This window comes from Zingiber officinale, chromosome 9B, assembly GCF_018446385.1.
Source record: "Zingiber officinale cultivar Zhangliang chromosome 9B, Zo_v1.1, whole genome shotgun sequence".
Taxonomy (NCBI): Eukaryota; Viridiplantae; Streptophyta; class Magnoliopsida; order Zingiberales; family Zingiberaceae; genus Zingiber; species Zingiber officinale.
The window spans coordinates 109,736,353-109,808,441 of NC_056003.1; the positions used below are offsets into that span (position 1 = coordinate 109,736,353).

Consider the following 72,089-nt stretch of genomic DNA (forward strand, 5'->3'; position numbering starts at 1 on the left):
AGTCAGGTAAGCGAACAACGAAGAAGTGGCTCCAAGTATCAGAGATTGCGTACCTCCGGTGAAGTACGAGGCTCCTTATATAGAGCTGGGAAGGAGTCCATGCACACATACCGAGGCGAATACGTGTCCCCAGCCCATACCTCAGTAAGGGCTTGTCAGCAAGCTTGCCTGACACCATACTGCTACAGTTCAAGCACGTCTTCGATGGGACAGCGGCACCCCTTTTCATAAGATTTGGAGTATGGCCGGATTATAGAGCATGCCCGCTGTCAGAAGATGTCCCTTGTCCTTTTCTCCTTATTCCCTGCCGAGAGTCCGGTCGGCCAGCATGCGCCTTACGTCCGGCCGGTCATATATAGTGGTCTACTTGGGAGATTCTCGGTAACGTGCTGTATGGAGATTGTCCGCAGTATGCCACCTTATGTCTTCGGCCGAGCGTTCCATCCACTCGGCCCTTCAATCCTGTTCAACGAGCGCCGGAACCCCGACTCCTGCCGGGGCGCCTTTTGCCATCAGTTAGACCCTGGTCGGCCGGTCGGCCCATCGATCCAACTTGTTCTCGGGCGTCCGGTCGGTCCATCCTTCTCCGATCGGACACCGGGCCCTTTGACTTCCACGTGACGTTGACTTCCCAGAACGGGAGTCCCCTGTTCTTACCGCCGGATCAATATACATGTAACAGAACATTTCTCGAAGGATGACTATACATCTGTCAGATTATACACTTTCCATTACTCGACATCTTCTAACAACCAATATTTCTTGTCACCTCATTATTGCGGAGGTTATGAGAGGTGATATAAGAAATGAATTATCTTCGTTGGCTATGTACTCAAAAAAAAATATCCTCACGCTTTACATTGTGTACATGCTTTTACTGTTCATTCTCTACCCCACTTGTCGCTCGGCCGCCGTACTGACTTGAGTGTCAGAATGACTCCCCTAATTCTTGCTCTAACGTTCCCTTTGCCCTCTCTTTGGTGTGTAGAGAAGACAAAGGAGCCCCTTTTTTCCTAGTTCGAGGTCTTCTCCCAATCAACAGTAGAGTCACTTGCCCAGTAGGTCATCTCCACCGCTTTTTGGGGCAAACATTACTTATAAACTTTGGATCGTATATGTTTAATCACTAAGAATTATAAAGATAAAAGTGGGAAAGTATATTTGAATTCATAATGTCTTTTACCTTCTAGAGTCATATGATTTGGTTTTCTGAATCAATATGATTATTTTGAGATACGAATGAAAATCGGTGATAGTTCAAAATCGACTAGTCCAAAAAAAATCTTGTGATCCGGGGACTATTACCACTTAAAAAAAAAAGTAGTCTGGTGCACAAAGCTTTCGTCATGCAGGATCCTAGGGAAGGATCAGTCTTATCCTGCTTTTTGTAAGAAGCTATTTTCAGGATTCGAACCCATGATCTTTTGGTCACATAACAATAATTTTACCGTTGCACTCATGACCATTACCACTTATTTATAGAAAACCTATTATGGTTATCATTTTAGTATTTTTTCTATTTTAACCCATCTTTAAAATAGAAATTATCCATTAGATTTCGATACATGAAGTTATTCTATTAGATACATTAAAATCTAAATATCTAACATTTTATATAATTACCACCATATTTTTTACTTTAATAAATTTGTTATTTTACATAATTACCACCACACATCTATGGTATTTATTTTTTAAATAATATTTTATATTTTTATATAATTTATATTTCTACAATTTTATACATATTTTTTTTATTTATATAAATTGTCATTATTTTTATTTTTATTTTTATTTTTATTAATTTTATATAACTTTTCATTATAAAAAAATAATTTTGATACCATACTCAAAATATAATAATAATTATATAAACAAATCATCTATCAAAATTATATTTAGATAATTAAAAAAATTAATATATATAATTTAAAGATATTGTTATCATTTAATTAAAAATTAAGTATGAAAGTAATTATTTATCAAACACTCTAACTTTATTTTGTAATAATTTTTGACTTAACTTCAAAATAATTTCTATAAGAATCACTTTAAATAAGTAAAAACTCTCCCAAACACTCTCTTAACTGAATATGATAATTCATAGTACATAATTATTTAACATATAAATCCGATGTTAGATTAATAATCTCACAACTTGTTACATTTATAATAGTTTTATTCAGAGAGAAAGAGTAGTTCTGAAACTTATTTTTTTAAAAAAATGATTCTATTCGAATTTTTTTTTATACTTGTCCTGAAATCCTGCAATTTTTGGGACTTCCCCCTGTTTTTATTGTCCCTGCTCGTCAAATGTGCAGGTGGGGAATGGAATCCTCTAACCTCTTCTTCTTTGTAGCTTAGTGAATAAAGAAAAGAACTGAAGAACTTATTGTTTATTTATTTTTTCTTTCAGCAGCTTCAGCTTTATGCAATTTCATACTCTGTGTTAAATTGTTGACAAGCAAAAGCCCTGCAGCTTTTGAATATGTTTTCAGAAAAAGCTTTGCCTCTGACTCCATCGAGCTTACTAAATCCAAAAGCATGTGGCTAGATGGATACTGTGAAAAGGATATATATATAACCCTTATAATTAGTCCGGTCCTATTAAATTTTTTCATCGGCCACTAGGGACAATTGAAAAACGCACGATGGACAGTTTAAAAATCCAATATCTTTTGATTACACATCTCATTTGGAAAAATAAATTTCTACAAATATATTACAACTGAAGATCGAGCCGTAGATATTTAGATGACAATCTAAATATTCTATGTGATATTATAGCTCCGGGGATAAAATATGACCCCTTTAGATGGTTAAATAAGATGTTTGTTTCTTAATTTATTTAAAATAAAGAAGGATATTTTGCTTTTAGTTTGTTCATGTGTGTTTTTTTATTTAGATTAATTTATACTCGCGTAAGAATTTGGACTAAACTGACTAAATAAATATAAAACTAATATAAAATTGAAAAAGTAAACGTCAAATTTAATAAATTCAAATTAATCTACGTTTTAATTAAAATTATTATATAAATTCAAATTGCTCAAATTCTGAATGTTAATTTTTTTTATTGTTGTTCCTAAACCCTATTTAACTGGTACAATGTCTTCTTATGTTTTCCTATTTAGACTAATTTAGATTTGTATAGCAATTTTGCTCAACATTTTGGAATTTGAGTGTTTTGACCAAAGTTGTTAGATAGACTAAATTTTTCTTATAGCACACCTCATTTTGAGATTTTTCAAAGTGCATATTTGTTTCCATTTTGCCTATTCAATCAACTATCGTAATACTATATTCAAAGAACATCACGTAGTATTTAATTTCAAGTAAACACTATTGTGGTTCTGAATTTTAAAGAACTACGGTGCTAATTTTTAAATATCACTACGGTGTGGCATGTCAAAAAATCAGCTACTTAGGCATTGTATAAATCCTAAAATCAACCCCATATATAATGATGTTGTATTTTGAAAACTAACATCATAGTGATGTTAATTTTTGAAATTCAACGTCATGATAGCATTGTTCTTTGAATATAGTATATCCGGAGGTACTGGGAACGAATATATTCATCTTTTGTCATCATTTGAATACATTATATCCATACAAGGTGTCCAGTTGGCTAAAGGATGATAAATTTATTATAATGAGCATAAATCAATTCTCGGTTGATATATGTCCTTGGTGTAAAACTTCCCCTAATCCCTAGTCACTTAGGGTCAGTATAAGATGAAGATCAACAATATTTTTCCAATATCTTATTTCCAAGTTCAATGGAATTCATAGGTATAGGAAGAAGTCCCATCAAACAGAGATTTTTTCTTTCGACAATCTTTCGATATTTGAGATACAAGGATCACTACAACTACACCTTTGATCATAAAATATCGGTTGTATGTTGAATCCTGTGAATAATGTGAAAGTAGGATACTCTAAATTCAGGAGTTAAATATTTTTATAAAACACTTAATAGGAAAAAATTATGAATGAAAGATTCTCTTAACTCGTAATTTATTAAAGACTAATTGTCTCCGGAGTTACGGTACTGCGGTAGGACATCTAGATTGTCACCTAGACACTCGCAGTTTGAACTCCAGTTACGACGTATTTGTAAGAATTTTTTCTCCAAATGAGGGACGTAACCAAAAGATATCGGACTTCTGGATTGATCGCTACGTATGCTTTTCGATTTATCTTGATGACTGATAGAAAATTTTCGTTGGATTAGATCGATTATCAAAGATAATCAATAAGGCTAGTTAGGATTATTATTTTTTATTATTAAAGACTAATTGCGAAGGTCTTTAAAAACAGACGGTAAAGGACTTGAATATTATCACCTTTTCCATAATTTGAATATGGTATGACAGTGATTGGCAGAAGGATTAAAATGGATAAAAAAATCCAAAAGTTAAATATGTTTGTTTAGAATTTTATAATTTTAAATGTGTCATTTGATTTGATGAATTGCCGTTTAAAATATGATGTAAATAGCACACGCCCAGCATGTTACGAACCGCGACATGATTCCATGTCGGTCAAATAGTTGACTAATACTTTCTTCCAGCCCACGAGCCTTTCGATTCTCGATTAAACCATTTGCAATGTCAATTTGATTTGACTTCAAGAAGACCGTGCAGATCACGCGGACCAGGCTGACTAAATCCCTGCGCAAATCATTCAGCACTTTTTCAATTTTCCAAGCAAAGGAATGAATGCTTCCACTCACTCAGGCTCAGCATCATACTGTATTATATTCACTCACTTTATTCTCATTCCATTCTATCCAAAAGAGTGTCACAGAGTGTGCACAGCGGCTCCCGAGCGTCGTTGCAGGTAAGGCATCGATTGCATCTCTGCTCCGTGAACACCATGCAATGATGAATGTATATTCCTGCTTCCACTCAGCCAACTGAACTGATTCACATGCCACGCGAGTGCAAGAACCACAGCAGATCCTCTGTTAGGGTCCACTTGTTTAACAGATGAGATGAGGTATAGTTCACTCCTTCAATGAATAAATACGGGTCATCCGGGATTCTGGACCAGAGATTCTGCTCGGCAACAACACACCCACACAATCGACGAAGAAACAATTCCATGGCACACATGACAGAATCTCTGCAGTTATCTCTCATCGCATTAAATTCTGCTCCGCTGCTAAACTTTTCATGCTGAATCATCTCTACCAGTAAGTCTGCTCATGAATATGTTGTGCAATGCCAATGTCAGAGTGAAGGTCACCATCAATCGACGTGGGATTCAGGGTCTGAAACAGAGACAGCTCTGCTAGTGCCATTAGCTCAGTGGCTCAGTGTGGCATGGAGCTACATGAAGGTGATAAAAAACAAGAGTTGCCCAACTTTTCTGAAAAACGAACAGTGCAATCCGTGCAGGCTCTACTCTTTAGATGTTAAAATGCAGGATTAAACCGGGGAATTGGAGACCGAAAAGAGAACAAAACAAAAATTAGCAGCAAACCTGATAGGGCTGTGCTGACTTGAGGAAACCTAATTAACAGAAACAGTATGCCTCTAGCTCATTATTTATTTAAATTTTAATCATAAAACTTAAACATTGTACTCTATTTGAGAACATTTTTAAACATTATATATACTATATTACGTATTAAAAAGTAATGCATCTTTCGGGTCCTCAGGACTTCTGATGTGATTTTTAAAAATTATGTAATATATTTTAGTACAGAATCAAATCAAGATTTACCTTAACAGTTAACACATGGCTAAATGTCAAAAAGAAAGAAGAATGATACTGTGTATTAACTGGTCCTCTAATCATAGTTATATAAATCGAGTCTAAAATTAAACAAGTCAAGCTCTGAGTCATTAGTTTAGAAGAGTCATCAGTCAATTTTATTTACATTCTATTTGTTGTTGTATTTGGGGTATATAAAAAATGTTGGAAATTTTAAGTTTGGTTGTAGATTAATTAATTAGGTGGGTCAAGTCATCCCATTGAATTTTTTATTTTAGTTTTAAATGGTTAAAAAAAAAATTCTCAACTTGTGGGCCAACCTGAGTCTACCATGGGCCGATCCACCAACTCCGCATGGATACATCTTAAAATTAACTGATAAAATTTTAATCGAGTCCATTTAAATTGTTTGGCGAGATGTATATATATGAATCCGTGTGCACATAGTATTAAATTTTTTTAAATTAATTTTTAGGATTTATCATTTAGGTTAAAAGAAGTGAAATTTTCTTTTTAAAAAATTAACACTAAATGCTCATGGATGGATGTATAAGTTAACAAGACTACATGGTTTAGCATTTAGATTTTTTTTTTAAATTTTCACTTCCTTTAACCTAAACCTTAAACCCTAAACCCTAAATAAAAATAACACTGGATACTCACGAGGTGCTTACAGATGAGTATTGATACGAGATGTTACGAGCGGACCTAGATATGATGTGACAATCAAAGTCAAAGTGACATGACAGTCAAGGTTAAGGGGAGGTGGCAGCCAGCGTGTCATTCTCAATAGGACTTTACTTTTCGTCAATGCTAAGGCCTTCATAATGACCAACCCAGAAGGTGGTCGGACCTAAGAGACATAGTGCCCCATTCCTGTATTAAGATACCTATTATATATCTAATCATTCGATAGCAGACCGAGTTTAAGGGATGTTTAACCTACCATAGATCTGGCCCCATTCCCATTCAGTATAAATCTTACAGCATATGACTGGTCAACCTTACCGCCGGTCGGTCGACCTTATGGGCTTTCTCATATGCAGTCCTCCTTTATATAGCTAGTTGGTAATAACTCCGATCAGATTTATATAGCTCAGCATGCCCGTCGCTCATACATACAGAAAAGCAATTCTCCTTGTAAACTTGGCCAGATTTCCAAATCTCATGTTCTCACTCCAAAGGCAGGTCTTCTCTCATATAGACAATCAACTTAAAGTACTGATCAAATCTCCTGGGACTCAATTCCTTATTTCTTAAGAGGCAAGTATCTTAGTATATGGACGGTCGGTCATAAAATTGATCGGACCTAAGGGACTTAGCTGTTGATGCAATCATGTTCCAGAAGTTTCAATATGTTAATAATTATTTAAGTTTAGATTAATACATTGGATCTAACTCAAGTTATGAGTGTGCAAGATAGAAGAAGTCCAAGAAGGTCGAGAACTAGATTCTTGGCAAGAAAAAGTCCTTACATGTCGGAAAACTGAAGGCAAGGCAAGAGAAATCTAAGAAGGTCGAAGATCGGATTCTTGGTATGAAAAAGCCCTTGTAGGTCGGAAGACTAGATGCAAAGCAAAAAAAGTCCAAGAAGTTCGAAGATCGGATTCTTGGCATGAAACCCTGGAGATGAGGAAGCTCCAGACACAAAGTCCAGAGAATAGGAGGTTCATCTGGCATGAGGTATTTGGGATTGATTGGTAAATTTGCCAATCAATTAGTGAGATAAAACCTAAAATTTGGGAGAAAAAGAATGTATAAATCGATTGGCTAATCTATTGGAAAACTTTCAATCGATTGGAAAATTGATTGAGAAGTAAACTCGCGTAAATAGAATGTTCCTGAATTGATCAGTTGATCAATTAAAATTCCCAATTGATGAACAGATCAATTAAGAAGAACAATCACGTAAACAGAACATTCCCGAATAGATCTGTTGAGTGATTGGAATTCCCAATCGATTAAAAAGTAAATTATTCCCTGATTAATTGAGAAGTCACTCGTGCGAAGAACAGAAAGTTTCCCCAATCATTTGGCTAATCGATTCAGAGCTTTCTTTGTGAGAACAGAAAGTTCTTTAATCGATTGAGAAGGGCTCTTTGTGAAAACAGAAGGCTCCTGAATCGATTAACTAATTCATTAATATGGGTAATCAATCAAGACTTGATACCAATCGATTGGGGTTCAAAATGGAATAATCTCAACCGTCGATTTGGAGTTAGTAGTGCTCAACAGGCATGTTAGATACCTTGTAATCGATTGAGATCTTCACCAATCGATTGGAAGCGGTGAAAAAGATGAGAAACGACTAGATATTGAAGAGTTTAAAAGGGGAAGTTTCGATGCAACAAATACAACTGTTCTATTACTATTCTCCTGGGAAGCTCTCATCTTTAATCCTCAAGCAATCAAGAGAAGAAGAATCAAGCCAAACATATTGTAATCTTTTCTTTCTTCTTCTCCTTGTTGTATTCTTTTGAGAGGTTCTTCAAAGCTTTGTTGTGAAAGGTTTCTCCACCTTCAGTTTATTCCAAGAAGGAGAAGTTTCATAGTGGATGTTGTTCCTTAGATTAATCACCTTAAGGATGTGAATACCAAGTAAACACAAGGAATTAATATTGCTTCTATGTTTCCGCTACGCTATCAAGAAGATTAAGAAATCGAAGCGAGCTATTCACCCCTCCCCTTCTAGCTCAATCAGTCCTAACAAGTGGTATCATAGCTTGGTGGCTTTTTAGGACTCACATCCAAAGAAGCACAAGTTTAAAGGTATAAGATGTCATTGAAAGAGGGGTACAACACTTCTCGACCACCATTCTTTGAAAACAACAACTTTGCTTACTAGAAGAGGAGTATGGAGCACTATCTTATGACTAAAATTGACACATGGTTCTCAATCACAAAAGAATTCATGACGCCAATGGAGGATGGAAAAGTGTTTGAATCCTCAAAATGAACTGTTGAACAAAAAAATGAAGGCTCAAGTTAATGCCAAGGCAATCATGACTCTTTAATGTGGATAGCGCTTGGAACAACTAAATAAGATTGGACCTTTCAAGAGTGCCAAAAATTTATGGGATAAGCTCATTGAGCTAAATGAAGGCACCAAAGATTCAAGAATTGCGAAGAGAGATCTTCTAATAAACCAACTATAAAATTTCACAATGAAGAATAGAGAAACGGTAAGTTCATTACATGGGAGATTCAAGGAACTCTTAAATGGTCTACATTTAATTAGATAAAGTGTAGAGAACCGAGATCTCATAAGGTATGCACTTAAACCCTTCCCAAGAAACTCATTATGGTCATCAATGGTGGATGCCTATAAGGTTTCAAGGGATTTGTCAATGGTAAAGCTAGATGAATTATTATATGAACTTGAATTACATGAGCAAGCTAACACAAGCCATAAAGAAAAGTATAACATTGGTTGCAGGTGAAAAGAGCAAGAAGAAGAATAAAGAAAAAAAGGAGAAGAAGGAAGAGTCCTCTTCCGAATCCAAGCAAGATAGTGATAGTGGTAGTGATGAAGAGCTATCATCAAGTGAAATGACAAGTTTTGTCCAGAAGATGATGGGGCGCTCAAGAAAATTTGACAAGAAGGATATCAAGAAGATCTTCAATGATGACAAAAGAAAAGGTAAATTTCTTGTAGATTCAAAGTTTAAAATTGATGTAATTTGCTATAAATGTAAGAAAAATGGTCACTACAAAATGGAGTGTCCAAGATTGAAGAAGCAAGAAGAAAAAATTAAGAAGAAGAAGGCTTTGAAAGCTACATAAGATGAATCCTCTTCGAGCTCATCGGAAGAAGATGAAAGGAAGAGCTCAAGGCAAGTTACACTCATGGCCTTAAGCTATGTGGTAGATAGCGAAAGTGAAGATAGTCATGGTGAGGATGTAGAATTTTCAAGTGAGTCATCATCTAGTGATGACGAGGTAATCTCTCCCAAGCTTGATAAGAAGTATGTCACTATTGCATGTTTAACTAATGCTCTAGAAAAATCAAAAGATAAAGTTAGATAGTTACAAAATGAATTAAAATTATTTAAGAATGAAATTGTGCCATGTGAAAATTGCATGCATCATAAAAATGATATGAATGACTTTGATGAGCTTAAGAATGAGAATGCATCTTTGATATTACAAGTTGATGATCTTAGAAGTACTTTGAAAAAGTTTACTTTAAGCTCTAAATATTTAAACATGATTCTTGGAGCTCAAAGGTGTGTTTACAACAAAGTGGGCTTAAGGTTTAAATCACAACATAAGGAAGTCAAATTCATGTCTTTAGTTAGTAGAAACCATGCTTCAAGGGTTAAAATTATGCAGACTTGGATACCCAAGCAATTTGTTATTAATGTTATCGGACCCAAAATTTGGGTATCAAAATATTTAGTTCATAGTGTTTGAATAGACATGTGTCGAGGGGGAACATCCAACGACATGATTTATAGATAATGGATACTCTAGGCATATGATAGGAGACTCATCAAAATTTTCATCATTTAGACACAAAAGTAAATATACTATTTCTTTTGGTAAGATTGGTGAATTAAAAGTTATAAGAATAGAAGATATTAGAATTTATGAAAAATTTATGATAAAAAATATTTTATTAGTGAAAGGCATGGTCTTTAATCTTCTAAGTGTTAGTCAACTATATGAATTGAGTTTAATTCATCTCAATGCCTAATCAAGCATAGTGAACTAAACACTATTATGGTCATAGGCAATAAAAAAGAAAATATTTATCAAGTTGAATTATTTGGTGTTATTAATGTATTTGCTAAGTGTTTTCTTTAAAGAAGAGGAGACTTAGCTTTGGCACCGAAGACTAGCTCACACCAACATGAGGAATATCAAAAGACTTTCAAAGAAAAAATTGGTGTAAGGATTGCTAAAGTTGAAGTTTTAAAAGGACAAAATGTATGATGCATGTCAATTGAGTATGCAAACCAAAACTTCCCATAAAGGTAAAAATGTTGTAAGTACTTCAAATGCATTAGAGCTCATTCACATGAATTTATTTGATAGTAATAGATATATTTTTTTAAATGGTAGTAGGTATTGTTTTGTGATTGTAGATGATTACACTAGATATACATGGGTATTTTTCTTGAAACATAAGGATCAAACTTTAGATACCTTGATTAGTTTTTGTAAAAGGTAGAAAATGAAAAGAATCACAAGATAAACAAAATAAGAAGTGATCATTATCAGCCCTGAAGGAGTCCTTGTCCGACAAACGGATAACATCTCCCCCCTTATGACAACATATGATATCTGGATACAATGACATATGGTAGTACAAGTACAGTATCAACGGCCCACATGGATAGAATCATACATAACCACATAGCTGTAACAAAAACACAGCGGAAAGTAGAGGGATTCACACAATCCACACACAATAAAAAAAATTAAAAGTGATCGTGTGTCGACACGACTTAACATAACAAATACAAATACACTACAAGACTAAAATTCACGAACAAAAAATGAAAATACAAATATAAAGCAACAACACATAATGTGGAAAATACAATCTCAATTGTGACATAGGATTGGCGGATAGTAACTCTAAGCGACTACATAAATCCTCTATTTGCTACATGGGGAAAGGAAAATATTAACAGGGGTGGTGAGGACAAAACACTCAACGAGTAAAGACAAATAGTGCATGCTCAATGTAGTGTAAGGAAATCAAAGGAAATACACTCTCATGAGAAATACTTACTATAAAAGTAAAAAAATACCAATATAACCAACTGCTAACAAAAGCATAAATCACTACATAACTCTCCACTAACCTACTCAACCAGGTATCATCAATAAATTAGGAGAACATACCGTATATCTAAAACCTACATGAACAAATACACAACTAGCATATAGGAAAAATATAACAAGTCTTGACTAGCACAACAACATGTTATCACGAATGAATCTCATGAGTAGTCGGAATATATAACTAGTCATTGTCCACGGGAGAACGCTCTACCATGGATGGTCCCATGGACGAACAAGATGAGGTAGCTATCTAATTCCCCAGTTACTAACTGTGAGAGAACGCTCTATTACAGATGGATTCGTGGGCAATCAGGGTATGTAAACAGTTACTATCTGTGGGAGAACGCTCTACCACAGATGACCCTGTGGATTAACTGGATGTATATATGACCACTGACTGTGGAAGAACATTTTACCACGGATAATCTTGTGGGTAGACAGGGTATATACATAGCTAACTAGCTATATACTAAGGGCGAATATGCTACCATAAATTGTCACATGGATAGTCACATGTAGCATGATTACTGACGACTCTCTCAACCATGAAAGGGAGACAACGGTCATCAGGACATAACAACGAAATGATAAGGAAAAAGTGAATAATCACATCAAGTATACTGCTCTATAGCTACACTTCGGCCTAACCTCACTAGCGTATAGGTAGAAGTCTAAATAATAAATCAAGGTCTAGTAGGATATTCGATATCCTAAACTACGGTATTATCTTACTAATGTATAGACATGAGCCTAACATAAACAATCATGTCCATAAAATACTAATCAACCAATCTCATCAAGAGAATACTAGTCATCTAGACATAATATCTCAATTAATTCCATGGCATCATCATACATATAATAAAACAACATAATCCAAATCAAGTAGTCCTAGATGTCAGTCCGAAGAAAATAACCTAGTGGAATACTCCTATTACTATGCTAGGGTAAGATATCTATCTCATATAAGTAGGTATAGTCTTGCTATCATATATGCACTCATATAAGTATACAACTATACTATAGTATCACTAATATATGATTGCAAGCTTAAGTGTATCACTATATGGTGCAAATGTTCAAGCATAAATCTGTAACTATATTACGGTAATACTAAAACAATACATGCATGGAAATAAAGAAGACTGCATAGAAATCAAAATAGTTCAAAATATAAGCTCAAGTAATAAAAGGTCAAGCTCAAGCACAATATAGAATGGATTTAAGCTAAGCAAGTAACTGCGACATAATCAAGATATGATAATAAACAATCATACATTATGATCAAAGATCTAAAGAAAATAAGGCAAGAAGTACATGCCTTTAATATGTAGCTTGTGTCAAATAAATCCTACGTCGAGACGTTCGTGCTGAATCAAAGTCCAAATGCAATGGTAGTTGTTAGTGGCTCATGGTTGAAGGTACAATGACCATAATAGCTCTGGCTAAGTGGTGGTGTTGGGGATCTCCGAAATGTATCTTGTCAGTCGGTAAGGGGACAAGAGGCCAGGAGATCAAGGCTGCTGCTACCAGTAGAAGCACACAACCTCAACCCATGGACTACTGTGGTGGTCAGGACAGAGGATTGACGACATTCGGTGGATCGGAGTGGCACTGATCGGAATAAGGCACAGGCAAGGGCAACGTTGGTGTGACAGCCGGTTGTCACACGGTGGGCGGCTAGGTCAGGGGAAGGCTTGACAACGATGATCCATGTAGCGGAGGAGCGGATTGACACCAATGATGAAGAGGCAATGATCGGGAGATGGGGCGACATCACCGAGCTCACTGTGTTGCCTTCCGTGACGGCGATGGTTGCTGTGTCGTCGGTGCATCTCGAACGGATGACCAGCGACAGTGGTGTCAGTGTTTGACGTGGCAGCGTGGTGAGGTCGCGAGGGAGGAGGGCGACGATGAGATTAGGAGTGAAGGGTATCGGCGAAATAATGAGAAGATGAAAACATAAAACTTAGGTTTATATTTAAAACTTTAGATTAATTAATTCAATCAACTCCCAACTAAATGGATATTCCAAACAAGTTTTCTCTAATCCTAATCAATTTATCATCTTAAACATGTCAAAAAGACTTCGTTTAAATTTCATAAAATTTCCTAAAAATTTTAGAAAATTCTGTAAGGTTATTTATTAAATAACTCTTATTATTTAATTATTGTATCTCACATTATCCTCCATTAATAAAAATTTGATCCCCAAATTTACTCTTCAAATTAGGAAATCATCATCTAAGGATAACAATTAAGCAGCATACTCATATACTAGTTCATCCTATATCATAAATAGATTTCTAATCGTGAGGGATTTAAATCTTCTTATGATGAATGCTCTGTGATGGTCTGCTTACAAACTTCAAGCACTGCAGAAGGTACCTTCCGATGGATAGTAGTACCAAATACGTCCAGGAAGAGAGAAAGTAATCCTACATGGTCAAAAGGACTGCGCATACGCAAGATTGGCTTCGAAAGTGATCCTACATGAGGTGAGCAACTCTTTCTTAGCAAATCAGACTTGAGATCATGGGTTGGGGAACATGGCCTACTGCTCATATTGGCAAAGACCATACTGCATTGTTCTCAGACTTGTTTAGACTGTTTGAAGGGAAACCTCATTCTCAAGGAGAAAGCAAGCCATCCTACAACTAGTAAGGAAGTGGTGAGCTAAAGACTGGAACATGATCCTCTTTTAAATTTCCCAAGGAACGCTAACTAGAATGCAGAATTTAATGTCCAAGGAAGTTCTAATCATAATTTCATCTTAATTTTAATATCTAACACTCTTTTAACAGATCATTTTACTAATTTACCAGGATCATGATATGCACAATAAAAGATATGAAGAGAGAAATTGAAACAAATTTTAAGCTTCCAAGCCACTCTTTAAAATCATTCCAGCCAACTCAATCAAAATTAATACTAACCTTTCCTTTCATTCCAAGTTTATTCAACCAACAAAATGAAACCTAACAATATTAAGTTAAAAACTCCAGAAAGATGGAAAGGAGATTCTAAAATATGCACTTTGTATTGAATCAATTTAGAAACGAAGTCCTTGGGATAATATCTTGTGATAGATAGGATTACATATAATTAACTCCATAAGAACTGATCTAAGTAGAATTAGATAGGATTACATATAATTAACTCCATGAGAATTGATCTAAGTAGAATTAATGAATAAATGATAGTAGATCACAAAAAGGGAAATGAAATCAACATAAATTTATTTGGCGAATCCCAAAACCAACACTACTACTTCAACCACCTATCACAATTCAAGAAACATTAACTCAGTATCTTCCAACCTAAACTGGTATCCTTACAATCACTTCAAAAATTTTCTAGTGTTACTTAAAACATTACCAACATAATATTCTTGGATTTATAGCATCAAATCCACTAGCACCATACCCCCACTATATCAACCAACACCTCACCAATCAATACATAAGACCAATTGAACCATCTAGCATGTCATACAACTAAATCAGTTCATGGGTCAATTCAACACTAATTAGATCAACTCAAACTCAAAAATGTCAAACCACATAATATTAGATGTACAAATGTCTACGCCCCCAAATGAAAAAGTAAGGATCCAAAATATTAAGACACTCCTATTTTTATCCTCAAAAATATCAACCCACATAATATTATATGAATAAGTCTCTACACCCCATGAGATCAAGTCAGCATTCAAAACATTAAATCACTCCCGATTTTATCCTCTAGATGCTCTTCAAACAACACCTTCTTGTGCCCTGAGGATTCCTAGCTATAAGCTACAATAAACAATCGATAATCTCAACTAGGGCTAACTCTATCCACTGGTAGATATCACTTAGACACATGTAATCTTGACCAAAACTACTACTAAATTAATAGTATTGGTGTAAACATGACAAATTAGTCATATCCAATATAAACAGTCATAAGTTTCCTTGAACTCCAATATGTTATCGATGGGTCGAACCTCTACTTTCCAACTTAGTATTAGTTGATGCTACATAAGAATCTATATCCTCTATATCAAGTTCAGGTCCTAAAGTGTCAACTTATCGCTTCCGTGGTCATCCTCGACCATGATTGTGAGTGTACTGACTCACAAGTGTCAGCATACTAAACCAAGTCACTGAATACCTATTAGACAGATATAGAAATAGATACACAATCGAACTAAATTGGAGAGTGTCTAACCATAACCTAACAAGATAGTGAACATAGAAGATAAGATAATCACAAGAAGTATACCTTACTTTCCTATAGCTTAGAAATGTCTTGTTGCTGTCTGGTCCAAAAACTCAAAAAATCACATCGAGAAATAAATTATGAAATCCAAAACATAAAAATAGGCTTCGCAACCTAGGCTCTGATACCAATAAAATTGTCATGCCCCGAAAGAGTCCCTGCCCGACAAACGAACATCATCTCCCCCTTATGACAACATATGAAACCTAGATACAATGTCACATGACAGTATAAGTACAATATCAATAGTCCACACGACTAGAATCATACACAACCACGCAGAATAATAAGCAGCCTACACGGTTATAACAAAAACACGGTGAAAAATATAGAGATTTGCACAATCCACTGACAACATAAAAATTAAAAGTGACTGCGTGTCGGCATGATTTAACATAACAAATATAAATACACTACAAGACTAAAATTCATGAATAAAGAACCAAAGTATAAATACAAAGCAACAACACATAACGTGGAAAATACAATCTCGAGTGTGATATGGGACTGTAGACAGGACTTCTAAGTGACTCCATAAATTCTCTATTTGCTACATGGGGAAAGGAAAACAGTAACAAGGGTGGTGAGTATAAAACACTCAATGGGTAAAGATATATAGTGCATGCTCAATGTAGTGTAAGGAGATAAAAGGAAATACACTCTCATGAGAAATACTTACTACAAAAGTAAAAGCACCAGTGTAACCAACTGCTAACAAAAGCGTAAATCACTATATAACTCTCTACTAACTTGCTTGACCAGGTATCACCAATAAATCGGGAGTACATACCGTACATCTAAAATCTGCACGAACAAATGAACAACCAGCATATAGCAAGAATATAACAAGTTTTGACTAGCACAACAACATGCTATCACGAATGAATCTTGTGGGTTGTCAGGATATATAACTAGTTACTGTCCAAGGGAGAACGCTCTACCATGGATGATCCCGTGGGAGGAGAAGATGAGGTAGCTATCTAGCTCCCCAGCTACTTGCTGCGGGAGAACGCTCTACCATAGATGGTCCCGTGAATAGACAGGATGTATAATTAGCCATTGTCTGTGGGGGAACAGTCTACCACATATGGTCCCATGGGCAGACAGGGTATATACGTAGCTATCTAGCTATGGACTAAAGGTGAACACACTACCACAAATGGTCACGTGGACAGTCATATGTATCATGATTGTTGACGACTCTCTCAATCACGAATGGGAGGCAACAATCGTCAGGACATAACAATGTAATGATAAACAAAAAGTGAATAATCACATCAAGTATACTGCTCTATAGCTACACTTCAGCCTAACCTCACTAGCGTATAGGCATAAGCCTAAATAACAAATTAAGATCTAGTAGGATACTCAATATTTTAGACTATGGTATGATCTTATTAATGTATAGGCATGAGCCTAACATAAACAATCATGTCCATAAAATATTAGTCAATTAATCTCATTAAGAGAATACTAGTCATTTAGTCATATTATCTTAACTAATTCCATGGTATCATCATACATATAATCAAACAACAAAATCCAAATCAAGTAGTATTAGATGTCTGTCTAAAGAAAATAGCTTAGTGGAATACTCCTATTACTCTACTAGGGTAAGATATCTATCTCGTATAAGTAGGTATAGTCTTGCTATCAGATATGCACTCATATAAGTATACAACTATACTACAGTATCACTAATATATGATTACAAGCTTAAGTGTATCACTATATGGTGCAAATGTTCAAGCATAAATCTGTAACTATATTATGGTAATACTCAAACAATACATATATCGAAATAAAGAAGACTGTATAGATATCAAACTAGTTCAAAATATAAGCTCAAGCAATAAAAGGTCAAGCTCAAACACAATATAGAATGAATTTAAGCTAAGCAAGTAACTGCAATATAATCAATATATGATAATAAACAATCATGCATTAAAATCAAAGATCTAAAGGAAACAAGGTAAGAAGTATCAGCCTTTAATATGTAGCTCGTGTCAAATAAATCCTACGTCGAGACGCCTATGTTGAATCAAAGTCCAAATGCAATGGTAGTTGTTGGTGGCTCACGGTTGAAGGTATAATGACTAGAATAGCTTTGGTGAAGTGATGACATTGGGGATCGTCGAAATCTATCTTGTTGGCCGGTAAGGGGATGTGAGGCCAAGAGATTGAGGTTGTTGCTGCCAGTAGAAGAACACGACCTCAACCCATGGACTACCGTGGTGGTCGGGACAGAGGATTGGTGACATCCGCCGGATCGGAACATCACTGATCAGAATAGGGCACAGGTGAGGGCAACGATGGTGCGACGTTGGCTGTCACACGGTCGACGGCTAGGTCAGGGGAAGGCATGACAACAAAGATCCGTGTAGCGGAGGAGCAGATCAACACCAACAATGAAGAGACAGAGATCGGGAGATGGGGCAGCATCACCGAGCTCACTGCGTCGCCTTCCGTGATGGCGATGGTTGTTGCGTCGACGGTGTGTCTTGTACGGATGGCTGGCGATAGTGGCATCGACGTTCGATGATCTGCAAGGCAGCGTGGTGAGGTAGCGAGGGAGGGGGTGGCAGTGAGATTAGGAGTGAAGGGTATCAGTGAAATAATAAGAAGATGAAAACTATAAAACTAGTCTTATATTTAAAACTTTAGATTAATTAATTCAATTAACTACCAACTAAATGGATATTCCAAATAGGCTTTCTCTAAGTCTAATTAATTTATCTCTTAAACGTGTCAAACAGATTCCATTTAAATTAAAAAAAAATTCTAAAAATTTTAGAAAATTCTGTTAGTTTTTTTTTTATCAAATAGCCTTATTATTTAATTGTCATATCTCACAATCATGGAGGTGAATTTGAAAATGATTGGTTCATAAGTTTTTGCATGGAAAAAGATTATAAACATGAATTTTCTACCCCTAGGACTCCTCAACAAAATGGAGTTGTTGATAGAAAAAATAAGATTTTGCAAGAGGTCGCTAGGAGCATGTTGAATGAATATTCACTTCATATTTATTTATATGTCGAAGTAATTAATATGACTTGTTATGTACAAAATCAAACATTAATACATAAGTTTCTAGGAAAAACACCTCATAAATTGTGGTTTGATAAATCATCTACAATTAAACATCTTAGAGTGTTTGGAAATGATTACATTCTAAACACCAAAGATCAATTTGAAAAATTCTCCTCTAAGGAGAATGAGGTTATTCTTGTAGGTTACTCAAGTCATAGCAAAGTGTATCGAATTTACAATAAAAGATTTAAATTAGTTGAAGAATAATTAAATATTATGTTCCAAGAAAATCCTCTATCAAATCCTACTAGAGCAAATGATGAAGAGTTACAATTTGTGTTAGAGAAAATAACATTAAATGAGGAAGATGATCAAGGGTGAGAAAACTAAGAGTGTGATAGTAAGAAAATTGAAACTCGACCACTTGAACCCAAAATTATAACAAATCAAGAATCAAAACACACTAAGATCCGTGTTAATCATCCTTTAAATCAAGTAGTAGGAGATATCACACAAGGGGTGAGAACTCGATCTTACTTTAGAAATGAAGGAAGTCAAGTAACCCTAATTTCTCAAATTGAACCAAAAACCATTGATGATGCCTTGCTTAATCCAGATTGGATTTTAGCAATGCAAGATAAATTATCTCAATTTGAGAGAAGTTAAGTTTTTGATTTATTTCCTAGGTCTAAAAAAAGTCAATGATTGATACAAAATGGAATTTTAGGAATAAACTTGATGATAAGGGAATGATTGTAAGAAACAAAGCTAGATTAGTTGCTAGAGGCTTTAATCAAGTAGAAGGGTTATATTATGATGAAACTTATGCACCCATAGCTCGATTGAAATCCATTAGGATGATGTTAGCATTTGCCGCTCATAAAGGGTTTAAGATGTATCAAATGGATATGAAATCGCTATTTTTAAATGGTTTCATTAAGGAAGAAGTCTATGTTGAGCGACTACTGAGGTTTGGAAATTTAGATATTGTAAACCACTTAAAAAGACCTTGTATGGGCTAAAACAAGCACCTCGTGCTTGGTATGAATGGTTGTTAATATTTTTAGTGTCAAAAGGATTTTATAGAGGATAAATTGATCCTACTTATTTTTCTGAAAAATTGTGGGGAGGATATTTTTGTGGCTCAAGTTTATGTAGATGACATTATTTGTGGTTCTACAAATAAATATTATCTCAATAAATTCATAAATCACATTGGGGGTAAATTTGAAATGAGTTTGGTTGGTGAGTTGATATTTTTCTTAGGATTATAGATTAAACAAATAAAAAAAAGAATATACATTCATCAATCTAAATATGTGAAAGAAATCTTCAAGAAATTTGGAATGGAAAATACCAAAGAAATATCTACTCTTATGGCAATAAACACAAAGTTAGATAATTATCTTGAATGTAAAGAAGTTGACCTAAAGTTGTATCGTAGTGCTATAGGTAGCCTCTTTTGTCTCACGGCTAGTAGACCTGATATATTGTTTATTGTGGGTATGTGCACAAGATATCAATCGTATGCAAAGGAATCACATTTATGTGCTGTCAAGAGAATTCTTCGATATCTTAAGGGCACTCAAATGTAGGTCTTTGGTATCCTAGAACCGAAACTTTGATCTTATAGGATACTTCAGTTCTGATTATTCCAGGTGCAAATTTGATCAAAAAAGTACCAGTGATGTTGTCAATTCTTGGGATCCTCTTTAGTTAGTTGGTCAAGTAGAAAATAATATTGTGTAGTTCTGTCCACAACTAAAGTAGAATATATAGCTATGGGAGAGCGTGTTTGACAATTATTATAGATGACTCAAACTTTGGAAGACTATAAGATCATATATAAAAATGTGTAAGTTTTTTATGATAATGTGAGTACCATAAATTTAATCAAAAATTTGGTTCACCATTCAAGAACAAAGCACATTGAGGTAAAATATCACTTTATCCTTAGCTATTATGTTGAGTCAAAAATCTAACTTGGCCGATATCTTTACTAAATCACTTCCCAAAGCTGAATTTAGTTATTTGTGAAGGGAATTAGGAATGTATTTTGTTGATTAAGCAGCCCTTCATGATCACTTCAAGAATGACACTAATCTTACCTTAAATTGCATCTCACAAAAATATAGGTTTGACCTTGTTTATATTTTTCATTTATCTAGACGGGAGTGAGATGTTAGGATCAATACTCTTAATTATAATGTTTGTTATGATGTATTACTTTGAGCAAGAGGGTTAACAATAATATATGAATCATTGACTTGATCAATCATGGGGAAGACCAATACATAATTAATGTGTATTCGATTTTAAGATCATTCTTGGACATTTCGATAGAAGAAATCATTAACAAACCATTCCGACACATTTAAATTCATAATTCTATCATAACTACATCCTATATTCATAAGAAAACTCATCGCAATTGAAAAAGGGGATGACATGGGCTAAAAATCAGATTGTCGTAGCTTATCAGTAATCCCAATTGATTGGTTTCAGTCACCAATCAATTGGAATCTTTGTAATTTCTCACAGAAAGCCACAAAATTGATTACTGGATCGATTCAGTAAAGAACCAATCAATCAGTTGATCGATTGATACATCTTCGTGTGCGCACTGATTCTCTTTGAATTGATCAGGTAATTGATTCGATTAATTGATTAACCGATCAATTAGTGTAAACTCCTCACGAACACAAAACTTATCGTAATCGATCCACTAATCGATTACCCCTCCTAATCGATCACCTAATTGATTAACTTACATTGTTTTAAAACCATGCCCAAAATATTCGATTCAAACTAAATTTACTCCTGAGTCCTAATTTTCCGCCTCTCTCTCTCTCTCGTTGATTGCTTTGTCGCTTCCTTTTACTTCTTTGGTGCTCTTCTCTGACAACCTTGCCCTGGTAACCCTAAACCCTAGGCTTGTATCCCCTAGTTCCCTCTCAGTTCTCGAGTTCTATTTCTCATTTTGGGTGGTGCTAGGCTAGTGGAGGGGCGATTCCAGCGGGGCTTGTCGTTCAAACCAGTCACTTCATCTTCCTCCCTTACAAACTAGTTCCTATATTACTCTCCAGATGACACCACCAAAGTAAAACCTAACCTCCATTGTTTTTCATTAGGTTTCTTTGTTCTTAGAATTTTTGTAGTGTTCTAATCATGTTGTTTTTGTTCCCATTTCATTCTTACATCATTCATTGCATTTCGTTGTTGATTTTTGGGTTGCATTTCATTGATCATGCTTAGAAAGAAGCAAAAGGTTAATGAGTCTAGTGAGGGGTCTTCCCGACCTCTATCCCATCTTCAACCTTCCACTAACTCTTGTTTCCCTAATGCTACTATTCAACAAGCTTTCAGTACAAATTCTTTCAAACTTATTTCTCCTAGATCTATTGATAGATTTTTTTAAAGATTCATTCTATCCTGTTTATACCCTCATTAAACATTACAAACTTAACTCTATCGTCTATTGTGAGCAAAGTGCCAATGTAGGACTAGTTTTTGAGTTCTACAATAATCTACACACATCGATGGGGTACACTATTGAACCTATTTCGTCAAGCACAATCTGGATTTCTCCTTTGATATTCTTCAACCCTTTTTAGGGTGTAGTCCATGGGACAATGACTTTGTATTCTATCCCGTGTTGCCTGAATTGCTACCCCCACCTTTTGAGCATATCACCATATCTTCCATGCACGAGTATTTCTTTAGCTGACCTCATCCAGATGGACCAAATGCACATCTTATGTAACGACCCGGCCCCTCGGCCCCTTGGGCTGCCCAACTGGCGGCCCCTTGGCGGTCCCTTAGGCGACCCAACTGGCGGCCCAAACTGGTGACCCCTTATGTTGTCGATCGACGACCTTCGGCCGTGTCGTTGCTCACTAGGTCTTCCCACCCCTGACCAGTAGATTTTTGCCTTCCTCAGGATTCGAACTCTAGACCTCCAGGCTAAGTACTAGAGTTTATGAATTTCCAGGTTTTTTGCCGCTCACTTGGCTACCAGGATTCATAAACTCTAGTACTTAGCCTGGAGGTCTAGAGTTCGAATCCTGGGAAAGGCAAAAATCCACTGGCCAGGGGTGGGAAGACCTAGTGAGTAACGGCACGACCAAGGGTCGTTGATCGATGATATAAGGGGTCGCCAAATGGGCCGCCAGTTGGGCCACCCAAGGGGCCGAGGGGTCGGGTCGTTACATCTTAATACCTTCTTTGCTCTTGAAATCTTGACCATTGACAATGCATTGTTCAAAGTGATTATTAATTGTCTTTTACCTATTGACTCTCGTGCCTTAATTATTATCAGTTCACCTCATCTGTTTATGTTATACGCCCTTCGACATGCTCTTGATGTCAATATCATGTTGAGCATCTTTCATTGTATCACCCATTTCATTCAGCATGTGCATGACACAGTCTATATGCCTTTTGGCAACATTTTTACAGAATGACTGCATTTAATGAAAACTAATGTCTTTTGAGGGAAATTAGAGCATATTACCACCAAGTACTCTAGAATATCAATGCAGTCCTTCTCAAAATCTGGGATAGAGGCTTGTCCGGATGGTGTGCGACGGATTGACGGGTGCACACTAGGTGAGAGACCAAGGGCACGACCTAGGGGCAGGGCAGGCACCAGCCCCTGAGACAGCTGATCCAAAGGAGCCTGTTAATGCACTTGATCATTATGATGGAGGTGGAGATCTTTTTGCGCTCAAGGAGATCATGGACACTCGTTTTGAGGAGGTACACATGGATATAGTTGAGGCGTGCACTGAGCTTGCCACCATTGGGCACCGACAGAGTGATCTGTAGGCAAGCGTTGATTCTCTGACTGATCTAGTGCGCTCTTGGATGTCGGGCCATCCTTCCCAGCTTCCTCCTCTAGCGAGTGTTGCTTCTTTCGTTGTAGATGCCCCTTTGAGTACTACTGCTGCTGATCCTGCTGAGGATGACATTGTTGATTTTTATGTCTATTTATAACTTATGTAGACCACACCTTTTATATAGGTATTTTTGTGACTTGTCTTTTGTGGTTTGTACTTCAGATATTATTTGCACAAGATATATGATATGTTAATTCTATGGATTTATGTTGTGACGGAGATGTACTTTGACTTGTTATCATATTGTTGATTGCTTGCTTGCATGGTACCTAGAGGTGTACTTTATAGGTTCATTGATTTAGGGGGAGTTCCCCTATCTTGCTTTTTTTTTTGGGTGCACGTATTGATGGGGAGTTCCTCTTTTATTTTGATATTTGGAAAAGTGGGAGATATATGAGATTTAGATTCATGCTTGTTTGTTCTGGAGTTAACTCATGGTAGTTTGATATTGATATCACTGTTTATCATTTTGTTGTTATTATGATACGTTGGAAATTAGCCTAAACTTAAATAAATTATCAAACATCAAAAATAGAGAGATTTTTGGTACAATCATGCCCCAGAAGTTTCACTGTGTTGACAATTATTTAAGTTTATATTAATAAATTAGATCTAACTCAAGTTATAAGTGTGCAAGATGGAAGAAGTTTAGGAAGGTTGATGACCAGATTCTTAGTTGAAGAAGTCCTTGCATGTTAGAAGACTGAAAGTAAGGCAAGAGAAGTCCAAGAAGGTCGAGGACTAGATTTTTAGCATGAAGAAGCATTTGTAGGTCGAAAGATTTGATGCAAGGCAAAAGAAATCCAAGAAGGTCGAAGATCAAATTCTTGGTATGAAGCCCCCGAGATGAGGAAGCTCTAGGCACAAAGTCTAGGGAACAGGAGGTTCATAGAACATGAGTTACTTGGGATTAATTGGTAAGTTTGCCAATCAATTGGTGAGCTAAAACCTAAAATCTAGGAGCAAAAGAATGTATAAATCGATTGGCTAATCTATTAGAAAACATTCAATCGATTGAGCAATCGATTGAGAAGCAAACTCAATCAAACAGAACGTTCCCGAATCGATCAGTTGATCGATTAGAATTCCCAATCGACCAGCCGATCGATTGAGAAGCAAAATCGCATGAACAGAACATTCACCAAATAATCAGTTGATTGTTTGAAATTCCCAATGAATCATCCAATAGATTGAGAAGCAAACTCACGTGAACAGAACCTTCCTGGATTGATTGATTGATCGATTGGAAATTCCCAATCGATCAACTGAGTCATTGAGAAGACACTGGTGCTAAGAACGGAAAGTTTTCCCAATCGATTGGTTAACCGATTCAAAGCTTTCTTCACGAGAACAAAAAACTCTTTAATTGATTGGCTAATCGATTGAGAAGGGTTTTTCACGAAAATAGGAGACTCCTAAATCGATTAACTAATTAATTAAAATGGGTAATTGATCAAGCCTTGATATCAATCGATTGAGATTCAAAATAGAATAATCTCAATCGTCGATTTAGAGTTGGCAGTGCTTAACGGGCATGTTAGATACACTGTAATCGATTGAGATCTTCACCAATCGATTAGAAGAGGTGAAAAAGATGAGAAACGGTTAGATTTCGGAGAGTTTGAAAGGGGAAGTTTCGATGCAACAAATATAACTATTCTATTACTATTCTCCTAGGAAGCTCTCATCTTCAATCCTTAAACAATCAAGAGAAGAAGAATCAAGCCAATCACATTATAATATTTTCTTTCTTCTTCTCCTTGTTGTATTCTTTTGAGAGGTTCTTCAAAGCTTTGTTGTGAAAGATTTCTCCACCTTCGATTTATTCTGAGAAGGAGAAGTTTCATAGTGGATGTTGTGACCATGGTGTAGATCCTTGGATTAGTGACCTCAAGGAGGTGGATATCAAGTAAACGCAAGGAGTTATCAATGCTTTTAAGTTTCTGTTGCATTATGAAGAAGATCAAGAAATTGAAGCGAGCTATTCACCCCCCTTCTAGCTCAACCAGTCCTAACATTAGCTTCATATTACTTCTATAGTAGATCTCCAACAACACCTAATGCATAACCAAGCAACATAATTAAGGGAAGGACGACTATACAGTCAACCTATTTAAAGACCCAGTCAAGATGCACTCAGTAGATAACATGATCAAAGAATCACAACAACCCGTCAGAATAATAACTGTTTGTCATAGAATATTCTTCTATTATAATATGAGCATTCACTAGAATCTTCTTTGAAGGTGATTGCACTTCCCATCAGCTGACAACTTATGACAGTATATTTTTTCAACTGCCTCATTAATGACGTAAATTACAAAAGACAAAAGAGTTGAACATATGGATAATAGAAGATTGCTCGGAGGGTTATTGTACATCGCCCAGACTGTATGTCTTCCCTTACTCGATAATCTCTGACATTCTCTGCCACCCCATGATTGCGAAGGTTATGAGAGATGGTATATAAAGGAGGGTTCTCTCCATTGGCAAGATACGCACGCCTTATAGCATTATTACTTTCGCGTACGCATTCTACTATTCTTCTCTCCATTTGCTCGCTTAGACAGCGTACTGACTTGAGCGTCCGAGGGCCTTCGCTAAGGACCCCTTCCCTGATTTTTGGACACTGGCGTTCTGTCTGCTCTCTTTAGTGTGTGCAGAGAAGAGAAAGGCACTCGGAGTTTTTTTCCTACTCCAGTTCATCATCTTTCTCTTCTTCGTGAAGTCTTCTGCTAGTCAACCACATCGCCACCTACCCAGCGCGTCATCTCTCTAGTTTTCAGACATGACCAAGTATATAGGATTAAATTTCACTATATATATGCCACACGGGGCACCGTCTTAGGGCATATGCTAGGTGCACATATACACACACAAACACACATTCATGTTATGCTGCGGACTCATCTGCACCTAACGTGAATTCCTTTGTTTTAAAAAAAATTTGTTTTATTTTTTTAAGTTTTCGATTATACCAATAAAAATTTTACCTTTAGGATTCAAGAGTTAGATTATAGTATTAAGTACAAAAATTTTTTTCAAATCGATTTTTTTTTTCAAATTTGCACGAGGAATGCAGCAAAAAACTATAAAAAATTAGTATAATAGCGACGAATTTTTTCGTCGCTAACATATAGTTTTTCGTCGCTAACCCTATATAGTGACAATAAATATTTGTCGCTAATATCGTCGCAATAAGCGTATCATAAATTATATTTACTGATGATATTAATTATATCATCGCTAAGTTTAACGATAAAACACAAAACCACCGCTAAATTTACAAAAATCACCGTTAAGACACAACAATTTTAGCGACGAAATTGGCTTATTTTGTCACTAATAATCTATGGTTAGCGACGAATTACAAACCAAAAATCGTCACTAACCATAGATGATTAGCGACAATTTGGGATTTTTCTCATCGCTGATCTTCAGAACAATGCTAATATGTTGCGATATATCTAGTGGATTAGCGATGAATTTAGCATAATTCGTCACTAATCAAGGGAGTTAGCGACCAATTACAATAAATTTGTCGCCAACCCCTATTTTTAAAAAAATAATTTTATTTATTTTCATTCATATCCTGTATACAAATTCACAGACTCACAAACAAATACACAAACAAACTCACAAACAACCCAAACTTCAACATCATCAAGTTGACAACAATTACAAAACATTCACAACTCTAACATTCACAAACAACTCATACAACTCTAAAAACAATTTACATAACAAATAAGTAACATGGTTCTAACAACAAGTAACAAGTTCACAACCTCAAGTAGCACAATAATAATTAATATAGTTCTAACAACAAGTAGGACAACAAATAAAGTTCACAACATCAAGTTAACATCTAAATTCACAACTCTAACAAAAATACTCACAACATCAAATGCTAAGGTCGAGGAGGAGGAGGTGGAGCTGAAGATGAATCGTGGATCAAGGATTGTAATGCTCTTGGTGCCAACCAGTTCAGAATTTGTTCAAACATATCTTGTCTTGATCTCATTAATGCCAACTCATCTTGGCTATTTGCCAACTGAACTCGGGTGTTTGCTAACTCTTCTTCTGTGCCTTCTAGTCATTGCTCGGTGGATTCAAGTGTTTCACACAATATTGTGTTAATTGATCTGAATGAGGTGGCATCTGAAGAAGTGGACCTAACTGGCTTTGGGCCACTTCCAAGTCCTTTAATGTAGCCAGAATGAGTATCGAGGACCTGAAACAATAAAGATAGTAAGTTAAACAATACAATACAATAGCAAAACAAAAGTCAACAGAGAAGTATTAAGAACAAAATTTACAAGTATTAATCAAATTGTATCAAACATTTCAAGCAAATAATAGAATGAGTATCGCGGACCTTATCATAAACTGCATCCGCAATTTGGACTGCATAGATGTCATTTTCTACATTTTCTTATTTTTAAACATACTTATCGCATAGTCTCATTCCTAGAAATAACAAACATGTTAAAAATATCTTAAAAAATAATTATGCATAGTTAAGAACAAATTCACTAAATAAAGTCATAGCATGCATATGAAGTTTCAGCGCTATCCGCAATCTGCCATTTTGACGAGTTATAATGAGTTTCATTAAAAATAGTAATCCGATTTTTTCTCTATGACTGATCGATCTGAAAAAAATAGTGTGTTAATATTTTAATCAACAAACTATATACAACTATAAAATTAGCATTTACACATCGTAAGTATATTGAATGAATGATTTAGAACCTCCGCGATGGTTATATGGGAGTTTTCCTTAATTTTCAGCATTTATTGTAGATCATTTCTACAACACAATTTGTATAAATAAAATATTAGTTATAAAACAAATAATTAATATTGTATAAAAAAAGACATTTGTTATAGAATAAGTTACTTGAAATACCTCTAATTCAAACAGAGCACACATGTAGTTCCAGTCATGTTGCATCTCACAAAACTCGATCGACATCTGTTGCCGGTGCTCAATAGGAGAAAGGTGCAATAACTTCTTATAATAGTTATGCATTTTAGTTCTATTGTCTCTATACCTTGCATTCATTAATCGGTCAGTCTCCTTTTTGATCGACGATAAACCCTCTTGAAAATTGATATCAAAAGCAGCCTGAAAAAAAATTATTTTAAATGTGTTAGTAATAAAAGAGTGGTTATAAATATATTAAATTACTTAGACTTATTGATAAATGATCGTTTATCATCCTGTTATTATTAGTGGGGATGTGCTTCCAACTTTTAGCTTGTAAGGGAGCAAACTTCTTGACCGAGAGACCTAACTTGGTCATAAATGAAGCTACGTTTAGACCAATTAGATGCCCATCACTCTGACAAAAAGTAATGAATAATTTACCTCGTTCATTGATCTGGCATCACAATCGATCTGAATGTGTGTCACATGTCTCCCTACGTAGCGGTCAACTTGTAAATGTAAAAATGTTAACAATTAACATAGTCAGTCTCAATAATGAAATTATTTCCGGATTCAATTTCTTCATATACTTCATCAACTACTTTGTATATTTCTTGATGTTGAACATTTTACACTACCTTCCAATGACCTTCGTACTTTATATCATTTAAATAATAAACTTGATTTCCTTGGTTGGCCAAAATGAATGGGTCATTAGCGTACCATGTTTTAGAAGTGTCAATACATAAGAGACTAAACTCTTCAACTATTAGTTTTTTTTTTGGATTACATTGAAACCATTCACACCAGAATAATTGTATTTTATACTTGAAAGAGTAAAATAGTTGAACAAAATCCTTCAACACTCCAAAAGAATATAAACTGTCACCATCATCAGATGATGATATGCTAACCCCACTATTCTAAGTAGTTCTGCGAGAATCACTAGACCTTGTATGATATCAAATACCATTTACAATGTAGGCATCATAGAGGTGAACTTCAACATCAGGTCTCATTACTAAATAATACAACTCATTTGTGATTTTTGAATTTGTTAAATTCTTTAACTTTATCATTCTATTCCTAAACCATTATGAAAAATCTCTCTCATGATATTGGAGAAGTTGATTTGAATGAACTTTATATGACAGAAGTTATAGATGTTCACTCAATAAATAAATATTTAAATTACAATTTTATAATGAAATATAAATAATAAAATTATATAATGTAAAAACTTACTTCCTATATTGGTCAATTTCTTTAAAATTGTTGAGAATATACCAATGTGCTTTCTTATACAAAGTCAAAGGTAATTTCAAATTCTGTTGGTTGCCAAACACTCTTACTTGTTGTGAGAAAACACTTAAATTACATGTTACTGGTTGAACATCTTTATTTCATTCTGACCTATTAAATCTTGTCTCAATTTGACTCATATATAAAGAACTGAAAGTCAATGCCTCATTTACAATATACCCCTCTCCAATAAATCCTTCATGTCTTGCTTTATTATGAAGATATTTTTTTAGTCTGCCCAAATATCATTCAAAGGAATACATCCATCTTGATGAAACAAGTCTTGCTAACATGACTTCAAGGGGTAAATGAACTATCAAATGAATCATAATGTCAAAAAATATTGGAGGAAATATTTGTTCCATCTTACATAATATGAAGACTATTTCCTTCTCCATTTTATATAAGTTTGCTATGTGTAAAGTTCTTTCACTTATCTTTTTGAAAAAATCACATAACCCAATTAGTGTGCCACATGTATCTTTTGGGAAGAATTTTCATACAACCACTGGAAGCATTCTTTGCAACAAGACATGACAATCATGTGATTTTAGTCCATGTAATTTTCCATCATTTGCATTCACATTTCCAGATATATTAGTAGCATATCCATCAAGAAACTTCATGAATTTTAGAAATTGATAAAATTCACGTCTTTCTTCCAATGTCAACGTGTAACTTACATATGGTTTACTAAATTTATCTCCAACTTTCTTTAAATTCAATTCACTTCTAATTTCCATATCTTGCAAGTCTAATCTTGTTTTAAATGTATTCTTTGATTTTCCATCTATATTAAATAATGTGCCAACCAAAGCATCACAGATATTTTTTTCAAGCTGCATCACATCTAAATTGTGTCTCAACTTTAAATCTGACTAATACTTTAACTCGAAAAATATATACTTCTTTACCTAATTTGTATCATCCAAAGATCGTTACTATTTTTTTTACTTAATATAGGATGCTTACTGAATGCCATCTAGAGTAATGTATCTAACTGTGCTAAAATCTCATAGTCACTAAATCTTAATTGTGGTCCTTCTTGTTCAACCTTTCAATTGAAATTCTTATTTCTATGCTATAGGTGCTGTACATTCAAGAATCGACGGTGACATGTGTAGCATATTTTACTCCATAATCTTTGAGATTTAGTTTCAGCTGCACATTGGACATGCTTTATAACCCTTTGTGCTCCATCTAGATACTGTTCTATATGCTGTAAAGTCATGAATGGTCCACATCATAGCAGCATGTAATTGAAATACTTATTCAGTTGATGCATCATATGCTTCCACCCCATCATCCCATTGTTCATTTAGTTCGTTGATAAAAGGTCATAAGTATACATCTATTTTTGGGGTTGCAAGGTTGCAAACATAGTTCCACATTGAAAACATATGGAAAAGATCATGGGTTTATAAGAGAAAGATATATCCATTGGCATGAGACCTTTTGGGGAGAGTTCAAGAGCAAAACCATGAGAGCTTAGTCCCAAAGTGGATAATATCATGCAATTGTGGAAATATCTAAATTCTTTTCGATCCTACAATTGGTATCTGAGCCCGGACTGCCAGAAGGTTTAACCACCGACTGTGCATAAGAGCTATGGTCTGATTGAGCCATGTGGGTATAATATTGACCTCGAACAAAGAAAGTGGGGGCTCCTATGTTCAAATCAAGAGGACCAGACACCAGGCAGGAAGTCCTAGTTACGGCTAGGTAAGGAAGTCCTAGTAGATCAGGTGGACCGAGAGGCAGGAAGTCTTGGTGGGTCGAGGATCAGACGTGGGAAGCCTGTGGTCCTTTGTTTGAGGGGGGGGGGGATTGTTGGGGTTGCAAGGTTGCAAACATAATTCCACATTGAAAACACATGGAAAAGATCATGGGTTTATAAGAGAAAGATATCTCCATTGACATGAGGCCTTTTGGGGAGAGCCCAAGAGCAAAACCACGAGGGCTTAGGCCAAAAGTGGACAATATCATGCAATTGTGGAAATATCTAAATTCTTTTTGATCCTACATCTATATCTTTTCCAGGTGATTTAGGCCCAGGAATTAAAAGAGACATAATCAAGTATGATGACTTCATCATTTTTCATGGTGGCAAATTATAATTCATAGACATAACATGTCACATACTATAAGCATTTGACATGTTTTAAATGGATCAGATTAAAACCGTTTGTAGCCAACCCTAAGTGAATATTTCATGGATCACTAGCAAATATTTTATGTGATGTGTCAAATTCTTTCCATGATTCACTATCTGCTGGGTGACTTAATACACTATCTGTTTAAACTCATTTTATTTATGTTATATCATATCTTTTGTTGTATATTTTGCAATAAACAACCAATTAAGTCTGAGCTTCAAAGGAAAATATCGAAGAATTTTCTAAGCATTATTTTTCTCATTCATCCCATTATACTTGTATCTGACTCCTTGCACACTGGACATGTAGCCTTATTCTCGTGTTCATCCCAAAATAATATACAATTATTCTTACATACATGTATCTTCTCATATATCAATCCTAACTCTTTTAACAATTTTTTGATTTCATAATGAGAGTTTGAAATCACATTCAGTATGAGAAATATCTCTTGCAATAACTGAAGTAAATATCAAAAGATTTATTGCTCCAACCATTTAACACCTTCACATGCATTAGCTTGACCAAAAAACTGAATACAAAAAAATTAATACAAGTATGATACAACTCTTTTTGTGCTTCGTCAAATATTGAGGTATAACTTCTTCAAATATCATTTGCATTCATGTTTTCATTAATATCATCTAATTGAGGTCCACTGGTATTGATATTTTCTACATTTCTTAAATCAGTAAACATGCTTTGAAAATCGTTTTCTTCAAAATCATAATCATGTCTCTCTTCATTGACAATATTTATATTAACAGATGATGTGGCAGCTTCACCATGAAAATTCCAGACTTTTTATAATTTTGCAAATCCCTACCTATAAAGATGTCCTCGAACATAATCTAACTTATATTTAAATAAAAGTGTCATACCTTTGACATGGATAACAAATTTTTGGATAACTTTAAACTTGTCATATAATTCTCTACTACTTTTAAAAACTAATTTAACCCATTTATATATTCAAGGATAATCTGATTCTCAAGCATTATCCAACTTTTATCCATATTTATAAAACCTGGTTAATCTATTAAAAAATCATATTATTTAGCAAATAACTCTTAAAAGAAACAAATAACTCTTATAAGAAACAAAATAACCCTAAACAAGTATCAAAATAACCCTAAAATTACGATTAAAATTATTGCAAATATTAGAAGAAGAAAAACCCTAAAATTATCATTTAAAGATCAAAATAACCCAAAAATTATCATCTAATATAAAAAAAAAAAAATCCTAAAGCCATCATCTGAGTATCAAAATCTCTCTAAAGTTATCATTTAGTATCAAAATAATCCTAAAATTATGATTAAAAATATTAAAAATACTAGAGATCAAAATAACTAGTATCTAAACTCTAGAGATCATCTAGTATCAAAATTCCTAAAATTATCCATTCTAAAGATCAAAATTGTCTTAAAACCATCATCTAAATATCATAATATCCTTAAGAATATCATCTAAGTATCAAAAAAACTGATTAAAAATACTAAAAATAATACTTGAAAAACTTCTACTGTGAGAGAAAAGATTCGGAGGAGGGTTGGAATAGGAAGGCCGATCGAAGCAGAAGCAAGACAATCGCTAGAGCAAGGAGAAGGAGGGAAGAGTCACTGGAGTCCCCGGAGCAGGGAGGAGGGGGAAGAGTCGTCGGAGGAGAAGTGCGACGTAGGAGGGCGTATGAGAAGAAGCGGAGGAGGAAGAATGAGTGTGGCATCAGGGGAAGCTAGGGCTTTTTTTACGTATGTTAGCAACGATTTTTTATTTTCATCACTAAACCTTTGATTAGCGGCAAAAATACCCTTGTTCGTCGCTAATAGTGAGGTTTAGTGATGAATTCGGCCCCATCACCGCTAATCTCTCAGGACCCGCCTAAAACCATATTATCAGTGAATTTTATAATTCATCGCTAACATATAATTTTTTTGTGATTTTTTTTTGAAATATTATTATTTGAGACAATCTGATAATTTGTGGCTATTTAGTGGTTTAACTATTTAGGGGTTTAACTTTAGAGTTTAGGAATTAGGATAAATATTAAGTCTAAAAAAAATTACATTAGGTGTTCAAGAAATGTATGATTTAAGATGTGTGACATAATATATATATATATATATATATATATATATATATATATATATATATATATATATATATGTTGTCCTATTTATCTTATGATGTTCATCTTGTGAGTATCAAGTATATATTTTTTATTTTTATATTTTTTTAAAGTTTAGGGTTTAGACTCTAGAGAGTAGTTTTTAAGTTAAATATTTAAGCTAAATAAATTAAAAATAAAAATTACCCATCGTGCTACAAGATATATAGGGTATGAAGACCATACGATGTCTGATTCCGGTGTCCGATCCAATGCGGAGCACCCAGAAGCACGAGTCTAAGTCAGTTGCGGAGGGAATTACACACGGAGAGTCTGATACCCTTCCTTTCTTGTATAAAACCTTCTTTGCTCTTTTCTTCCCGCTCTTTGTTCGTTTTTTCTAAAAGCGCCGCCAGCCTTTTCCTCCTGCCATATTCTTCGGCTGCGTCAATCAGTTGATTTTGATTAAGAAGCATAATTGTGGATTTAGGGTTCTGATTGACAGGACAGTTGCTCGTTCTCATCCCCTTATTTCTGTAAAAAGTTATGATCAAACATTTCCAGTCCTCAGCAACCAAAACTTGGCCAATACACTCACTTATACGCCAAACAGTTCCTTTGGTTTCTGTCCCTCGATGGAGTTATCAATCGGAAGCTGTGTTGTTAGCTGACGAAGGAGATATCTATGTAAGTCGTCCTGCCAAGTTTGATTCTTACGCTTATGCACGAGCATTTCAGGAATGCATCAACCAAGGGAACCACGTCAGGGGAAAAGCTGTTCATGGGCATTCCTTGAAGTCTGGGGACTGTTTGGACTTGTTCTGCCTTAACATCTTGCTTAACATGTATGCAAAATTTGATGTTGTTGATGAGTCATGCAAGCTGTTTGCAGAAATGCCAACGAGAAATATGGTTTCTTTTGTCACCTTAATTCAGGCTCTCACAAAGTGTGGCCGGCTTCTAGAAGCATCCCAGCTTTTTAGAAGGCTTCATAAAGAAGGCCACGAGCTTAACCAGTTTGTTTTCACAACAGTTCTAAAGCTCTCTGTTATCATGGAGTTGCCAGAATTTGGTTGGTGTGTGCATGCTTCCATTTCTAAACTTGGACATGAGTCCAATGTATATGTTGGTGCTGCTTTACTTGATACTTATTCATTTTCTGGTCATGTTTTTGATGCAAAGAAGGTGTTTGATGGAATAGTTGGAAAAGACATTGTTGCCTGGACGGGGATGATTTCTTGCTATGCTGATAATGCCTGTGCTGAGGATGCCTTGCAACTTTACTCTGGGATGATCATGGTCGGATTGAAACCAAACAACTTTACACTCACTAGTCTGATCAAAGCAGCCGCCTCTCTTTCATCAGTGGCATTGGGAAAGACCCTCCATGGCTATTCAATCAAAACTAGCTATACTTTGGATCCTTATGTTTGTGGTTCTCTGCTTGATATCTATGCCAAATATGGGGATATTGAGGATGCAAGGGCGGTCTTTGAGGCAGTTCCACAGAATGATGTAATTCTTTGGAGTTTTATGATTGCACGGTATGCACAAGCTGATCAAAATGAAGAGGCATTGTCACTTTTCAGGCAGATGATGCATGCCTCAATAGAGCCCAATGAATACAGTTTTTCTAGTGTTTTACAAGTATGTGCCAATATTAGAGGCTTGAATATGGGTAGGCAAATCCACAGTCATGTTGTTAAGATGGGTTTAGATTCAGAGTTTTTTGTTGTGAATGCTTTGATGAATGTTTATGCCAAATGTGGGAATTTGGAGGCTTCAATGGAGATCTTCTCTTGCTTGTCCAATGGGAATGATGTGAGTTGGAATACCCTTATTGTCGGTTATACTCAACAAGGCTTTGGGGAGGATGCACTAAGGCTCTTTTATCAGATGCATATTGCTCAAGTACCAAAAACACAAGTCACCTATTCTAGTGCACTTCAAGCTTGTGCAATTATAGCTTCTGTTGAGCAAGCTAGGCAGATCCATTCATTGATTTCAAAGACTAACCTTAGTGATGATGTTGTTGTTAGTAATTCTCTGATAGATTCATATGCCAAATGTGGGAACATTAAAGATGCCCGTAAAGTCTTTGATGCAATGATAGAACATGATTTGATTTCTTGGAATACCATGATCTGTGGATATGCAGCACATAGTCTTGGTAACGATGCTTTAAGCCTGTTCCATCAAATGAAGGAACACAATATTAAGCCCAACAGTGTGACTTTTGTAGGTGTCTTGTCTGCATGCAGTAATGTGGGTTTAGTGCACCATGGTTTAAATTATTTTAATTCTATGAGTGAGGAATATTGCATCAATCCTTCTATGGAGCATTATGCTTGCATGGTGAGGCTTTTAGGTCGTTCAGGTCTTTTGAATGATGCTATGGAATTTATCGACCAGATGCCTGTAGAACCTAATGTCATGGTCTGGCGTGCACTGCTAGGTGCTTGTTTGGTGCACAAGAATATCCATTTAGGGAGCCTATGTGCAGAAAAGGTGCTTGAGATCGATCCTCAGGATGAGACAACATATGTCTTGATGTCAAACTTGTATGCTTCAGGAAGAAGTTGGGAACATGTAGCCCTTGTCAGGAAATCCATGAGAGCTAAAGGAGTAAAGAAGGAACCTGGTTGTAGTTGGATTGAAATTCAAAGTGAAATTCATTCTTTTTGTATGGGAGACAACTCACACCCTGATACAAGGTTGATCCATGCAATGCTAGAATGGCTAAATGTTAAAGTTAACAGAGCTGGATATATTTCCAATGTTAATGTGGTCTTGCATGATATTGATGATGATCAAAAGGAGCGTTTGGTGTGGGTGCATAGTGAGAGGTTAGCCTTGGCTTTTGGGCTCATAAAATTGCGACCAGGAAGCCGAATTTGTATAATTAAGAACCTGCGGTTTTGCCAAGATTGCCATGCTGTTTTCAAAGAAATATCTAAAATTATTCAGCGCCAAATCACTGTAAGAGATATCAACCGCTTTCATCATTTTGAGGATGGAATTTGCTCCTGTGGTGATTATTGGTGATGCTTTATTAATTTATTTTCTCCGAGGATATTAGCAGTTGCAGATGAGAATATGAAAACTTAGTATGGTATGGATAATTATGGCTGCCCATCAAAGGAGAAGTAACATGATAAGGGTGTAAAGTACACCTTTGTGCTAGCTTTGGTGCTTGCAACACAGATACCTGTCAGAAGATATTCTCTTGATTATACGCTGTAAGCAAAATGCACAAAGTGGTTGTTAATTCACATTCATTCTTTCTTCGAGTTCAATCAGTGTTACCTTTTTTATTAACAAAAAATGTTGATATTTCATGTCTTTTGTCTGTTTGGTAGGTCGAAATATCAACCATCAAATGAAGTTCTGTTCTTTGTTCATGGAAGATTTCAGGAGACTTCAGGTAAAACCAATTTAAACTTTCTATCACTTGATTTGTATGTGCTTTTACCTCACCCATAAATTTATTGTGTCCTAGCATCTGTTTTCAGAATACAAATTCTATTGATGGGTCCTCCATAGGATTTCCTATGGATGGACCCATTTCAGTCGTTAGATTAGGACAAGTTTGATTTCAGCCGTTGATGGCCGCTTTACCATCAATGGTAGAGATAAAACCCATCCCGGATCCTCCATAGGAATTCTTATGAAGGTCTCTTCCATATGATTAGTGTTCGTGTTTGCATGTGTTTCTGTGTGAAAAGTCAACATTGATCATCTCTGGTTTCAACTCTTCTCATATTCTTTCCTTAAAATGTAACATGAAGATACACTCATCACAATAAGCAAGGATATCATGCAAAGCTTCTTGGTAACAAGGCCATAAAATATGCTTCCTCTTCAAAAAGTTCTCTATTTATTGCAATTGATACATGTCTTCATCATTCTGTTCTATAACTAAAGCTTTACGACAGATGCCTGTCCAATTTAATGTATAAATATTCTGTTTGCCATTTTACTTGTGCACCAAAGAGCCAGTAGCAAATTTGTTATCTGTGTTCTCTAGCATTGTATTTGTATATGGTTCCTGCTTTTTCATCGTTATAAATGGTCGGTATTTGTGTTCTTGGACCTTCTATTTGAATCTTCATCAGCACTCTTGCTGAAGTCCAAAAGTCACAATCCATTTATTAATGTATCTCTCTTTGTTCTCTCCTCAAAGCCTGTTCAATGCCAAAGTCTCTAAAGCGTATTATTTCAGAGCATCTTCCTTATTTTCTGTAGAATACATTTAAGCGAATCAACTGATAATTTGTTCCATGACCTAACTTCTATTCTTAATATCTGAGTTTTTTCAGAGACTTGCATTTGTTGCTAAATGCAGATTTATTTAGTCCTCACTGCATTCTTTCTGGCTCTTCCTAGCATTTTGGCAAGTTATTATCAGCACTAGTATGAAATGAAGTTCAGCATTCTCCTTTACATGAACAAAAACCATAGTTTAAAAGATAGCCTAGATAGTTGCCTAGGAGGCTTTGCAAAGCGACCATTTCGCCTAATGGTTACATGACTCCTATTGGGCAACCTTTTTAGAAAGTGACCCAAGTGAACTGCCTAGATGACAAGTCTAAGAAAGAAAATAGTCTTTTTATGAGTTGGTTCATTTGACATTAATATCTTATCTATATTTTCTCAGTATTAATTGTAAACTATAAGTGTTTTCTTACAATTTAGATTTTATACTTTGTTTTTTCTTTTATTTTCTTAGTTGAAATGTAAAATATGCAATGTTTCGTTGGTCTTGTGTTTAATATTTACTTATCCATTATAACTTTTATTTGTGATTGATTGAGTATATAATTGTGTTATATATATACATACATCAACATTAGTTGTTTGTAATTTAATTTGCTTCTCTTTCTTGATTTAATATTATTTTAATGTTGACCGCCTACACCCCATTAGGGGGCGGGCATGGGTAAGCATGGTTTGGTTTTTCAAAAAGACTTCATCTGATTTGATTTGGATTTTAAAACAAAATGTCCCCATTTTGGATTTTTTTTCTAGTTTCATTATAATTTCATGAAAGTAAAATATAAAGTGTGATGTGCAAAGAATCAAACTATACAAAAACTTTTGATAGAATGATTATTAAAAAAAATAAAAGAAAGCTATAATTCTTAGAAACGATACAACAAATGTGCAGTTGAATGCCAAACTTGCAAATTTAAAATAACTATTTAGTAACTGCATTAGAACTATGTGCATATAAAAAAAACAAATATCACAATACTTATTATGATTAAGATGCAAACTATCACTACTAATGATAAATAAAGTCATCAGAAATTCTTCTCACTAAATATCAAGTGTCACACGTTGCTAAACGAGAGTATCAATAATGAGTAATGATCATTATAATGATCACAGATCCTAACTATCCTAAACAAAGGTGTTAAGATGAACACCAAATGAGACACTGTAAATGGAATGAAGGTTGAGGAGTAGATTCATGTTGTTGACATGAACAAAGGGACAATAGAAGGGTGGGTAAGGCCAACAATAATCTCGTGCAATCATAGACGACAGAAGGGATGCTGAAAGAGATGATAAGGGGTAGATACAAACAAGGATCTCATGAGATCGTGGAAGAGAGAAGGGTTGCTCGATGGACGGCGAACATGGAAGGATGCAAAGTTGTAAACATGGAAGGAGAAGAAACACACAAGAGAGTGGTGGGTGATGAAACGAAGCAGTTGATCTTGTGCGATTATTGAATGGTGGAAGGTAAAAGAGAAAGTCAAAAGTCAAAAGAAGATGAGCAAGTCATGGCTACACAACTCTTCTAAATTTAGCTAGGTTATTCAACGTTCAACAACAATTAGATATATAATTGATATTTGATAGCATATAATTATTAAATCATTGTTATTAATTAATTATATGAGATATAATTTAGTTTATATATATGCATTTTATAATAGCCTTTAATTTGAATTATATATATAAACCTAAAAACATAATCTACCCAAAATTCAAAAAACTCTGGAATTTTTGGATTTGATTTGGCCCTTGCCTACTACTGCTTACGGCCTTAATACCTTACTTAAAACTATAATAGTCTTTAACCACTTAAGCTTATTGATCTAGCTATATTATCCTCGGAGATTGATATGTAGAAGGACTATTGTTTGATTAGTATGTAAATTAGCACAAATGGACATGTTAACTTTCCTACAACACCTATTTAGTGATGCGCCATTAACAGATATCACTGTCAACTTTATTATCTGCTAGGACCTCTTTTTGTTCTTTTGACAATTCTTTGTGCGATATGAATGCAGAATTTGTGCCACCTACTCTGATCGAGATGCTTCCAATGTCACCATGATGGTCCCATGAACTACTTTTGCTGCCAAATTAGCCGCTTTACGGTGTGCCTATGCAGTGCTTAAGACTTGAAGGGAGAAATTATTGCTTATGCACATTCTAATCCTCTTATATTGCCCACAGAAGTCATCATCAAGCTTTGTTTCACAGGAAAAGCAACTATCAAGCTTTGATTCACTTCGAATAATTATTGTTGGTTCAGTCATGATTCAATGCACCCCAACTGGATATCTATAGTTGCAATAGCTGTTTCTGTTCATCCATCCTGCAACATTTTGGTTAGAGAAGCAAGCCATATGAAGAATCCAGTCACGAAGATAAACAAGGTGATTGCTTGCCCGCAAAGCACATTGCTTAGTAATCACTCAAAAGCATGCCGTTGAGTCTTCAGGAGCATCTCCAAGCAGCCTGACCCCTCGAAAGCTCAAATGTTTATGTCCTATCTACAAGGTCTATTCGTAGATTCATGCATCTCAAACTAGTTTCTGAGCTCATTGAGGACATTTGCAACTATGAGGACCTACCACCTCAATCATTGACAGAATCTGTAGTGTCTAGAAATCACAATCAAATGTTATAAGCTCTTGGTGCTGCCTTTCTTCTACTATGGACATCTGCTAACAGTAAGTTGATACGGCCAGACTTGTGTGTTTTTGACATTGACGATTCCCCCAAGGATCGTGGGCCAATTGGTAGCTAGATGTCCCAATGAATGGAGAACTCATTAAGATAAGATTGACAATCTGTGGATTGCACATTAATGAACAAGTAATACCCAACTGAAATGTGAGTGATTATCTTAATCTATTTACGAACTGATACATCTTCATGTTTCTTTTCAGGTATATATATATATAAATATATATAAAATTGAAATGGGGGATTCAAATGGAGTTGGAAGACAGAGGAAACACGAGGCATGTGGGAATCAGGCATCCATCTGTTTCAAGGACAGCCCATGCCTGCATGAGGACATGGTGCCATTAAATCTATTGTCACCCTCCTCTCCCTCGACAGGGTCACGTCCTGCACCATGCAGCCATGCTCCACAACAAAATTTCTATCTATTAAAGAAACGCATCCCTTGAAGAAGAGATCAGCAAGGTATTTCTGATGGGAGATCTTCCAGTTATTTGGTCGCAAGCAACGGTTGGTCCTCTAACTTAAACACGAACCTGATCGAGAACACTCTCATGGTGGAATTAATCAATGCATGGATGCCAACATATGGGGCCGGGTTGGTGTCGATCTTATCTTTTTGGCTTCCAAAGTAACAGGACGAGCCATGTATGAACTGATTCCTACCGTCTATTACCTGTAGCCTCGACAAGCCTTGTCTTTGGCATCATTTGCTGCTCGCTGGCAATTTCCATGGCCGTGCTCCTGCCGTAGCTGACAACTTTACTCAGGACAAGCGAAAGCATGACATTTCTTGTTGGGTTAGATCCCTTTGACATCACTTATTAGAGTCAAGATTTAGCATCATTTGCTTGCTCCAACATTATAAAGAAATCAATCGATCATGGGTAGGATATTGTAGAATTTCACCCCTAATCAAATAAGATACATGTTATTCCTCGTGCTGAATTGTCGAAATAGATTAACACTTGGATATGCCTAAAATGTAAACATCACCCTACTAATGAGAATTTTGTTTGTTTAGAAGTCACACTTGATAGCACATTTTTAACACACTAAGATAAACTCGAAATATAGTAGTGAGGGACGCAAGGTTTACTCATTGAGGAGGACGAAGACTATAAGAGAGTAATAATGTTTGATAAATTCTTGTAATAATGTAAATAAGAACAAAATAATGTTATGGTTTGATCTATATCTATATACACCTTCATATCAAAAATAACTTGATTGATTCAATGACTCGAATAAATAATTTTTTTTTAAACACACAGATCATTTGAGTTGAAGGTTTTAGAATAGAGGAGTCCAATCACTACTTAAGATCTTTTAACTCGAGAAGAAGAAAAAAAGAAGTGTCCCTTAAACATATGCTCCTCAATCTCGAATATGACTAGTCGACGCCACTTAATCAGCTATCGACTTTTGGCGTGAAAGCGATGGTGAAAGCATCACCCATAATCTCAAAAAAACTAAGGTCAAAACAAACAATTGAATGCGCTGTGGAAATCGTTGGACTATTTGCATGGCCGCATGCTCGTCGGCAACTCAATAATTCATTCATTTGAATTACTAGTTGCTTTCAAACAAAAGACAAAGAGTCTCACTGGTTCAATCCTCATCCCACACACAATGGCCTGCTCTGCTAAGGTTAAAAGTATTGGAGAGTGAGCACCACTGCAAATTTCTTTTTCAGCTCTTACACAACTTTTGAACACAGTAGGAGAATCAAAGCCTCACTCCAATCAAATTAAAATATACGCTCAGAGTCAAAGATGACAAATCTCTTCCTTTCCTCCACTCCCTCGTTGTCCTTCCATCCCTCTTCAATGTTTCAGTACGGATTTGTAGTTCTTCTTGTTGGTGTCCATGGCCTCCTCCCTCCGGAGTCCGGAACCCTGTCACTAAATAAGCACAGACAACGTTTATCGAGTGCATGGAAATGATAATAAGTACAAGGCCAATACACTTCTCTCTCACCAGTGTTGTGCAGGTACTCCATTAATTATTTACTGGAAGTGGCAATTGTTCAGAAACCCTACTTGATCGAGGAACCCTTGTCTCGGTGCACCCATTTGCAGTGGACTGCCATTGGCATCCTAAAAATAGATGTTGACCATTTTGTTTTTAGTTCTTGAGATGGAGTTTATATTCTGTGCACATATCAAACCTGAGAGAAGCTTGTGTGAGCTCCAGTCGCATGGCCCATCAGTTGGTAGTCGGTGAACGCTTCATTCGCATAAGCTTTGGCCTGAGGTTGAAGGGGATTACTTAGCTCCATACAAGGCTGCGGTTGCTGTACTATGCCTCTTATCAGTTTCTGAGAGTTTGATACATTTTTAAAACATTAGTTATGTCTGCCTCTGTATATGTGCAGCTAAACAAGAATGTGAGATTACCTGTTGTTGATCGATGCAATCAACAAGGTCCGCATTGAAGTCGTATAACACAGGACTCAAGGATGCAATCTTCATGGAGAGAAACTGAGGAACAAACTTAGAAGATTACTGCTGAACAAAAGAGGAACTCAAAATAGTTTGTTGGTTCATTGAATACCTCGACTTGGTTTTGCAGGGACTGCACATAGTTAATTATCTCATCCAGCATTAGTGCTTTTCCTGTTACCTTGTCACAGCCAGGAACAAGGCCTTGCAGCATCTTCATCCTTTCACTGATCTTCTCCCTTCTCACCTGGAACCATCAGACACAAGTATTTAGTAAAATAAATTGAGATATGCAGCTGGATTAGTTTTTGATATTATTTCAGCTCCTCACCCTCTCCGCGAGACTGTGGCTATCTGTTGCTTGGCCTCTCTTTGCTCTCACATATCCATCTGAGTTTGAGCTCTGTTTCTTTTCCTCTGTTTTCTTTGCAACTCTCTTCTGCTTCTTGCTCTTGCCTTCCTTGGTAGATTCCTACAATAAAAAAAAAAGTCCTTCGATTATTCACCCACAAAAAGAGAGCATACAGCTTGACAAAATTCTCTAACCATGCATTGAGTTGACACAGTGCTCAAATTGGTCTCATCTGATCTGCTCTTTCTTTTGTTCTCCGTGGTAGCTGAGGCTTCTTGATTTGTAATCACAGAACAGACCAAGTAGCCATCAAATGAAGCCGCAGCGACATTTTCGTCAACAATGGCAGAGCTACTGGCGTCGTCAAGCGACGAGAAGAGGAAACTGGGGAAGCAAGAGGAGTCCAACAGGAAACCATTAGACAGAGGTTGTCCTTGACATGCCATTAGACCAGAGGAACCGAAGGAGGAGATGAGCAGCGGGTGTGTGTGTGTGGCAGTCTTTGGGTTCGGCTGGCTGGCTATAAATAGAGCTAGAAGCCGCGCATTGAGAGATGTATTCGCTACAATTAGTGCGTTAATTAATGAAAGGTCTGATGGGGGATTGATGGTAATGGGAAGGGATGCAGGAATGGCATAATGGAGCAGTTGACCCAACTCCAAACAAGAAAGGAATGGGGTATGGCAAAGGACTCGGAGTTCGCTTTCAAGCCTGTCTCGGATTTCGTCGCAGTACAAGGTGGGGGAGAGAGCTTGGTTAGGTGCTCAGGATGAAGAGAGAAACACGTGGCAAAAGGCGAAAGTTTTCCTTCCCCGCCCTTCGAGTCCATCCCAAAATCAATACCAAAAAAGTAAATCATGATGGCTGAAGAAACGAGTGGATGAAAGATGAGTTACACAGGTCCGTCATCCTCAAAATTCAACCCCTTAATCTTAATTTTAATCTCAAGTGGTAAATCACCTCCGTGGGGCGGATGAAGAGAGAGAAACGAGAGAGAGAGAGACGTCTCTGTTGGAGACGACAACGCGGGGCTTCGTGGTCGGGTGCCGACGTCGTTCTCGGCGCAGTTCAACATGACCCACACTTGGGTTAGGATTCGAGATTTCACATTTAACCGATCGGACCAGACCGACTGAATGAATCAAATGAATTTGGAACCAGACTTAGTGACGATAACAGTCTTACATAAACCACCTGCACAGTTGATAGGGACAATTCCAATCCATTAACGTTCTCATGTATCAAAATATTGGTAGAACCCTGTTGATTTTGAATTGGTGAATCATATGGTTCAACCGGGCTCACTCTACTTTATTTGTCTGGTCAATTGATTGAATCGCATTATTATTTAAAAAGAATGTATTTTAATCATTTAAGAAGAATACATTTTTAATAATCTACTTACCATCAAATTTAAAAATAAAAAAATGTCGCTTACTGGTTTCAGCATTTTTTTAAAATAGAAAAAATGTAAGATATATGCGAGGTTATTTTAAATTGCACAAAATTATCCAGAGGTTTAGAAATAAATTTAAAAGCTTTAAAAGACAATAAATAAATAAATTATTTAGCATGATATCAATTTTGTCTATTAATTTTAGGAAAGATACATTCAGCTTAATAAAATTTTTTAATCAATCATTAGGATAAATTAAGAAGTTCACAATGACAATCAATGATTCCCATTCCCATTCCCCATTCCAATTTCCCTAAATCAAACGCCCCCTAAATAATATTATTTAATATTTTTAAATTAATCATCCATTAAAAAAAATTCATCATTAATTTAGTGAAACTAAAGCCTGAAGAAGACCCTGTACCATCATTATCCTGAGAAGATATCCAGGAAGATAATAGTATTTAAATTTAAAAAATAATACTATTTTCTTTCATCTTGTCAATTCTTACCATTACCATTCTAACATATCTACCATTTTCATATATTCTGAATTTATTTCTCAAATTTATTTTATGTATGTTATTGTTGTACGATATTTTAGATATCCATTTGATTACTTTATATTACATTTACAAAACAATATCATTTTTTTCATCCAATAAAAATGATCTTACATGTAACTAATAGATTTGATATGATTAATTTTTTTTTTTTTTTAGTAATCTAGATATTAACGCTTGCGGTCCAATTAATGCTGACGCTTGCGGTCCAATTAATGCTGGATGTGGATCAAATAAATCCGATAGTACAAGTGGACTACAAAATTCACATTACGCTACTTTTATCAATTTGAAAATCTAAAAATAAAATATGATAACAATGAACGTAAAAAAAAAAAAGAAAGAATTTTTTGGTTTGTAAACATCATCAAGTTCAGAAATCAGAATTAGTTCGTGGCTCCTGTTCAAAGACAACAGCTCAAATTAAGGACGGAAACGCGGGTGGCGAACATACGAAGCTCGTAGCTCCGGTAACTGAAGAAGCTCTTTCAATTGTGGAATGCAGACGGAGGAAGCAACGCCGATCCTCTTCTAACTCAGATTCAGGCTCACCTTCTGCGCGTAGTGTCCGCACTAGAAGATGGGGAAGCCGAGGAAGGCGACTCAGATAGAATTCTCCGACATGTTGCGATTGATTGGGTAAGGACGTGCCGTCGGCTATTATGTTTGGCTCCTGGTCAATGATTCTGCCGACATCGAACAGGGACTTGGTTAATATGATTGATGCGATGAATAGGCTTAGCGAATCATGTGTTCGTTGAGATTTTGTTGGTCGTTTTCATGGACTAGGTGAGTTCCTCATAGGGCTGTTCAGGCTGCTTGACAGCGAAAGCCCTGTTGATCTACTTCGAGGTCACTTGAGAGAACCCGTCCAATGCTCTACCTCGAGCTCATTGGATGTGCCTGCTTTAATGGAGGTTTTATTATTAATGTGACCATCTTGCAGGGCGAGGGCAAGAAGCTTAATTATGCAGGAGGAAGGTGACATGCAAAAACAAAGAAGGATGGGTCTGTGCAAACAGGGGTAGATGGATATGATGGATCAACTATAGCAGAAAGACAGGTGGTTGAGGAAGATGTTGAGAAGGATTTTGTGCCAGAGCCTTTGGGAGCTATGAAGAAAATGATAGGCGATGATTGTATCCAGAGTATTCTATTGTCTGACTCAGTCAGTGAAGCATTGGGCTCCATGTCTCACACTGTCAGATTTTAACTGGTAGGCGAGTTCCAATTCAAAAAACTGGTGCTAAGGCTACCTTCCCGAATTCAAGAGGTAGGGTGCATGGCAACTGATCATTCAATGAGCGAATGCGCTCTCAGAAAGCTTGAAGACAGTACGTCGATCGGGCTAACCAACTTCTCTATCTTGGTTGCATGTTATAATGGTGTCCAGCTAAATCAAAGGTTATTCATGTTCGAGAATGAATGATGGTTCGGAAGTTGTGGAGGAGAGTTTGGGATGTTAATTCTGCTGCATTAAACTGGACTAGGAAGGTTAAGAGCAAGCCTGACAGAAGGCATGCATCAAAATATAGCGCTCATTGCTACAACAGTTGCTCTGCGCGCAATATTGAAATGGAGTGAGGGCCGCCTTAAATAATCTATATTAAGTCAAGCTAGAGATCTATCTGATGAAGAAAAACACAACTTATTTTCACAAAGTAGCTCAATGAAAATCCTGAAGATGAAAACGGCATTGTTTCTGCGGTTAAGACATTAATGATTAGACAATTCACTTCCTTTTTCTAGTTGAAGTGGTGGATAATTGATATCGTATAATCCTTAAATGTATAGTTGTCATCGAATAATAAAAAAAATATCGAATCTATAAGAACAATAAATAAGAATTGATTAATGGTAATAATGAATAATAATCTCGAATTGATTTCAATCCATCAAGATTTATTATATTTATTACTGTAAGAAAGATCGACATAGTAATAAAAGAAAATATTTTTAAATTTATTATATTCATTGTTACGTGATATGGTATATTGTGGGTGATCTCGAAAGTAGTGTGGGGTCGATAGTCAAAATGATATGACAGTCAAAGTCAAGGGAAGGTGACAGTTAAAGTTAAGGGGAGATGACAGTCAAGTTTAAGGTGAAGTGACAGTCAAAATCAAGGAGGTAGTTAGGGTGTACGTAGCCGAACGAACCACCTCCAATAAGCTTATGGGGTTCAACTCTTCACTTCTCATGGGCAAGACTCCCAGTATAAATCCGGGTGACCCTAGAGCCCATCAGACATACAAAACTCAACTCCCCACTTCTCACAGGCAAGACTTCCAGCATAAATTCGGACGGCCCGAGAGCCGGTCGAATATACGGGGCTCAGCTTCCCACTTCTTATGGAAAAATCTCTCAGCATACAGCCGGCCGGGCCCTAGAGCCTGCTGAACATAAGGGGCTCAGCTCCTCACTTCTCTTGTGCAAAATCTCAGCATATAGTCAGTTGGGCCCTAGAACCGATCGAACATATTGGGCTTATCTCCCCACTTCTCATGTGCACACCTCTCAGCATACATCCAGTCGGACCCAAAGCCGGTCAGACCTTCCCGACCAAACTACTAGGGAGTATGGAATATAAGCGTGAGGGCAGACTTGCTTATAACCCTACCGAACGACTCAGGAGTCTGGAATATAAGCGCTAGGGCAGACTCACTTATAACCGAGCCGAACGACTCCGGAGTCTAGAATATAAGCGCGAGGACAGACTCACTTATAATACGGCCGAACACCTAGAAAGTCTGAAATATAAGCATGAGGGCAGACTTACTTATAACCTGACCGAACGGCTCGAGAGTCTGGAATATAAGCACGAGGACAAGTTTGCTTATAACTCGATCGAACGGCTCGGGAGTCTGGAATATAAGCGTGAGGGTAGACTCGCTTATAACCCGATCGAATGACTCGAGAGTCTGTAATATAAGTGCGAGAGCAGGCTTGCTTATAACCTAGATGAACGACTTAGGAGTTTGGGACATGGCGTGAGAGCATACTCGCATATAATCAAGTCAAACAACTCAAGAGTCTATAATATGGTGTGAGAGCATGCTCGCTTGTAACCCCACCGAATGACTCAGGAGTCTGGAATATGACACAAAAGCATGCTCGCTTATAACCTGGCTGACCGACTTGAGAGTCTAGGACATGGTGTGAAAGCATGTTCACTTATAACCTGGTCGAAGTCTTAGGAGTCTGGACTATGACGCGATAGCATGCTCGCTTATAATCTGGCCGAACGGCTCGGGTGTCTAGGACATGGCGGCAGAGCATGCTCGCTTATAACCCGACTGCATGACTCGGGAGTCTGGAATATGATGCGAGAGCATACTCACTTATAACCTGATCGACCAGCTCGGGACTCTGTGATATGGTGCGATAGCATGTTCACTTATAACTTGACTGACTAGCTTAGGAGTCTGAGACATGATGCGAGAGCATGCTTGCTTATAACTTGGCCAAATAGCTCGGGAGTCTAGAATATGGTGCGAGAGAATGCTCGTTTATAACCCGGCCGAATGGCTTAGGAGTATAGTGTTGGTGCAAGTTGCACCAGAATCAAACCTAAGTTTTGATGTTGTCAAAGGTTCAAGTTAAGTCTTGTTATGATCTAACAAGTTGACTGAGTGTGCAGGATGTTTACTCAACCGGGAAAGACCTAGTTGGAGGCTAGGCAGGAGAAATCTTAGTAGATCGTGGAACCCAGGTGCAAGTCCAAGAAGGTCGAGGGGACCCGAAGCTTGGCAGTGTGATTGAGAGGTCTGGAGGACTGAAGATCAAGAGAAAAGTCCTGGGGAGCCGATCAAGGCTGAGTGAAAAGTCCAAACTAGATCTGGAGGATCAAAGTTTGGCAGGTAGGTTGAGGTAAACAAACTGGAGGAGTGACAGTGAGGTCGGGTTCCCGAAGGGAACAACCTTAGGTCGCTGATCCAATTGAAGAAACCGGAAAGGTTTCCAAGTTGAGATCAAGATAGTTTTACTGTCTTTCATATTACTCATGCATTTTTATTACTGTGCTAATCTCGATTTTACAGGGTGTTTTGCTTAACACTGTTTTGCAGATTCTGTTCGATCGGTCGACCGAACCACTTGATCGGTCAACCGAACCAGGCAAATTCAGTTCAGTATTCAGATCAAACCTGAACAGAGTCCGAGCCCAATCAAAGCTTGATCGGTCGACCGAACAGTAAGATCGGTCGACCGAACATTGATGACTCAGCTCAGCTAGTTCATCAGCAACGATCAGCAGCAAAGGAAAAGAAGCCGATCGATCGACCAAACGCAGGGATCAGTCGACCGATCCAATCAACATTAATGGTGCAATAAATAAAGATCTTGGCAGATTGCAACGAACAAGGAAAAAGCTTGTTCGGTTGACCGAAAGACATGATCGGTCGACCGAACCATTAAAGATCAGTTAATGTCAGAGATCGAGCCATCGTCAGACTCTAGCCAGGAAGGAAGGAAGGAGCGGGTTCGGTCGACCGAACAGTGGGATCGGTCGACCGAACGCCCAAGGCCTATAAAATGGGGCTCGAAGTGTGAGGCCAAAATAACTTTCTGATCGACTCAAATTCTTTTCTACAAGCAACATGCATTACAAATCTTCATCAGTTCAGCAAGCTCACACCGTCTGAAAGTGCCGACTAAAGCTTCATCTTCAAATCATTGTCGGTATACTTTATTTTAGAATAAGCTTGCATTGTACTTAATTTATTTTAGCAAGATAGTAGGGTGTTACTATCTTGCTCATTTGTACGATTTGCTTCTTTCCGAAGGATTTTAGAAAGAAGAGTTATAGTGCTTTGCCCATCGATGAGGTCAAGGACCGCGGGCCTTCGAGTAGGAGTCAAGCTAGGCTCCGAACGAAGTAAACAAACGTGTCTCTTTCTAATTTCCGTTGCTTAACTTTGTGTTTTAAAAGATAAAGTAAAGTTTTAAAAGAAGTGATATTCACCCCCTCCTCTATCGCTCACATCCGATCTATCAATTGGTATCAGAGCCTCGTTAGCTCTGAAATAACTTAATCATTCTTCAAAGCATTTTTAAAACTTTTTCTTCTGTTTAATTTATTCTCTTGTAGAATATTTTTTTTTCTTTTATCCTTTCAAGCACTACTAATCCCAAGAAGAAAGTCTTGGAAATATTTTTTCTTTTAATTTTTGTCTTGCAAGGATGTCAAATTCGTATCAAGAAGGATATAGTACTGTCCGACCTCCACTGTTCGAAGGAGAGAATTTTAGTTATTGGAAGAATAGAATGGAGTGCTATTTGAAGTCCGACATCGAGCTCTGGTTCACAATCTTGAAAGGCTACACTCCCCCGACGAAAGATGGAACGCCTCTTGAACCTGAAGATTGGACTCCCCCAATGATCAAGAAGGCTCAACTGAACTACAAGGCGATCAACACCATTCAGTGCGGGCTTACAATGGAAGAATTGAATCGAGTCGGCCCCTACGACAATGCTAAAGAATTGTGGGACTCTCTAGTCAAACTACATGAAGGAACCGACGACTCGAAGGTAAATAAACGGGACTTACTTTTAAATAATTTATTTAATATAAAAATGTTTCCCGGAGAGACGGCCTCGCAACTACACGCTTGACTGAAGGATATACTTAACGGCCTCCACCTGATCGGAAACAACCTGGAAAACCGCGACACAATAAGGTACGCTCTGAACGCCTTTCCGAGGAATGCTTTGTGGGCATCAATTGTAGATGCGTACAAAGTCTTCAAGGATCTTTCAATTCTTAAGTTAGACGAATTATTCTGTGAATTGGAATTACACGAACAGTCTAATATAAGCCATGTCGAGAAAGGTGTAGCTTTGTATGCAAGTCCAAGCAAGGAGACAAAATCAAAAACCAAGATCGAGTCTGAAGGCAAGACAGACTCTGACTCAACAAATGAAGAAGAGTTGGTGAACATGGTGCGGAGACTTCTGACGAAGAAGAAGTTCAGAAGAAATATCAAGAAGACTCCGCTCAACCAGACCCAAAATAAATCTGAAGTGATTTGTTACGGGTGCAACAAAAAAGGGCATTTCAAAATCGATTACTCGAACCGAAAGGAAGAAAAGCCCAAATCGACAAGACGAAAGAAGGTTCTTCAAGCGACATGGGACGAGACTTCTTCCGATGAATCCGACGCAGAGCAAACGAAGCACTCGAGCCATCTTGCATTTATGGCAAGAAATGAAGATTCCGACTCCGAGATTGATGACGAGTACGAGTCCGAGATCGACATCGAGTCCGAAAAAAATCCACGGATCATAAGATCAAAATATGGTAATGATTTATTCCAAGTCTAATTTACTTAAAGTAGTTAAATGCTTGTTTAAAAAATTATCAAAATATGAAAAACAAAATAACTTGTTACTTAAGGAAATAGACCACCTTAAGCAACAAGTTAACTTGAGTGACTCGACTAACCAAGTTCAAGTCGGAACTTCAACTCAAGTTGAAAAGTTGGAGGAAGAAAATTCCGGTTTGAAAGGTCAAGTCGAGCGACTTAAGAAAACGTTGGAAAGGCTTGAAGTGGGATCCAAGTGTCTAAATATGGTACTTGGATCGCAACGAGCCGTGTACAATAAATCGAGACTCAGTTACAAACCCAAACAAACAAACAAATCATACTTATCTCTAATCAGCCAAAATGTTAAAAGTCAAGTCCAAGCATGGGTCCAAACAAAACATTTAACCAAACAAATTGAACCAAACCTCTACTTAGTCCCTAAGAGTCAAATCCATTACTTAGATAGACCTTATCTAAGATATGACTCAGGGGGAACAAGTAGAAAAATAATACAACCAACCTGATTAACCAATCTCAACACTTAGGATTAGGTTTATTTTCTGCTTAGAATAGTTAGATGAAAAAGGTTTACCAAGCCCTACAACATAGCATCGGAATGGATTGGGATGATAGTACGTCAAGGAAACTTTGTTGAAGGCAGGCTGAATATGAAATTTTACCTGGTGCACTAGACTTAGTGGATCTGACTGAAGCTACCCCAGTCAAACATGGGCTAGTTAGACCAAAATTTAGTATTAAGTTTTTTGGACGAGAACAGTTTGGAAGTCTTCAGCAAGTGGTCCACCATTAATACACAAGAAGGCCATATGCCTCGCCACTGAACTGAAAGCTTATCCTTATGAAGCCTGCTTGATTAACCCAAAGCTAAGTTTGAATCTAACATGTGTTCAATAACCTTTTTCAAACTTAATTAAAAACTTTTTCAACTTAATTAAAAATTATTTTACACTTAATTATTTCAACTTAATTAAAATTATTTTAAAAACTTTCAAACTTAATTAAAAACTTTTTCAACTTAATTAAAATTATTTTAAAATTAATTAAAATTTTTTTCTCAACTTAATTAAAAATTATTTTAAACTTAATTATTTCAACTTAATTAAAATTATTTTTAAACTTAATTAAAATTATTTTTAAACTTAATTAAAATTATTTTAAAATTAATTAATTTTTTTTCTCAACTTAATTAAAAATTATTTTAAACTTAATTATTTCAACTTAATTAAAATTATTTTTAAAATTAATTAAAATTATTTTTAAAATTAATTAAAATTATTTTTAAAATTAATTAAAATTATTTTTAAACTTAATTAAAATTATTTTTAAACTTAATTAAAATTATTTTTCAACTTAATTAAAATTATTTTTAAACTTAATTAAAATTATTTTAAAGTTAATTAAATTTTTTTTCTCAACTTAATTAAAAATTATTTTAAACTTAATTATTTCAACTTAATTAAAATTATTTTAAAACTTAATTAAAATTATTTTTAAACTTAATTAAAATTATTTTAAAACTTAATTATTTTTAAACTTAATTAAAATTATTTTTAAAAAAACTTAATTATTTTAAAAACTTTTTTAACTTAATTAAACTTATTTTAAAATTAATTAAAATTATTTTAAAATTAATTAAAAACTTTTAAACTTAATTTAAAAAACTTAAAACTTAAACAAACAATATTTATAAAACTTAAATTCTTTAACCAAACTTTGGCTTAAAAACGTACATTGATAACATTAGCTCTATAAATCTAACTAAAAATCCGGTTCATCATTCTAGAACTAAACATATAGAAGTAAAACATCATTTCATTAGGGATCATGTTTCAAAAGGGGACATTGAACTCAACTATGTTGAATCTAAATCTAACTTAGCGGATATTTTCACTAAACCATTACCTGACGTAGACTTTAGTAACTTAAGGAGAAAATTAGGGATGTGTTTTATAGAATAGATTCTTTTAGTTTTTGAAAATCATTACTTAGTTTATTTTTCAAAATTATTTTTGTAAAAACTCCCTTTTTCAATATTTTTGTTTCAATCTTTTTCAAAATATTTTCTTTTTTCTGGAGTAGCCTAGGTCCTACCGTAGAATTGCATGATCCTATAGATCTAGGAGCCAACATCTCACAAGCACAGTAGGATCCCTTGTTTGATAACTTAGAATGGGTGAGATGTTTAGGACCTAGCCTAAGATTTCAGATGCTTATGTCAATGCATCACTATAAATCTGGGCTTTAAACAACATACATGAATCAATTTGGGTTAACTAGCTAGTAAAAACCTAGTTAGTATTAAAATACTCAAATTGACCAACCTAAGTCTATTGCTACTATCTTATGATAGTTAGCTTTGTACAAAGGTTAGACATTTCATCATAAGGACTTTTTCCTTAGTCTTTTTGCTCATGCTTGGACTTTTAGGTTGTCATCAATTCTAGGGAGAGCCTTGACCTATGCATTTTTCACATTTTTGAAAATCCTAATTTTCGATTTTTTTAACAATGTTTAAAATTATTTTTGAAAAATCTCTTTGTGTTTAAATTAAAAAAATTAAAAAAAAAACTTTTTCCAAAATTCTTATTTTTCATATTTTTAGACTTTTAAATTTATTATTTTTGCAAAACTCAGGTAAAATATTTTTCTGACAACTTAGTAACATTTTTTTTAAAAAAACTTTGGTAAACCTTTCAAAATTACTATATCTTGAGAATCTTAATTATACTAGATTATTAGTATTCTTTTTATAAACCTAGCTAATTTTTTTTAAGGTGTTAATAATTTCAAACATTTGAACCAAAATATTTTATTTACTTATTTTTTTAATCACATTGAAAGTCGCTTTTAGAAATTTTAACTTAGTAAAATTATTTTATTGGTAAAACTTTACTTTCTTCAGAATATTTTACTTAGGAATATTTTTCAAAATATGGTCTCTTCAAAATTATTTTTAACTTAGTAAAATTTTTATTTTTCAAAATATCTGTTTAACTTAGGAAAATTATTCTTTTCAGAATTATTTTATAGCTTTTTAATTAGTCAAAATTTTTAAAATATTTTCAAATTTTAACTTAGTTAAAAATATTTTTGAATATCAAAATTAACTTTTTTATTTCACATAATTTTTGAGCACTTAGTTAAAATTGTTATACATTTCAACCCTTTTGGTTTGTTAGTCTTCCCCTATTTTTGATGTGTGTCAAAGGGGGAGAGAGAGTGAATTCAGAGGGAGTTGTTTAACTCAGGGGGAGAATTAAAAGTTAAATTGCTTGTTTATTTAATTGTTACATATTTTTAACTTAACTTTGAACCTTGGTTGTCAAACATCAAAAAGGGGTAGATTGTGGGTGCAAGTTGCACCAGAATCAAACCTAAGTTTTGATGTTGTCAAAGGTTCAAGTTAAGTCTTGTTATGATCTAACAAGTTGACTGAGTGTGCAGGATGTTTACTCAACCGGGAAAGACCTAGTTGGAGGTTAGGCTGGAGAAATCTTAGCAGATCGTGGAACCCAGGTGCAAGTCCAAGAAGGTCGAGGGGACCCGAAGCTTGGCAGTGTGATCGAGAGGTCTGGAGGACTGAAGATCAAGAGAAAAGTCCTGGGGAGCTGATCAAGGCTGAGTGAAAAGTCCAAACTAGATATGGAGGATCAAAGTTTGGCAGGTAGGTTGAAGTAAACAAACTGGAGGAGCGACAGTGAGGTCGGGTTCCCGAAGGGAACAACCTTAGGTCGCTGATCTAACTGAAGAAACTGGAAAGGTTTCCAAGTTGAGATCAAGACAGTTTTACTTTCTTTCATATTACTCATGCATTTTTATTACTGTGCTAATCTCGGTTTTGTAGGGTGTTTTGCTTAACACTGTTTTGCAGATTCTGTTCGATCGGTCGACCGAACCAGGCAAATTCAGTTCAGTATTCAGATCAAACCTAAACAGAGTCCGATCCCAATCAAAGCTTGATCGGTCGACCGAACATTGATGACTCAGCTCAGCCAGTTCATCAGCACTGATCAGCAGCAAAGGAAAAAAAGTCGATCGGTCGACCGAACGTAGGGATTAGTCGACCGATCCAATCAACATTAATGGTGCAATAAATAAAGATCTTGACAGATTGCAACGAACAAGGAAAAAGCTTGTTCGGTTGACCGAAAGGCATGATCGGTCGACCGAACCATTAAAGATCAGTTAATGTCAGAGATCGAGCCATCGTCAGACTCCAGCCAGGAAGGAAGGAAGGAGTGGGTTCGGTCGATCGAACAGTGGGATCGGTCGACATAACGCCCAAGGCCTATAAAATAGGGCTCGAAGTCTGAGGCCAAAATAACTTTCTGATCTACTCAAATTCTTTTGTGCAAGCAACACGCATTACAAATCTTCATCAGTTCAGCAAGCTCACACCGTCCGGAAGTGCCGACCAAAGCTTCATCTTCAAATCATTGTTGGTATACTTTATTTTAGAATAAGCTTGCATTGTACTTAATTTATTTAAGCAAGATAGTAGGGTGTTACTATCTTGCTCATTTGTACGATTTGCTTCTTTCCGAAGGATTTCGGAAAGAAGAGTTATAGTGCTTTGCCCATCGGTGCGGTCAAGGACCGCAGGCCTTCGAGTAGCAGTCAAGCTAGGCTCTGAACGAAGTAAACAAACATGCCTCTTTCTAATTTCCGCTACTTAACTTTGTGTTTTAAAAGATAAAGTAAAGTTTTAAAAGAAGCGATATTCACCCAGAAATAAAAGAATCACATTGGTCAATATCTATATTTATTTGTGGTTGTTCAATTAATTTATATTGTAGATAACATGGTGTGTGATGTCACACACAGAAGATCATGTTATCAGTTCTTTATAAATTATAAACAGTAGCTCACGACTGAAATGGAAAGGAACAACCATTGGAATAGTCATAGTGTAATTAAGTATTAGTTTATCTTAACTGATAAATTACACTAGTACACTCTGAGTGTATTGAGCAGGACCATTAAGGTAAGTTCTTTTTATACTGATTTAATAAAAGAACAAGACCTTAGTTATTATGGAAGTGTGTGCTCTTAATCCTAATATAATTATAAGCACATATATTTAGTATTTATTTCTTTGACTTATCAAAGGGTGAGATTTAGCTCGATAAATCAATAGGCCCGATAATCTGGAAAATGATATTACTTATAATGTGTGTTGTTGATTATAGAAGGAAACTATGTCCTAGTAATCTAGGTTGATAATGTCTCCAAGAGGAGCTCATAAGGATTGTCATGTTAAACCCTACAGGTGGATTTAGTCCGATATGACGATAAGGTTGAATGGTATTACTCTTAGATTGAGATATTAATTAAAATGAGTTGTCAGTAACTCAATTAATTAGTGGACATCCGACATCTTAAACACAGGGAGACTAACACACTCTTAATAATAAGGATCCCAAAATGTAATTTGGGATTGGTGCGGTAGTTCAATAATAATTCTTTAGTGGTATGAATTATTATTGATGAAATTAAGTTGAGTGTTCGGGGTGAACACGGGAAGTTTAATTTCATCGAGAGACCAAAACCAATTCCTCCTCTCAGTCCCTATTGTTGGGACCGAAATGTAGCTAGAGGGGGGGTGAATAGCTCGGTGCGATCTCGTGCTCGTCGTTGCTTGCTTCTTGTGATGATGTGCAGCGGAAAATATAAGAAACAACACACTACAATGCTAACACGTAGATTTACTTGGTATCCACCTCAAGAAGAGGTGACTAGTCCAAGGATCCACAAACTCACGCACCCTCCACTATGAAAACACTCCTTCTCGATAACTACCGAAGGCGGAGAAGCCTTACAACCTCACAATACAACAATGAGAAAGAAAGAAGCAAAATACAAATGAATCTTACAAGATTACAATGAAAACCCTAGCTTCATCTTCTTCTTGTTGCAAATCACCTCTTGACTTGAATGAGCCTCCAAGAACCTTCAAGAACTGGCGGTGAGGAAGAAAAGATCACTGTGGAGAAGTTCTGTAATCGTCTGTGGAGAAGAGACGAAGCCGTGTCAAAGAAAACGCTCGCCAATGTCTATATTTGCGTCAACGGTCGAATCCCAATCGATTGGATTGCTCCCAATCGATTGGAGAGGCTTTGGATCGATCGACTGATCGATCCAGAGCGCCTCTGTGCTATCTGGAATCGCCTTGAATCGATTTCCCGATCGATTCAAGGCTTCTCGAGCGATTTCCAGCGCTCCAATCGATCGCCCGATCGATTGGAGGCTTCAATCGATCAATTGATCGATTCAGAAGCTTACTGTTCGCTCAGAAACTCTTCCAATCGATCGACCGATCAATTGAGGAAGTTTCAATCGATTACCCAATCGATTCAGCCCATTTCTGCATGAATTCGCGTCAACCAATCGATCCACTGATCGATTGAACCCCCCAATCAATCAGCCAATCGATTGGGAGTAGAAATCTGTGCAGAGCTTGAAATTAGCTTCGTTTTGCATCCGAGATCACCTCATTCCGATATCCGAGTTAAAAGTTATGGTCTTCGGAAGTTTACTATGTCCGAACTTCCTAGTTCCATGCCAACTCCCTATTGGACTTACGACCGTTAAGAGTTCGGTCAACTTTCGACTCATCTGGACTTTCTCTTTGTGCCAAGTGTCCGGTCCTCCATTATCCACTTGGACTTCCCAACACCAGATGTCCGATCAATGCCTGGTTTCACTTATTAGGACTTCCCTTCTGCCTAGCTTCACTCACTAGGTCTTTCTGTAGCGACCCACCTTCCACTACTAGGCTGTAAGGTGAATCGCTACGGTTACTGTGCTAAGCTGCGCGGAAAACTGATCTAATTTGAGTTTTTATGCTACTGATATCTGACCTAATACATGTTATTGGTTCTACCTGTGCTAAGGGAGATGATCTAAGGGATACCTGGTGTATCCTACATCCCCTATGGTCAAGGAGCTGGACTGATAAGTTTCTTGGACGAAACCTGAGCTTCCCAATCGATCCGAGCTGGACTGGATCGATTGCTCTTGGTTGGATCGGTCCGTGGATCCATCGGAGCTGGGGAACGTTTTGTTCACGACTGGATCGGTCGGCAGACCGATCCAGGTGTGGCTGGATCGGTCGGTCAGACCGATCCAGGTATGTCTGGATCGGTCGGCTGACCGATCCAGGCACCTGAAATCTCCTGGGACGCTACTGTATCGTACTGGATCGGTCGGCTGACCGATCCAGGAGGATACAGTATCTGGCTGGATCGGTCGGCTGACCGATCCAGTGACACAGCCAGGCCCTGATCGGTCGGGAGACCGATCAGAGTCTGATTTCACCCGGGGATTCGGATTTCAGCACTTTGGCGTGCCAAAACCCCACTTAACACCTAACTAATGCATCGTAACTATTCTAACAACATATAATAACATTCCAACGACATAAACTAGTAATCTGACTTAACATAGGGCATAGTTTAGGAATTCATGGTAACACATAACTAAAAGTGCCTAGAACATGGAAACCAAAACCAATAAATAAAATGCTAAAGTAAATGCTAAAGAGTCTAATGCTCAATTTGCTACGTCCCCTAAGGACCTTTGATTCCAGTTCCATACACACACATTCTCATCTGCATTGACCTCCAGCCTCCACTGCTAGTCCACTTTTCCTTTACCTTTATCTGCAGTATAAGAAAAGTAGTATCTGTAAGCTAACAAGCTTAGTAAGAAACCATCTACCTCACAAAAACATGCATTCGGTGCAATATGGTTTTTAAAGCATGCTATTTGAAAATATGCACTGAACTTGTTAAGTCATGATATACTGAAATCATAAAGCATAACACATAAGCATGGCATGAGCACTGAATCATATCGTGGCAAGCTAAACTAACTGAAACTAAATCTGGAACTGGAAACAAACTCAACTAGCATAATTGATTTTGAGTTTTGAAATCTAATACATAATAGGTGAAAATACTAAACATGCTGTTGGGCCCGGCAACTGTACTTGCTGTGCGCGCATCCCTAACTAGACCCGGGTTTGCAAGTCCCGAATTTAGTAGGGTTAACTAGGTTATCTAAACCTAGGGACGATTGTGGGAGTCCAACCCAATGGATATCTGATCCAGTACAGTGCCACTGATAATAAAATACTGATATCTATAGTTAACTGATATAACATGCTGTTTCTAGGTTATCTAAACCTAGAGCTAGGTTATCTAAACCTAGAGGCGACTGTGGGAGCCCACCCATTGGACCGTAGTCCCATAAAACTGAACTAACTAATGTGCTGGTTTAAATGCCTCTAATGCATTTAACTGAGCTATTAAACATAACTGAGGTGGTATTTAGCTACCCTAACATTTTATCGAACACTTGGTGTGCTCCAACTCTCTCCTCTAATAGGGAGATCACCTCTAGGCACCCGACAACGTCCAGAATCTCCAACTAAAGGAGAACAACGTGTCCGGCCCGTCTAGAGGTGTTCAACTAGATCCCTAAATCCTCGAGGAGGGTTTAAACATACCCTATGTGCCGGAAAAACCTGCATATAGCTAAAACTAATGCGTAGGAAACCAACCGGAGCTATTATACCGCAGGTGAGGGGTTTCTTACCTCGTACGCTAAATTCCTTACAATTCTATTCGCTAGAATTCCGGTGGAGATGACCTTCTCGACGACCCGCTCACGTCTTCGCGTTCCTCTCGCGGAGAAGAACCTCTTTCGTGTTGGAGTCGTTGCCGGAAGATGAGCCGAGAGTCCTTGGGTTTGGGCGCCGGGAGAGGAGGAGGAGGAGGAGGAGGAGGTGGCGTCGGCGTTGAGGGTTTGGAGAGGGAGGAGTTTGCCGAACCAAGCAAAATAAACCAAACCCACTTAACCCTTCTATTTATATTAAGTGGTAATTCTGGTCAACTCTAACATAAATATAGATGTTTCTCCTTTCTCTCAGCACGGCCCTGCTGGGTTCACTGGTTACTAACATTATCCCTTAAACCATAGGTCTCGGGTTCAATTCCCGCTTAGGCCGTTTTCGTTTATATTTATTTTTGCTACTTCCGCTACTCGGAAAATTCCGGAAAAATATCTAAAAATTCCAGAAAAATCATACTATATTTCTAAAACAGTTTTGAGAATTTTCGGGCGTTACAATCCCCCATACCTTATAAAAAGTTCATCCTCGAACTTAGAACAATTCTGGATACTTCTGTCTCATGCTGGCCTCTGTCTCCCAAGTCGCCTCTGCTGCTGTGTGATTTTGCCAGCTGACTTTGACTAATGGTACCTCCTTGTTCCGTAATTTCTTTACTGCTCGGTCTATTATCTGAATAGGCCGACTGTCATAGCTGAGATCATCACGGACCTGTACCAACTGGGGCTCAATCACCTAGGTGGCGTCTGGAATATGCTTCTTCAGCATGGAGACATGAAATACGTTGTGGACAGCTGACATCTCCTGAGGTAGCTCTAGCTCATATGCTACCTTGCCCACTCTCTTCGTGATAAGGTAGGGTCCCACATATCTGGGAGCTAGCTTGCCTTTCTTCCCAAAACGCATGACTCCCTTCATGGGAGCTACTCTGAGGAAAACTGTATCCCCAACTGAAAACTCTAGGGGTCTGCGTCGTGTATCGGCATAGCTCTTCTGACGGCTATGTGCTGTCTCTATTCTCTGGCGAATCTGCTGTATGGCTGCTGTGGTATCTGCTACTAGATCTGTCTGAAGCTCTAGTTCCTTCTGTTCACCACTCTCATACCAGCAGATTGGTGATCTGCACCTCCGCCCATAGAGTGCCTCATAAGGAGCCATGCCGATAGTGGCCTGATAACTGTTGTTGTATGCAAATTCTGCTAGACTCAGATATTTGCACCAACTTCCCTTGAAATCTAGGGCACAAGCTCAGAGCATATCTTCGAGTACCTGGTTTACTCGCTCCGTCTGACCATCTGTCTGAGGATGGAAGGCTGTGCTAAATTTTAACTGGGTGCCCATAGCTGACTGCACACACTTCCAGAAGTGTGATGTAAATCTGCTGTCTCTGTCTGATATAATGGTCCGTGGGACTCCATGCAGCCTGACAATCTCCTTGAGATACAACTGAGCTAGCTGCTCCATGGAGTAGGATATTCTAATAGCTAAGAAGTGGGCTGATTTAGTCAACCTGTCGACTATTACCCAGATGGCATCAAAACCATTCGTGGTTCTGGGTAGTCCCACTATGAAGTCCATAGAAATATCCTCCCACTTCCATTCTGGGATCTGTATAGGCTGCAGAACTCCTCCTGGTCGCTGATGTTCTGCCTTGACCCTCTGACAGGTGAGGCAGATGCTAACATATCTGGCGATGTCTCGCTTCATCCCGGGCCACCAAAAACGGTTCTTCAGGTCTTGATACATTTTGGTGGAACCTGGATGCATCGCATAAGGAGTCCTGTGAGCCTCATCTAAAATCTGTCTCCGTAGCTCCTCCTGATCTGGAACAAAGAGTCTGTCACCAACATACAACACCCCGCTATCGGACACTCTGAATTCTCCACTTCCTGATTCTGCTAGCCCTTGCTTGATTTTCTGAATTTCAGGGTCCTGCTCCTGAGCTGACTGAATATCACCAAGCAAGGTGGACTCTAAGGTCATAGTAGAGAGCTGTCCAACGATGAGTTCAAGGCCGAAATCTACGATCTCCTTCTGTAGGGGCGGTGACATGGCTGTAAGAGATAATAAGGTAGCACTGAATTTTCTGCTAAGGGCATCTGTTACCTTATTGGCTTTCCCTGGATGGTAGAGGATGTCTACATCGTAGTCCTTGACCAGCTCAAGCCATCTGCGCTGTCGCATATTCAGATCCTTCTGAGTGAAGAAGTACTTCAGACTCTGATGATCTGTATACACTCTGCACTGAGCTCCATATAAGTAATGTCTCCAAATTTTGAGAGCGAACACTACTGCTGCAAGTTCAAGGTCATGAGTAGGGTAATTCTTCTCATAATCCTTGAGTTGTCTGGAGGCATAGGCGATCACCTTGCCATTTTGCATCAGTACTGCTCCTAGTCCCAACTTAGAGGCATCACTATAGATGTCCGGTAGAGCCAAAATGGGAGCACTGGTCAATCTCCTTTTTAGCTCGCTGAAGCTGTTCTCACAGTCCTCTGTCCACTGAAATTTCCTGTTCCTTCTGGTAAGAGCTGTCAGTGGGGAGGCTATCCTGGAGAAGTCCTCTACAAACTTTCTGTAATATCCTGCTAATCCCAGAAAGCTCCTGATCTCGCTGGCGTTCTTAGGTCTCTTCCAGTTACTTACTGCTTCTATCTTGCTGGGATCTACCATAATACCATCCTTTGAGATGATGTGGCCCAGGAAGGACACCTGATCTAGCCAAAATTCACATTTGGTGAACTTGGCGTATAGCTGGTTCTGCTGAAGGGTCTGCAATACTAGTTTCAGGTGCTCTGAGTGTTCTTCCTGAGTTCCTGAGTAGATAAGAATGTCATTGATAAACACAATAACAAACTGATCTAAATACTCCCTGAATACTCTGTTCATGAGATCCATGAATGTAGTGGAGCATTTGTCACGCCAAAGGCATGACTACGAACTCGTAATGTCCGTGTCTGGTCCTGTCTTCTGTATATCACCCTCCTTGACTCGACTTGGTGATATCCCGATCCGAGGTCAATCTTAGAGAACACCGCTGCTCCTTAACCGGTCGAACAGGTCATCTATTCTCGGAAGAGGATACCGATTCTTGATCGTGATCAGTGCTCTGTAGTCTATACATAGCCGCATGCTTCCATCCTTCTTCTTCACGAACAGGTGCTCCCATGGTGAGTGACTAGGCGTATGAAGCCCTTGTCAAGTAGCTCCTGTAGTTAAGTTCCTTCATTCTGCTGGAGCCATGCGGTAGGGCGCTTTGGAAATAGGATTGGTGGGGAAGAGCTCTATCTCAAATTCAATCTCCCTGGTGCTAGGCCCGGTAACTCTTCAGAAGACTACTGGGTAGTCACATACAACTCGGACCTCTGCTGGTTGTTGGTCGTCCTGGCCGGTAGTGACTACATGTGCTAGGTACCCGTACATCCCGATTCATCTCCGTGCCTTCATAGCTGAGAGAAATTTTCGGCTTTTCTCTTTGGTTCTCCGATGTACTCGAAGCTTCGGGTTGGAATACGACTTTCTTACGGCACTCTATGGAAGCACCGTATCGGATCAGGAAGTCCATTCCAAGGATGACGTCGTAGTCGGTCATTTCCAGCAGGATCGGATTACAAAAGAGTTCCTGCCTGCTATAATGGCACCGCTCTGAGCCAGTGCGTCGATGCCATGACCTCTCCTGAAGGTAGTGCCGTGAAACCGACCACCGAGTACCTGGGGGTATTTCTAATTTCTCGGAGAACATCCGGCTATATATGAATGGGTTACCCCAGTATCAAATAGAGCACTATACTGAAAAATGCTAATCGACTGTGACAACTGCCGAGGCATTTGCTACGTCCTCTCGGTGAGTGAGTAGATCCTCGCATTCGCCATAGCTGGAGGGGCTTCTAATCGCCCGGCTGATAAGTGGACCTTCTAGAGCGGCTGCATCTGATGTAATTGAATCTGCTGTGGATGAGGAAGACCGGTCTTGTTCGAGCACTCTGTTTGGCCATGTGCCCTTCTTGTCCACATTCAAAGCATCCTCGTGTGCCCTTGCGACAAACCCCTGGGTGAAATTTTCCACAAGTGGCACACTTTGGATAACTGGGTCGTTTGCTAGATGGTCCTCCTTTTGAGTCACTCCCTGATTTGCGCTTGCTGTTGGAGTTCCCTTTCCAGTTAGAGCTGTGACCTTGCTGTTTTTGAGTGTGAGAGTTTCCTTGGCCCTTGGACTCTGAGAAGACTTGCCTCTGCTGCTTCATGCTGTTCTGGTAGTGCTCTGTGGTCAAGGCACTGCTCACCAACTCCTCTGTGGTTTGTGGCCTATGTATGCCACCAGCCACGTTCACTGCTATCTCTGGCCTCAGCATCTTGAGCATCAACCTAATCCGTTCCTTTTCTGTGCTGACCAGCTCTGGGCACAGACGAGCCAACCTGTTGAATTTCTTCACGGCTTCCTCAACTGATAGGTTGGCGAAACTCAGTGAACTCATCATAGTGGCGGTTTATAACCCGCATATGAAAGAACTCCTCAAAGAATTCTTTCTCAAAGTCGGCCCATGTCATCTGGTTCACTGGGCGCTTCGTTCTGATTCTTTCCCACCACATGCGTGCGTCTCCTGTCAGGCAGAAGGAGGCACACTTCACCTTCTCGTGTTCTGGCCAGTCCAGAAGCTCCATCGTGCTCTGGCCAGTCCAGAAGCTCCATCGTGCTCTCCAGTGTTTTGAACCAGGCTTGTGCATCCCATGGTTCACTAGCGCCTGAGAAGTTCTCTGGCTTGACTCGCTGCCACTGGATCAGATAGGCTTCCTTTCTTGGCTCAGCTGCTAGGACTGCTGGTGCTGGTGTTGGCGCTGTAGGCTGAGCTGGTGGAACCTCTAAGACTTCTGGAGTCGTTAGGTTCGGTTCCGAGGTGACTGTGGGGGTATTCTGCTGATTAGCCTTTAAGGTGGCTATTTCCTGTTGCTGTTCAGCTAGCTGCTGCTGTAACTGAGCCACTAATGCTGTAAGGTCTGGAGGAGGCACTGAACTGCCTGCCTCTTGTTGGGGCTCAGTAGCTAGTGCCCTTCTAGCTGGGCGTCCTCGTGCCATTTCTAAAGACATAGAGAACATATGTATAACTAATACTATCACAGTTATATAATTACTGATATCATGTTCGAAGACTATCTCATACTAACAGGAAGTAGGCATATAAACATGAACTGTAACTAGAAAGCAAGAACAATAAAGAGAGGGGAGGTATTCTTACTTGGAAGCTGCAGGTACAATGCAGATGTGTGTGTAGGAAGTATGGAACACTGCTCTGATACCACTCTGTAGTGACCCACCTTCCACTACTAGGCTGTAAGGCGAATCACTACGGTTACTGTGCTAAGCTGCGCGGAAAACTGATCTAATTTGAGTTTTTATGCTACTGATATCTGACCTAATACATGTTATTGGTTCTACCTGTGCTAAGGGAGATGATCTAAGGGATACCTGGTGTATCCTACATCCCCTACGGTCAAGGAGCTGGACTGATAAGTTTCTTGGACGAAACCTGAGCTTCCCAATCGATCCGAGCTGGACTGGATCGATTGCTCTTGGTTGGATCGGTCCGTGGATCGATCGGAGCTGGGGAACGTTCTGTTCACGACTGGATCGGTCGGTAGACCGATCCAGGTGTGGCTGGATCGGTCGGTCGGACCGATCCAGGCACCTAAAATCTCCTGGGACGCTACTGTATCGTACTGGATCGGTCGGCTGACCGATCTAGGAGGATACAGTGGCATACTGTATCTGGCTGGATCGGTCGGCTGACCGATCTAGTGACACAGCCAGGCCCTGATCGGTCGGAAGACCGATCAGAGTCTGATTTCACCCGGGGATTCGGATTTCAGCACTTTGGCGTGCCAAAACCCCACTTAACACCTAACTAATGCATCGTAACTATTCTAACAACATATAATAACATTCCAACGACATAAACTAGTAATCTGACTTAACATAGGGCATAGTTTAGGAATTCATGGTAACACATAACTAAAAGTGCCTAGAACATGGAAACCAAAACCAATAAATAAAATGCTAAAGTAAATGCTAAAGAGTCTAATGCTCAATTTGCTACGTCCCCTAAGGACCTTTGATTCCAGTTCCATACACACACATCCTCATCTGCATTGACCTCCAGCCTCCACTGCTAGTCCACTTTTCCTTTACCTTTATCTGCAGTATAAGAAAAGTAGTATCTGTAAACTAACAAGCTTAGTAAGAAACCATCTACCTCACAAAAATATGCATTCGGTGCAATATGGTTTTTAAAGCATGCTATTTGAAAATATGCACTGAATTTGTTAAGTCATGGTATACTGAAATCATAAAGCATAACACATAAGCATGACATGAGCACTGAATCATATCGTGGCAAGCAATAAAACACTGAAGTGAACATAAGCTAAACTAACTGAAACTAAATCTGTAGCTGGAAACAAACTCAACTAGCATAATTGATTTTGAGTTTTGAAATCTAATACATAATAGGTGAAAATACTAAACATGCTGTTGGGCCCGACAACTGTACTTGCTGTGCGCGCATCCCTAACTAGACCCGGGTTTGCAAGTCCCGAATTTAGTAGGGTTAACTAGGTTATCTAAACCTAGGGACGACTGTGAGAGTCCAACCCAATGGATATCTGATCCAGTACAGTGCCACTGAAAATAAAATACTGATATCTATAGCTAACTGATACAACATGCTGTTTCTAGGTTATCTAAACCTAGAACTAGGTTATCTGAACCTAGAGGCGACTGTGGGAGCCCACCCATTGGACCGTAGTCCCATAAAACTGAACTAACTAATGTGCTGGTTTAAATGCCTCTAATGCATTTAACTGAGCTATTAAACATAACTGAGGTGGTATTTAGCTACCCTAACATTTTATCGAACACTTGGTGTGCTCCAACTCTCTCCTCTAATAGGGAGATCACCTCTAGGCACCCGACAACGTCCAGAATCTCCAACTAAAGGAGAACAACGTGTCCGGCCCGTCTAGAGGTGTTCAACTAGATCCCTAAATCCTCGAGGAGGGTTTAAACATACCCTATGTGCCGGAAAAACCTGCATATAGCTAAAACTAATGCGTAGGAAACCAACCGGAGCTATTATACCGCAGGTGAGGGGTTTCTTACCTCGTACGCTAAATTCCTTACAATTCTATTCGCTAGAATTCTGGTGGAGATGACCTTCTCGACGACCCGCTCACGTCTTCGCGTTCCTCTCGCGGAGAAGAACCTCTTTCGTGTTGGAGTCGTTGCCGGAAGATGAGCCGAGAGTCCTTGGGTTTGGGCGCCGGGAGAGGAGGAGGAGGAGGAGGAGGAGGAGGTGGCGTCGGCGTTGAGGGTTTGGAGAGGGAGGAGTTTGCCGAACCAAGCAAAATAAACCAAACCCACTTAACCCTTCTATTTATATTAAGTGGTAATTTCGGTCAACTCTAACATAAATATAGATGTTTCTCCTTTCTCTCAGCACGGCCCTGCTGGGTTCACTGGTTACTAACATTATCCCTTAAACCATAGGTCTCGGGTTCGATTCCCGCTTAGGCCGTTTTCGTTTATATTTATTTTTGCTACTTCCGCTACTCGAAAAATTCCGGAAAAATATCTAAAAATTCCAGAAAAATCATACTATATTTCTAAAACAGTTTTGAGAATTTTCGGGCGTTACACTTTCACCTGGCTTCACTCACCAGGATTTTCCTTTTGCCTAGCTTCACTCACTAGGTCTTTCACCTTGCTTCACTCACCAGGACTTCCTTCTACCTGGCTTCACTCACCAGGACTTTCCCACTGCCTAGCTTCACTCACTAGGTCTTTCACCTGGCTTCACTCACCAGGATTTTCCACTGCCTAGCTTCACTCACTAGGTCTTTCACCTGGCTTCACTCACCAGGATTTCCTTCTGCCTAGCTTCACTCACTAGGTCTTTCACCTGGCTTCACTCACCAGGATTTCCTTCTGCCTGACTTCACTCACCAGGACTTCTAGTCAAGTATCCTGTCAACCTTGACCTACTTGACTCTCCTTTACATCTTAACTGGTCAACCTTGATCAAACGGGAATTGTATCAACAATCTCCCCAAATGAACAACTGTACCTGCATTGTCCATATCATCTAAACCCAATATATTGTCAAACATCAAAACCCAAACCAAGACTCAAGCTTGTTCAACCAGGTCAACCTTGACCTAAAGGATATTGCACCAACAATCTCCCCCTTTTTGATGTTTGACAATACCACATGTTAAGTTAGGAAATTAGGCTAATCCCATAGCCTCAACTCCCTTCATGCCAATATCTGAATGATGGTTTCCTTCATTCTTCTCCTTTTCTAGAGGGCAAACTCCCCCTTTAGGTACTGAAGGCCTAACTTAACCATGCATTCTCCCCCTATTGGCACACATCACAAACATGCCCCCATATTTGGGCACACATCAAAAATAACACCTTCCCCTGAAGAGTTGCTTATCGTTGTTCACAACTTCACTCGTTGTGATCACCATGATAATGAAGATCTCATACCCTTCATTATCATCAACGCTCACCCTTGAGCATTAACCACTTGAATAACCCAAATGAAGGTCCCATACCCTTCATTTTTATCAAATGCTCATTCATGAGCAAACTCCACTTAAACAATGAGGATACCCACTCCTCATTAATTTCAATGCCCAACCTTGAGAATTTTCTGAAAAGAAGGTTAACCACCTTCCAAGGTTCATGAAAAATAGTTTTTATGTCTTTAAAGAGTCTCTCCCCCTAAAGACATGGTGGTAACTTCTGTCATTGCACCAACAATGACAAGGAATCCCTAAACCTTTAGGAAACCCAAATTTAGAAGTTTTGAGGTTCAAATATTCAATATTTGAAGCAAACCTCAACCTAAACCTCTACTTAGTCTCCCAATCCATCCTTGTTTTCAACATGAAAACACCTTTTTTATGTATACAAATGTACTTTTAAGGGTTTGGAATGGTTACCTAGACTAACCATGGTTCAAAAATGCTGAAATCGGGCTTTACCAGCCAAAATCAGCAACTTTGATCGATTGGAGTTGGGTCCCAATCGATCAGACCATGCTGAATCGATCCACTGATCGATTCAGGAGGGCTGGATTGATCGGTGGATCGATCCAGACGGCTTCTGTTCGCGATAAGCCTATTCTCAATCGATCATCCGATCGATTGAGACCCTTCAATCGATCGGGTGATCGATTGAGGTTTGATAGTTGCTGAAAGTTCATTTCAGTCAACTTCAGAAACCCCTAGAAAATTCTACAAAATCGTGAAAATTTGTGTAGACATTATTTAGGGTATATATTTTCAAGGAAAAATAGTTTTCTAAGAAAATACATCATATTTTCAAAGATTGATAAAAACTTGAAAACTTGCAAAAATTTTAGTGTTTTCTTCAAGTTTGTGTCTTACTATTCAATGATGATTATTATCAAAAGATAGCCTTCACCAAGGTTTTCCAAAATCATTTTAAAACCATTTTCAAAACCAATATCCCACCATGTTCCTTGGGCTTAATGCACATGACTTGTACACTAGCTTTCCCAATGATGGGAACACACATAACTATGTGTTTTGATGAACTTAAAACTCAAAAGAATGCACTAAATCAACATCTTGAGTTTTGTTCATCATCCTAACATCTCACTTGTATCTACTGTGCACTAAAACACATACAAGTCACCTTATAGGTCTTTGTGAGATGTAGATTTTGGTTTTGCCCTAATCTAGGGATCATGCATCTCTATCTAGGCATTTTGAGTGGCAAACATCCACCAAGGATGTTACTTGTTTATATCACCCGTTGATAAATGCCATTTGTCCTTAATTTTAAGGAAATAAACATAATGCATGATAATGTTATGGCATACATCAAAAAGAAATAATTTTCAAAAGAAAAATTCCTATAACTACATGATGTATGTATGTCATGACATGATATTTTTGTATTTTTCATCATAAGGTACGAATGCAAAAATAATCATGATGTCATGGCATATAGTGAGCAAACAATCATGGCAAGGTTTAGCATAGATAAAATACCTAGATTACCTATCTAAGTGTCCTTAAACCTTAGCTAACTTAAAATCTAACCTAAATTGCCCTCTAAACGCTCCAAGAAAATGCCAAAATCTAAATTGACATTTTTAATTCTCTTGACAAAATTTATGCCGTTTGAAATTAAGCATATTCCTCAAGTGTTGGCATATTTCATTTTTCCACAAGAGTATCACATTTAATTAAGGCTTAGATTTGCCTTAAATTACTAAGAAAATACCAACGTCCCAACTTGGTATTTCTTATGCTTTCTCAAATTGTGCCAATTAAAAATAAAATCAATACTTCTCAAATTTGGCACATTTTACTCTTTCAAAGAGTAAATCATAAATCCATTTCATTTTCAAAGGGTTAATAATAACCTTGAAAATGCTCCTTGAGTGTCAATTTCTTCAAAGTTGGGTAAACTACCCTTCTTCTTAGAGTTGACACTCTTTAACCCATCTATGGGGTAGAGAAGATGCTCCTAGGAATCCAAAATCTATTGGTGCTCCTTGGATGCTCTAGGTACTCACTAGGGATAACTTCCCTAGATACCTTCCTAGTGACCTTGTTTGGCTTCTTAGAAGCCTTGGTCACCTTTTCTAGGTCAACCCTAGGGGTTGCTTCCATTGTGACCTTCTTTGTGACTCTCTTAGACTTCTTAGAAGTCTTAGACACGTTTGTTACAAAAATACTCTTAGGGATGACCTCCCTAGTATTCTTGACTTGACCACTAGACCTAGGGTTTGTTCAATAACTATATGGAACTCTATGATAAGTAGGTACATCCTTTTTGGTTTTAGGTTTGTATCCCAAACCTCTATGGCCCTTGGATGACCCTTGTTGCCCTAAACCTAGATTTTGCTCATTTTGCCCTTTGAGGATATTTTCCATCCTTTTTAGGGTCTTTTCTAGTTTGTCAAGTCTTGATCTCAAGACTTGATTCTCCATTGCTAAGTTCTTAGTTTTTGGTTTCCCATTAAGTCCATGAGCATTTTAGTTTCTAAGCTTGTAGCTAAAATCCTTAGTGTTATTGCCTAGACTTTTACCTACCTTCCTAGACCTAGGTTTGGTTGTCTTAGCATGGAGAGCCACATGATTTT

The 72,089-nt window shown here is 37.5% G+C and overlaps 2 protein-coding genes across 5 annotated transcripts; one reads left to right on the forward strand and one right to left on the reverse strand.

Annotated features, from left to right (window-relative positions):
* The first annotated feature begins 34,468 nt into the window (after positions 1 to 34,468).
* LOC122024690 (putative pentatricopeptide repeat-containing protein At5g13230, mitochondrial) lies at positions 34,469 to 42,143 on the forward strand. 3 transcript variants are annotated; one of them, XM_042583364.1, is made up of 5 exons: positions 34,469 to 37,448; positions 37,569 to 37,633; positions 40,515 to 41,183; positions 41,403 to 41,797; positions 41,882 to 42,143. In XM_042583364.1, the coding sequence occupies exon 1, from the start codon at positions 34,756 to 34,758 to the stop codon at positions 37,252 to 37,254; it is 2,499 nt and encodes an 832-aa protein (XP_042439298.1). In that variant the 5' UTR covers positions 34,469 to 34,755; the 3' UTR covers positions 37,255 to 37,448; positions 37,569 to 37,633; positions 40,515 to 41,183; positions 41,403 to 41,797; positions 41,882 to 42,143. The 3 variants fall into 3 exon arrangements, with proteins under 3 accessions (XP_042439298.1, XP_042439297.1, XP_042439295.1); XM_042583363.1 differs by having other exon boundaries at positions 40,515 to 41,328; positions 41,403 to 42,143; XM_042583361.1 differs by having other exon boundaries at positions 41,403 to 42,143.
* A 714-nt stretch (positions 42,144 to 42,857) lies between these two features.
* On the reverse strand, positions 42,858 to 44,514 carry LOC122024299 (transcription factor bHLH137-like). 2 transcript variants are annotated; one of them, XM_042582897.1, is made up of 7 exons: positions 44,190 to 44,514; positions 43,975 to 44,115; positions 43,756 to 43,890; positions 43,599 to 43,682; positions 43,370 to 43,519; positions 43,180 to 43,298; positions 42,858 to 43,097 (listed from the first exon to the last, which is right to left on the reverse strand). In XM_042582897.1, exons 1-6 carry the CDS (start codon positions 44,439 to 44,441, stop codon positions 43,209 to 43,211), a joined length of 852 nt encoding a protein of 283 aa, XP_042438831.1. In that variant the 5' UTR covers positions 44,442 to 44,514; the 3' UTR covers positions 42,858 to 43,097; positions 43,180 to 43,208. The 2 variants fall into 2 exon arrangements, with proteins under 2 accessions (XP_042438831.1, XP_042438830.1); XM_042582896.1 differs by having other exon boundaries at positions 42,858 to 43,103.
* Positions 44,515 to 72,089: the final 27,575 nt, after the last annotated feature.

Excerpts from the sequence above, each read along its gene's own strand:
- LOC122024690 (XM_042583363.1), top strand. The coding sequence starts at position 34,756 with ATGATCAAACATTTCCAGTCCTCAGCAACCAAAACTTGGCCAATACAC.
- LOC122024299 (XM_042582897.1), bottom strand. The coding sequence starts at position 44,441 with ATGGCATGTCAAGGACAACCTCTGTCTAATGGTTTCCTGTTGGACTCC. Across the intron at positions 43,891-43,974 it reads GCCACAGTCTCGCGGAGAGG|GTGAGAAGGGAGAAGATCAG; the intron begins GTGAGGAGCTGA and ends TGATGGTTCCAG. Across the intron at positions 43,683-43,755 it reads CCCTGCAAAACCAAGTCGAG|TTTCTCTCCATGAAGATTGC; the intron begins GTATTCAATGAA and ends TTTGTTCCTCAG.